The 72,089-nt window shown below is 40.1% G+C and overlaps 2 protein-coding genes across 8 annotated transcripts; both read left to right on the top strand.

Annotated features, from left to right (window-relative positions):
- Nucleotides 1-44,219: 44,219 nt before the first annotated feature.
- On the top strand, nucleotides 44,220-61,708 carry LOC122638543 (G-box-binding factor 3-like). 3 transcript variants are annotated; one of them, XM_043831385.1, is made up of 14 exons: nucleotides 44,220-44,287; nucleotides 46,397-46,530; nucleotides 46,963-47,007; nucleotides 47,204-47,299; nucleotides 47,456-47,533; nucleotides 47,854-47,904; nucleotides 48,089-48,249; nucleotides 48,657-48,708; nucleotides 48,810-48,858; nucleotides 56,188-56,241; nucleotides 56,395-56,444; nucleotides 57,187-57,264; nucleotides 57,377-57,502; nucleotides 61,077-61,708. In XM_043831385.1, exons 2-14 carry the CDS (start codon nucleotides 46,474-46,476, stop codon nucleotides 61,308-61,310), a joined length of 1,131 nt encoding a protein of 376 aa, XP_043687320.1. In that variant the 5' UTR covers nucleotides 44,220-44,287; nucleotides 46,397-46,473; the 3' UTR covers nucleotides 61,311-61,708. The 3 variants fall into 3 exon arrangements, with proteins under 3 accessions (XP_043687320.1, XP_043687328.1, XP_043687335.1); XM_043831393.1 differs by having other exon boundaries at nucleotides 44,250-44,287; nucleotides 46,378-46,530; XM_043831400.1 differs by lacking the exon at nucleotides 44,220-44,287 and having other exon boundaries at nucleotides 46,325-46,530; nucleotides 47,854-47,889.
- Nucleotides 61,709-65,392: 3,684 nt separating this feature from the next.
- On the top strand, nucleotides 65,393-70,391 carry LOC122638562 (putative glucose-6-phosphate 1-epimerase). Of its 5 annotated transcripts, none has more exons than XM_043831430.1 (10): nucleotides 65,393-65,608; nucleotides 65,814-65,857; nucleotides 65,915-66,071; nucleotides 66,320-66,394; nucleotides 66,792-66,848; nucleotides 66,936-67,099; nucleotides 67,718-67,852; nucleotides 68,711-68,813; nucleotides 69,207-69,306; nucleotides 70,012-70,391. In XM_043831430.1, exons 3-10 carry the CDS (start codon nucleotides 65,961-65,963, stop codon nucleotides 70,197-70,199), a joined length of 933 nt encoding a protein of 310 aa, XP_043687365.1. In that variant the 5' UTR covers nucleotides 65,393-65,608; nucleotides 65,814-65,857; nucleotides 65,915-65,960; the 3' UTR covers nucleotides 70,200-70,391. The 5 variants fall into 5 exon arrangements, with proteins under 5 accessions (XP_043687365.1, XP_043687357.1, XP_043687381.1 ...); XM_043831422.1 differs by having other exon boundaries at nucleotides 65,752-65,857; XM_043831446.1 differs by lacking the exon at nucleotides 65,393-65,608 and having other exon boundaries at nucleotides 65,697-65,857; nucleotides 70,102-70,391.
- Nucleotides 70,392-72,089: the final 1,698 nt, after the last annotated feature.

The raw sequence follows: 72,089 nt of genomic DNA, 5'->3' as shown, positions 1-72,089 counted from the left end.
GGTCATAATAATTTGGTCCAAATACCCACCCACATGTTCAGATTTTACATAATCCAAAATCCTTCACAGGGATAAAAATATCACAAAACCGTGATTTGAAGCTTGAGAAAATTAATGAGTATCAAACATAGTGGTAAACATCATTCCTGAAAATTTCAGAATTTTATCACTCTTGTGTTATTTTTGAAGATTTTTTAACTGAAAACAGCCTCTCTTAACTAAAGAAAATCAAAAGAAATACATAAAAAATAAATAAAAGCTACCCTTGAAGCGTGGAAGTGTGTGGACTCAGTTTACATATCCTTGGATGGCCGGAATTATCGCTAGAAAGCACCGAAAGCTACTCCAAGTGAGGTTGCCCCGAATGGCAAGAGTGGTGAACAAGGGGTATTTGAGGAATGTTATATGTCTATGGGAGCATGATCTTGGGATATCTTTGGCATGGATGGACAGGGTATTTGAGGAATGTTATATGTCTATGGGAGCATGATCTTGGGATATCTCTGGCATGGATGGACAGATGGGAGAACGAGCGCTTCACAAGGATAATTTTTTCATGAATTTTTTGAATCCCTAGACCCTCCAAATGGCCTCCTATTTATAGGGGAAAATCTGTTCGAGGAAAGGTCTCAAAGACCCTTGAGGCCTTAATGGCCGGGATAAGGTGACTGATGGGCTGGCTGGGCTTGCGTGTGCAGGCCTGCTGGGCAGCCTTCCTTGATTTGGCTGGCACACATGCATGTGGCCATGTGGACAAAGGTGAGTGTGGCTCAGCCTAAATGGTGGGGGTTTGTCCCCTGCCGACAGTCTAGCTGGGCCGGGTCAGATTAGGTTGACTCGATTCGGGTCAACTCAATTTGCCCCACTTTATTTATTTATTTATTTTTATATAAACCTGTTAAAGATTTCATTTTAAAGGTCCACATTCAAATGCTAATATCTTTAAAATCGAATGGCCGATTTTGACGCGCCACATATCGCTGCCAAGGTCTCAACACGTGCTTTCCATCCATGTGGCAGGATTTTTCCAAAAGGTGGCACAGATACCGAGAAAAGTACATAACTGGTGTTTCACGCCGATCATGGTCCAAATGATACCAGAATTACATGAAACTTTACGTGTGAGCACAATATGACCAAATAAAGTTATCCAAATGATTTTAGGTCACATCGGGTGGCTCGGGTACCAAGAACCACGTTAGGGGCAAAATGGTCATTTTTATAAAATTGTCCGATTTGGTCGAAACTTTTTGTGAAGGCTTAATATGACCAAATGAGATCATCCAAAGTGTTTCAGACTAAATCGGGCGGTCTAGATATCGATAATCGTGCTAGGGGCAAAATGGTCATTTTGACAAAAGGTGTCAGATTGGAGTAAAATTTCACATCTGGGCTTAAAATGGTTAAATAAGGCTATCCTATGGATTTGGGCTCTACTTGGGATAGTTTGGTTACAAAAAGTGGGGTAAGGGTAAATTGGAAATTTTCTACCATTTGGTCACCACGCAAGCCAGTCGAGCTCTGATCATCATCGCCGAGTCACACTTCTAAGGTGCCAAAATTCAACGTCTACACCTTGTCGCTGGTAATGGTCCCCGGAGCAGGTGATGGTCGCCATAGCCATAGAGGGAAGAAGATGAAATGACAGTTTTGTCCCTTTATTTAAATAACTAAGGGGTAAAATAGATATTTAGAAAAAAAGATGAAATGATAGTTTTGTCCTTTTATTTAAATGACTAAGGGGTAAAATGGATATTTCACCTTTGGGTACTAATTGTGCTTAACATTTGGGGTGTCTGTGACATTTTGACCAAGTATGGTAAGTTTCTGAGATATTGGATACTTTTAGGGGGTGTCCATGAAATTTTCCCAAAAATAAAAAAAGGGAAAAAAGTCGCAGTGTGAGTGGGAAAGTAGGATAAACGCCCGTTAAAACTCAACGGTTAAATCTTAAAGGTTGAATAAATAAACTTAAATCTAAACCGTTGATTAAATAATTGGCAACCGGCTCTCTAACCAAGTAGAGTTCCATTCTCTCTCCTCTCTCACAATGCTGCAAACCATCTCTCCGACAATCAACTCAAGATTACAGGCGAAGGGCGATGACTCGATTCTCCACTGATTGCAGGCCTTAGCATTACCAAGCATCAACAACCGAGTGAGATTTGAAGCTTTGATGCAAACGGATGAGAAATCCATTCCAAAGTATCATATGCTTCAGCCCCAGCTCTTCTAAGGCATAACAGTTTCCGATGAAGATCCAACACCTGGACCACCGTTCAATATCATACCAGGACTTGCTCTGCCAAACATCTCATCTAAGTCTTGCTTCAATGCTTTGATCTTCAATTCAAACTTCGACAAGTTAGTGACGCCGGACTGAATCGCCTTGTCTCAGCCCTTCTCTGCATGCTCAATCTCAATTGCCTTGGAGATAAGCATCTTTGGTTTTTTTTGGATCAAATGATGGGGCATCAAGGGCCAGCATGGTTCCACCCTTATACTTCATGAACTGTCACACTCCTCGAACCTGTCCTAGCAGTCATCTGGGTATCCCCCAGCATAGGATTCTTTGCATCTTCATCTGGGTTCTCCCCATCCAAGTTGATACTCTGCCAGCCATCATCGATTATGAGAAATCTTGGCGAGACACCTCCATCCACGAAGCCCTTCAACCCATGCCACACGCCGATGGGTTTGAGTCACCCTAAGGTGGGGAATCTTAACCCTAAAGCTTAAGGAACAAAGATTGGTGAGGGAGGAGATCGAACAAGAATAACTGGGGCTGCTACTACCGTCTAGAACAAAGCATGGAAAGAGGAAACAGAAGAAGCAGAAAAGGAGAGATTTTTTTTTTTGTTATCTGTTTCGATTTTTTTTTTCTTTCTTTAATCTGCTTTGATCATGGAGGTTTTAGAGGTTTAAAGAGAGGAGATTCCATTTCAGGTTTCCTAGTTTCTGGGTACTAGATATGAAATTGGAGTTACAGAGATATAGAGAGAATGAAGAAAAGATAGGGCTTTTAATTTCAGGGTTTCCTCTTCCACCAAAACGGGATATTCAAATTAGGGAGGTGTGGTGCGATAACCTTGAAGCTAAATTTTCTCTAATACGGAGTTCCCGGGGATTGTTCTTCGTTTTGTAGGGATTCAAGACCAGCTCTGATTAGGTCAACCTAATTAAAACCTAATTTGATTTCTCTCTCAACCTGCAAATAATTTCCCACAGTTTAATCTCTCTCTTGTTTCTCTTAGAGATTGGAGAAGGATCTTCGTTGAGTTAAGCAGTTAATCTATGAAGGATTGGAGGTAGAAGATGGAAGCCTTGCTCTCCCTTTCCATCTTTCCAAAGACGACGACGACGGTGGCTGCAAGACCTGCCACAGAGAGGAGAAAGAAGAAACCTGTTGTCACGGTGAGCAGGTTGAAGGCTTTTTTTATTCAACGGCTACGATTAAAAGGTAAAAAAATAAACGGCTCAGATTAAAGTGTTGTGTTTAATGTTGAGTTTACGAAATATACCCTTAGCACTGCGACTATCCACTCAAAAAAATAAAAAATTGAATTTAAAACAGTATTGTTCTGGTATGGGCTCCAAAGAGAGATTGACACATGGACTTTCATTATGGACATGACGGGCCCATTTAAAAAATAATAATAAAACCCGACGGAAGGATCGTGGAATTCGTGATGCCGTGAGCTGGCTATGAAACCTATTAGGGCCCACTCACTTTTGAAAGTCATGTGGCATGCGAATTTTGACAGCCGAGTCAAGTTGGGGACCACTCACTCCAATGACCCACCAACAGACTTGCCAAAAGGGTAATTGATGAGTTTTTTTTTTTGTAAGAAACAAATTTATTGCATTATACGGCAAGAGGAGCTCAAGGCGTCCTGGTTACAAAGATCCTAGAGCCAAGGAGAGGAGATAGGCCAAACTGTCTTACTTGCCAGAGACAGGGCTTTCCATGCTATAGAATCTACGACACAGTTCGCTTCTCTAGAGATATAAGAAAGGTGGCATCCAGTGGTCAAGTGCCTAGCGCACTTGGTAGCTAGTGGTGCATAAAGGCCCATTGCTACCAGGAGGTCTTGAGTTCAAGCCTCCTGGTTCACATCCTACATCCCCTCCCCTACCTATCAAAAAAAAAAGAAAGGTGGCATCCATTAAGGCAGGATGCAATTACAAAGATGTCAACCATGACACCTGCTATCTCAATAGGAGGATGATGATCGTCTTTGTGGTTAACTAAACAGACTAGATGCGAGCGCAATCAGATTCCAGGAGCACATTGTCAATATTAGCTTCCAGAAGAGCTGGCATACCAGCACGCAGAGCAAAAGCTTCCCCCATCAGCGGAGAGGAGGCATCAAAGGGATCCGAGAAGGCCATAATGGGGGTTCCCAAGTGGTTGCAAAGAATGACTCCCATACCTACGGAGTTTGAGGCAGAGGAGAACGAAGCATCGCAATTGAGCTTAAGAAGGCCCAAAGGAGGGGGAACCCAGGCCTGAGGAACATCTCTGCCCACCTGAGTAGGCTGGGAATTTTGCAGGGAACCCAACAGGAACTCTTCATGGGCCTTATGGGCTTGATGGAAAACCTCAGTCGGGGACCAATGCTTCTGGCTGAAAACAAGATCATTGCGGGCTAACCATAAGTGCCAGCATAAGAAGGAGAACAAACTCAAGGTCACAGCACCTTCCTGTTTATTGCGAAACCCGAGCTGGTCCCAAATCTAAAGCACACGAGCAACCTTCGGAGTTTCAGTCGAGGGAACAATGAAAGATAACTTACTACCAAACCAAGTGGCTCTTGCAAAGGGATAGTTTAACAAAATATGATCTGAAGTCTCATTGGCATAACCGCATCTCACACTGGGATCAATCTGTCGAATTCTTTTGGCCAAGTTATCTCAAGTTATTAATCGTTGCGCACAGGTCTTCCAAAGAATGGTTCTAATCTTTGGGTAAGTCTTGCGAGTCCAAATCCTCTTCCAAGTTGGAGGCAGAACTTCCTCCCACGCATGAGCATGAGAAGAGGAGGCTCTAAGATGAAATTGCTGGTCCCTGTGATTGGACAGGAGGTGATACACGGATTTGACCGAAAAAACCCCTTTCTTATCTCCTCCCCAGATAATCCGATCCTTTGTAGGGAAAAGGTTTAATTTAATCTTGAAAATGGCAGCAGCTTCAGTAGGAGAAAATAACTAAATAATGTGATCCCTTCTCTAAGTATGGTTATCCTTATCTATCAAGTTTGCCACTTTGTTGAAACTACACAAAGCTGGCTTCAGACTATGAATCTGAAAGTCGGGCAAAGATGGGATCCAATAACAGTTCCAGATATCAATCGCTCTACTGTCACCAACTTGCCAAAGAAGCCCTTGCTGAATGACTGATCTACCCACCAGTAAGCTCTTCTAAGCCCAAGATGGCTTATTTTCACTACTAGCCTCAAGAAAAGAAGATTGAGGGAAGTAAATAGCCTTAATAAATCTGGCCCAAAGGGAGTCCAGATTATCCCCCAACCTCCACGCCACTTTAGCTAATAAAACATGGTTATAAAGGGTAGGATTCCGAAAGCCTAACCCACCATCCTCCTTGGATCGGCATAAACAAGACCAAGAAATCCAGTGCATCTTTTTCCTCTCAGCTTGTTGACCCCAATAGAAATTGGAGATAGCTCTCCTGATTTCCTCATGATGGGAAGCGAGGAGAGCAAAATGAAAGGCGGCATAGCTAAACATAGAGCATGCAATAGACTTTATCAGGACCTCCTTGCCAGCCTGTGAGAGGAGCTTGTGTTTCCAACCTTGGATCCTGTTGCAAGATCTAGAGCTGATGTCCTTGAAAACCTCTTTCTCTGACACTCCAAATTCAAAGGGCAGCCCTAAGTATTTGGAGGGACCATCCCCATACTTGACTTTGAGAATGCGAGAGAAGCACCTCTTGAACTTGGGCGGGTGTAGACACTGAATTTTGTCACCCCCCGGCGATGATGACAACAGGATATGTACTGACTTCGGTATCTCTCTCAAGAAGGACTCTTGTTACTACATCTAAACCAAATCACCCTAACATCCCTAAAATGACTTGTAAGACCCTTTCACCAAAATGCTGAAGGAGGAACTCCTCACCTTCCCCAACCACTGCGCTCCTATGGCGCCGTGGACATTTCCACAGCACTGTGGGGCCCACCACGGCACCAGTGTACTTTTTCCAAGGCACCGTAAAGGGGTGTGACATCAGCCTACTGACGTCACCCACGGCGCCGTGGAGCGCCGTGGAGGACTTATCCTGGCCTATAAATAGGAGGGTCCCCCTCCTCCCATTTCAGGGGATTTCGGGTAGGGAGATCCCTCCATAGGTGATTTTCACCCATTTTTCTCCCTTTTCACCCTCTTTTCCCCCCTCTTTCCCTTGTGAGTGTGTGAGTGAGTGAAGTCCTTTCGGTGTAGGTAGATCCTTCGATTACCCGTCTGGTAATAGAGCGGTTTCGCTCTTAAAGTTTGTTATCCTATCGGTGTACAGATAACAAAAAAATCCCCTTTGCAATCGTTATTCTGTCTACATACAGATAACAATAATCCCTTATGTAGTCGTTGCTTTGTCCGAAGTGAGTGACGAAACCCATCTAATATAGTCCTTACTCTGTCCGACAAGAGAGAGGCAAGTCGATCGTCCGTCTCCACCTGAGCCGTGGGACATCGCATATTTCTTATTTGGTGCATTTCCATTTATTTCTTGTATTTCTTGACAGATATCTGTCTCTTTCCTTTTTACTATTTTTGGCACAATGTAGATATTTAAAGTAATTCGCTTTAGTGTATATAGTAAATAATTTTCCTTTATTTATCATGATTAGTGCATCATAACTTAGCTTTGCATGTTAGTATATGACATATTATTAGAGAGAGAATATTTATCATTTTGTAGCATCTATTATAGAGAGACCGGTTTCGGTCGGGCGAGGTGGGTGCCTAACACCTTCCCACACTCGTAACCTGACCCCTTACCTAGAACCTCTGGTCAGATCATATGGAGTCACGTAGCCCATTTTCATCTGGAACGGATAGGGCTACACTTAATGGGTCCTAGGCCCTAACCCTAGGTGGCGACTTCACATTATTTTAATATATTTTGATGCATGATCCCAATCCCCTGATGTCATTTTAGTACCTTATAACATTATCCATATCAATCCATCTGTCGCCAATAAGGCTGCGGAAACCCCATTACGGCGAGGACCATGGTACTTACAGCGGGGTATTAGGGTTGAAAGTAATGCTAGATTTTATGTAGATTGATCTCCTGACCACTTGCCTTACAGTAGAGAGAGAGGCATGCCTTCAAATTGTTAACCTCTTGCAACTTGACCTCAAAGAATAACAAACAATCATCCGCAAACAGAAGATGAGAAATAGAGGGTGCTCTATTTTTGACTTTAATGCCTCGGATGAGATGACCCCCTTCTGCTTCTTCAATAATAGAACTGAGCACCTGGGAGCAAAGAATAAAAATAAAGGGGGTCTCCTTGGCGAATTCCCCTAGAGGGGGTGAAGGAACCCTTCTCAATGCCATTCAGTAGTAAAGTGTACGAAATAGAAGAGATGTACTCAATAACAAGGTTAACCCAATGAGTACAGAAGCCCAATTTGAGCAGAGAGGCCTTAATAAAAGGCCATTCCAAACGATCATAAGCCTTTCGCATATCAAGCTTTAGGCCTAACAGCTTCTTTTTTTCCTTTTTTTGATGCTTAATATAGTGGAAAAGCTCATGAGCTATAAAAATATTATCAAGAATCAAGCGGTCCGGAACAAAGGTTGATTAAAAGGGAGAAATAATACCTTTAAGTGCCGCCTTAAGCCTATCAGCAAATATGTTTGAGATGACCTTAATTGTGACACCACACAGAATGATTGGCCTAAACTGCCCTACTAATTTTGGGCTAGCCACTTTAGGAATGAGGCAAATGTATGCCTGGTTCAGCTCTTTAGGGAGGATACCAGTGATAAAGAAGTCAGAAACCAGGTGATGCATGTCCTCTTTTGTGATTTCCCAAATTTTTTGATAAAAGATAGGGGGGAAGCCATCGGGACCCGGTGACTTAAGAGGGCCCATAGTCAACAAAGCATTACGCACATCGTCCATCGAGGGAGGGCTGCAGAGCATACTGTTGACGACAGTAGAGACCACAGGTCGAAGAGCAGCCAAAGCTTCCTGAAGAGAGTACAATTGAGTACCCTGAGAAGTTGCAACATCCTTGAAATGGGATATGAGAACCTCTGCTACTTCCACATTTGACTTAGTCCATACCCCATGCTGATCTCTAATCTTGAGAATCCGATTTTGCTACCTCCTTTGAATTGTTGATGTGTGGAAGAAACCAGTGTTCTTATCACCATTTTGAAGCTACTCTATCCTTGATTTTTGGTGCCACAACACTTCTTGACAAGCACGCACTTCGTCAAGCTGATGCATAATTAAATCTTCCTCGCTTTGGTTAAATTCAGAACCAGATTGACCCTGCACTAGTTCCAATTGAGATTTAAGAGCTTGGATCCTAGACTGTAAATGTTCGAATTCTTCTCCGTTCCACTTCTTTAAGGCAACCCTGCAGTGAGTAGATTTCTGATCAATCAGATGAGGAACAGTACCAATAGTGGGAGAACCCCAGGCTTTCGCAACCACCTCCCGGTACCCCGAATGGCGAATCCACATTGGCTCAAAGTGATAAGGCCAGGGGCTAGATGAGGATCCACCTAAAGTGCCAATGAGGAGGGGATTATGATCGAAACAAAATGCTGGTTTTATAAAAACTGCAGCATCTTCGAAAGAATTCTGCCATTCCACATTGGCCAAAGCCCGATCCAATTTTCTTCTAATGTTGGCACTGCCACATCTCCTGTTATTCCATGTATATGCTGGACCATTTGTGCCAAGATCCAATAAGCCACATGTGAATAAGAAGTCTCTGAAGATGTTGATGTCACGATCACCTTGCCTATTCCCACCCGATTTTTCATGCCAACCCAAGAATGAGTTGAAGTCTCTAGTGCAAAGCCATGGCTCCTGGCGATTAGCCCCAAAGGAAGATATGCGATTCCAGACCAGATGTCTATTGCCCCTAACCGGGTCTCCATAAATACATGATAACCAGAACTTGTGATTTCCACTACTAACTTCACAACCGATTAAGTGTTTATCAGAAAACCTAATGTCAATAGTGATATGATCTTGCCATAAGAGAGCTAAACCCCCTGCTATACCAGTAGCATCCACAGTAAACAGATTGTTGGGCTTCAGACTCCTTTGGATTCTACTCATTCTACTGAGTTGAGATTTGGTTTTGTAGACACTGAATTTTGTCACCCCCTTGGCGACGATGACAATAGGACATGAACAGGCATCGGTATCATTCAAGAAGGACTCTTGTCCTTACATCTAATCCAAATCACCCTAACATCCCTAAAATGACTTATAAGCCCTTTTACCAAAATGCTGAAGGAGGTACTGCTCACCTTCCCTAACCATAAAACCTGAGAAGAAAGCCCATAGGCTCAGACAGAACCCCAAAACTGGAGGAGCCCATTTAAGGCCCAAAATCTAGGAAAAAGTGGCATTGCGCTCCCACGGTGCCGTGGACATTTTCAGGGCACCATGAGGGCCCACCACGACACCAGTGCACTTTTTCCACGGTGCCGTGAAGGGGTGTGACATCAACCTGCTGACGTCACCCACAGCGTCGTGGAAAAATCCCCCACGGCACCATGGAGGACCTATCCAGGCCTATAAATAGGAGGGTCCCCCTCCCCCCATTTCAAGAGTTTTTCGGGCAGAGTAACCCTCCCGGCCTATTTTTGAGCCTCTTTTCTCCAGTTCTCTCCCTCTTGAGCATCCATTGGAGTGAGACTCCGAAGGCATGGGTAGATCCTTCGATTACCCACTCGAGTAAAGAGCGGTTCTTATTTCGTAATTTCATTATCTCGTCAGTGTACAGGTAACGAAAAATCCCCTTTGCAGCCGTTATTCTGTCTGTATACAGATAACGAGAATCCCTTATATAGTCGTTGCTCTGCCTGAAGTGAGTGACGAACCCATCTCATGTAGTCTTTACTCTGTCTGACAAAAGAGAGGCAAGCCGATCTTTCGTCTCCACCTGAGACATCGCATATTTCGTACTTGGTGCATTTCCATTTATTTCTTGTATTTCTTGACAAGTATCTATCTCTTTCCTTCTTATTATTTTTGGCATAATGTAGACAGTTAAAGTAATTCATTTTAGTGTATATAGTAGATGATTTCTTCTTTGTCATGAGTAGTGCATCATAATCTAGCCTTGCATGTTAGTATAAGATATATTATTAAGAGACAATATTTATCATTTTATAGCATCTATCATAGAGACACCGATTTTGGCCGGGCGAGGTGGGTGCCTAACACCTTCTCACACTCGTAACCTGACCCCTTACCTAGAATCTCTGGTGGTGAGTGGTCAGGCGTAGAATGGAAGACTTGGATTGTAGTAGACTTGAAGAGCGCTAATAAAGAAAGCCAACCAAAGGAGGTATGAAAACTAGTGATGACGAAAGTGAAGGAGCAGAAGAGTGGAGACCGAGATGCTGGAGAGTAAGGGAAAATTATTGCCCCCAGTACTGGGGGGAACCTGTGCGCATCGTGCGGTGCAACACCATCCATGTGTGCACGGTTGCACACATGGATGGTGCTGCACGGCACGATGCGCACAGGTTCTGTCACACCCCTATCTTGATGTAATAAATATTGTCACATAGGAGTATGACTGGGATAATCACACATCATCCCATCACCTACCAGGATCATGGATGCAGTGTCCCAAGCCACAGTCCACCCTATCACCACGTACTGATGACAGAAAGGAATGGACCAAAATGGAATAAACTATTCCAAATCCAGAGTTAGCAGAAGCGAAATTAAGATAAATTATGTGAAATTATAGAGCATCGATTCTCTAATGATAACACATATTACAACTGTTCATAATGTAACCATTCATTACTCTCCTATAAATAAACACGCAGTTTATACATGGTGTGGAATGAAAAATAAAAAATAAACTATAAAATAATTGCTCCAAGGGCATCGGTCTCGGATGCACAATAACATCCTAGTCCCGACCATCGGCTCCACTTGATTCGCATCCAGCATTGCATACCAAAGTAGTAACTCCTGCACAATAACTAAAAAGGGGTTGCGCAACGAGGTTAGCTGCACTAGCTAGTGAGGGAGCAAAGGGGAATGCACACACATCACACAATCAATATAAATCAGAATGATGCATGCTAATGTTAGATTCATTTTCCACCTAGCACACAAATTCTATCGGTCAAGTGTATGCTACTGTGATAGCTCGGGAGACATTGAGGGTCACTTATCCTATCGCCCCAATGAATCCTCAACTATCACCTGGGAACCTGCGACGGTAGAAGCCATCATGACCATCCAGTGGCAAACCCTGATAGCCATCACTATCCTGTCCTGGCCTCTACCACCTCCATAGTCCGCAGGTGCTCAGACTATCCAACACATAAACCCCTATTGGCAAGGGTCGTAGCACAGGGTACAAGCATCCTAATCGCAGATATACTATATGCAAGTCCTATCGTCCCGAGAGGTATTTTGGGTGCATCAACGTCCCATTCCATCTAGTACCCAGGTACCAGCACGACACGGCACATACAGTTCAGGATGGCATACAACAGATTTTATAATTTAAATAAATTAGGGTTTCGACACCGGCACACTCGACACTGTAGCCCGATACAAGGTGAGCATGCTAACATAATCATAACAGTTCACATTTGAATAAAATGCAATGCTCACCATGCTTATAAATATATAATAGCATGCTTAGGATTACCAAATATATTAATACAAACCCAACAAAATCACCCAGAACCCACTCACCTAACACGGATGCCTCCGTGTATGATTGCCATGAATCTCACCTAGGCTCCCTGCGATCCATTGAGTTGGGTAGCCTAGGAATACAAAAATAATCATTAGGGCATGCATAGAGGGGTCCCACACTAGGCCCATAAGGTTAAAACTAAGTTTCAACCAAGACAGCACGAGCGGACTCACAGGCGCTCTCAGCAGGGGTGAGTCCGTCCCTAACTCCGTTCAGGCCAAAAGGTAAAGTCTGAGCGAGCAGACCCACAGGCGAAACATAATACTTGGATCCGATCGTGCCTCCATTCGACACCATGAACACAAATAAAAGGGAGTGGATCCACGGGCGGATGTGTTTCTTGGGTCCACCCCTGCATCCGTTCGAATCCTAAGACAGACCCAAATCAGAGTGAACCCATGCCTTCGTTCGCTCAGGCTATCACGCAGGGTTACACTGGGTGGACTAACGGGCAGTACCACGATGAATGGATTCGATTGTTCGTCCACCGACAGTCTCTTTCGAGATTTCAGGGGTTTCAACTCCAGCTTGAAGCTCGGAGCTCCCTTAGCATCTCAGGGACAGGGAAGGGGTGTCTAAGCCTTCCTAAGGTCACTAGGTCCTAGGCTCGATGCATGGATTCAAGATCCAACAAGGTTTGGGTCTCACATTGGTCCAAGGGTTGGGTTTTAGGTTTAAAACCAAGGGGTTCATCGCCATGGCTGCAAGTGCAGCTCTAAGAGGCCAACCACAGCTCCATTAGAGCTCCCAACTAGGGCCAAGCATCACCTTGAGTCCCAATTGGAACCCTAGGTTAGCCTTAGCTCAAGAAACCACAAAAATAAAGTGTAGACGTTGATTTTTGTCACCCCCTGATTGGCGATGATGACAACGGGACATGGACGATGGACGACGCACTTTCCCTCTTTCTGGACCCAAGATACCTGACCCATAAGCCCAAGACCCATTCTGAACACAAAATGGCCCATTTTAGGCCCAAAAACAAGGAAAAAAGGCACTGCACTCCCACGGCACCGTGGAGGCGTGTACCGGATTTCCACGACGCCATAAGGGGGTGTGACATCAGCTTGCTGACGTCACCCATGGCGTCATGGAAAAGTCCCCCACGGCATCGTGAACATCTCCACGGCACCGTGGATGGCTTATCTGACCCAAAAGGGAGGGGTCCCTTCCCCTATAAATAGGAGGGTCCCCCTCCTCCAAAAAAGAAGGAATTCTGGGTAGAGAGACCCTCCCCAAGTGATTTCCACCCTCTTTGTCTCATTTTTCACCCTCCTTTCTCCCCTTTCTCTTATGAGAGTGTGAGTGAGTGAAATTTTCTTGGTCGTGGATAGATCCTTCGATTATCCCTTCGACCATAGAGCACTTCTGCTCCTAAGCATTGCTATCCCGTCAGTGTACGGATAACAATCAAAACCCCTTTATTCCAGACGTTATTTTGTCTGTTTGCTCCTCTTCAAACCACCTGAAAGAGCCGTTGCTCTGCCCAGAAAGAATCGGTGTCAGTTCATTCGTCTATCTCCCCTGAGTCAAGGGAATACAACCGTACAGGTATAATTACTGCATTCTTGTTGAATCAATGTAGTCCTTTCATATTTCATCATTTTGGTCTGTAGTTTTTTTGTATATGTAATGTAGTTTATTATGTTCTAGTTCAATTTATAACATCTGAATGTAGTTCATAATATCTCCCATCCCCGTAATAAAAGAGAGAGAACATTCGTCCTTATGTAGCATCTAATACAGAGAGATCGGCTTCGGCGGGGTGAGGTGGGTGCCTAACACATTCCCACACTCGTAACCTGACCCCTTACTCGAACCTCTGATCAGACCATATGGAGTCACGTAGCCCGATTCCGTTCACAATGGATAGGGCTACACTTAATGGGTCCTAGGCCCTAACCCTAGGTAGCGACTTCACATTATATTAGCATATTTTAATGCATGATCCTAATCCCCCATTTATCAATATTATACATTGACAATATTATCCATATATATAAATCCCTGTCGCCATAAGGTTGAGGAACCCTCGTCCCGAGGACCACGGTACTTACAGTGGCGACTCCATTGGGGAATTGGGTGGACAAACGTCTACTCGAGGTCAAACTCTCTAATAGATGCTACCAATAAATGACAAAATGTTCTCTCCAAACTTTTGTAAAAAATATATATATATATATAATAAACAAAATACAAAAAAATACCATAATATGCTTGTTTGGCTAACCCCTGTGTATGCTAACTGCATCATGCATAGTGCTTGAAGTGAAATCAAACGGCGAGGGTACTCCCTGTTGTGCCTTTACCCCCGGGGAGGTGAGGCACGTCATACTAAGTACTCTGAGATCGGATGATAGCCGCTTCCTGTACCACTTTCTTACACACACACATTGCATGGGAACCCCTCTTACCCCCGTAGTTAGTCATTGGACCCCATGAGTAGTCATGGGTAATTCATGGCGAAGCTACAGCCCTTGATATTTACTGTACGAGTTCAGAATCACCAGCGAGGGTATTCACTAATGTGCTATGGAGTGCTTTCGCCACTCAAAAAAGGCACTAGCTCGATTACTCTGAGTTTTTGTGACCTATTCTCTAGGTATATCAAAAGAACCACGTGCCTACAATTCGCGACCATGAGCGATAGGTATATCGGTTCTGTCAAGGGTGACCTTGTTCTGTCTTATCGAAGCCTACCCATTACATGCATCATGTAGGAAAATAGACCATATATGATTAGGGTACGACACAAACTAACCTTTGTTAGCTGAAAGAAAGACCGAGTTTAGGGTCATTTGACGATTAACCTGGTTTTGATATGAGATGCCACCAAGATAAGGAATTCCATAGTCCTGCGATGGTCCCTCGAAGAAGAATGGAAGCCCACTTCCATATGATGGAACCTTACATGTCCCTCGAAATAAGGGCATCTCATGTTAACCTCAGACATAATCGTCAGTAACCCCATAACTAGGATATTTCTTTTGTTTGTTTTTTTATGTTGTGTTAAAAAATGCTTGGGCAATGATGGCATTCGAAGCCCGCATTCAGAGAAGCTCAATTGGAACTCTGATGATGGTTTCAATTACTTGAGCCAAACAAAATAAAAAAAAAATGTCATAAAAATAAAGAATAATGATTAAAAAAAATGATGAAATAGAAAAAATAACAATAAAAAAAAGGGAATTAAAATAAGAAATAAAAAAAAAGAAGATTGTTGAATAAAACTTATTCCTTCTTAGGACCTGAACTTGATATTCTTTTCTTTTTCGTAGAAGCACAATTCGGTCCTTGGCCATCTGGATCCGACGCGGTGGAAGGCTGACTCGGGCCAGCCCACCATTCTTCTCAAGATCCCTGACTCCTTCTCATTCCTTTCACTTCTGAGTAACATGAATCCTACGGAGGACCACTTGTCTGAAAGTCACGTCGAAGATCGAGTGGATAGGCTGCAAGTAGACATGGTCGAAATGCGATAACTCATGGCACAACTAGTTCAGTCAGTCAATGAACTATCTAAGGGCGGATCCATAACTGGACCAACCGGAGCAGGAAGTCCGAAAAACCAACTCCGCAACCCTCAAGACTCCAATCACTATATTTGTAGAAGAAGGGGAGGACAATCACCCTATGGACCCTCTTGAGACTGAGAGGGAGAAGAAAATGAGAGAAAAAGTAGCCGAGTTGGAAGTGGTTGTCAAGGGTAAAGTCAAAGAAAAAGATGAAGAAGACCTGGTGTTCTTTCCCGAAGGGAAAATCCCCAAAGATTTCAAGTGGAAATTGGATAAGTTCGACGGATCGGGAGATCCTAGGGCTCATCTCAAGATTTTTGCCACCATTGCCAGATCATGGGGACTTTCTGAAAACCAAATGGGACAGGCGTTCTTATATTCCTTGGCTGGATCTGCTTTGAGGTGGTTAACCCAGCTCGATCACACTCAAACTCAGTCATGGGCCTCTATGGTTAAAGCCTTCACTAAGCAATATTCATACAACACCGAGATGGATATTACCCAAAGAGAACTGGAGACCTTGCGACAAGAACCAAGTGAAGAATTTTCAAACTACATCATGAGGTTCATAGAGAAGGCCACGAAGATGGCCCATGCGCGCTAATCAGAATGGTTGCGCAAGTATGGTTTCTCATCATCCGAGATATGTCACCTGGTCCCTGAAGAAGAAGAAGGGAATGAAATCACTAGAGTCACACCCCAGCTCCTTAAAGCAGTCTCAACATTAGCCATTGGTCAGGCTCTATCAGAAGAAGTCTCTCTTATCCATGTAGGGGGAGATACTGATGACAGCTCAGACAAGGTGGACGACTAAGAAATCCACGAGGAATAGATAGAGTATGCCGAGCAAAGTCCAACGATGGATGATGAAGGAGTAGTAGCGATGGATTGGGTAAATAACATTGGGAACGATGATAATAGTGATCCTACCAGCCTCATTCAACCCATATCATCGGATGACGATGAAAGCAGAGATGATGAGGAGATATCATCTCCAGAAGTCCCAAGGGGTGATTGGACAGTGTCTAGAGAAGATTTCAAGCGTTGGAGCATGAGCACCTTTTACCAGGTTGCAGATATACTCGACGTTTTCACCAATACTCAAGAGATCCTTTACAAGGCTACTTCTCTATTTCCAGATCTGGTGTGTAGTAACTTCGCAGCACGTTGTGAGAGCTTGGTGATGCCAAATGAGAGCGATGTACTTGCTCGGACCCTCCATGAGTTGAAAAACATGACTTGGTTAGTCAATGCCTTGGCTCACGATCTGTTCGAAACTCCTCCAAAAGATTTGGCCCTATATTCGGATTCATTCTCCTATCCGGATCCACCCCATAAAAGTGAAACGTGGGACGCATGGATCAATGATATCGGCCTCAGGGAATTTCCAAATGACCCCACCAGGGGTATCTTTCCTATGGACATTGATGATGAAGGGGAAGAGCCATTAGAAGAAGAACAATCATCCGAAGAAGATGAAAGTGAGCAAGAATCTGCATCAGCAGAATCCAATGATGAAGAGTCCGAAGGGGAAGAAGTAACAGAGGATGAGGAGCCTTGGCAACTAAGGACGAGTCTAGAGAAGTATGAGAACATTTGCGGACCCGCACCATGGGACTTATCATTCCAGGTGAACAAGATCCACCGGGATGTGGATAAAATCCAGGAAATGCTCATGAGAACGGTGGTCTTGGATGATAAGTACCAAGAAGAGCTTCAACAGCTGGAACCTGTTAAAGAACAGTGGACGCTCCCTCAAGCAATTCATCACTTGGAAAACTCTGTAAAGCAAACTTTAGCTTTGGCACAAGACCTATGTGGGACTCCTCCTCTGTCTCCAAATCAGGGTAATAGAAAATACCATGCGTGGGCAAGAGCACTTGATGATTCCTATATGTGTCATGTCAATGAGGAAGGAGCAGTTAATGACCCGATAGGGAATATCCACCTAGTTATTTCAAGCCCTGAAGACAGTTCCGAAAGTTCAGGTTCTCAAGGAGAAAGAAAGGATCGCAACTTCTACAAGTCATTGGTGGAAGCAAGAAAGATGAACCAAGCAGCTTCGGAAGCCTTTCATGCCGTTAGCCAATTGATACCAAAAGATTCTCACACAGTCCAACAGGTTGCTGAGTAGAAAGAAACCCTATCGGGAATCCTAGATCAGGCCTGAAAGTCTATTGTGGCCTTGTCTGATGAAGGAGGTGAAATTCAAACTTGTCCCAAGGGTCCCCTTATCATCATTGATAGTGAAGAAGAAGAGGGAGACTTTTGTCCAGTCCAGTTGGTCATCAAAGAAAGAGAGTCAGAAGTTGCAGAAACCAGGAGTGGTCGAAACTTCAAGAATAGGGATTTGAGTGTGGAAAAATATCGGTCTAGCCAATCAACGATGGTTGTTGAGCCAGAACATCGAGTACTAGACCAATTGAAGAAGGCCCAAGCCAACATCTCAATCTGGGGATTATTAATGGCGTCACCAACCCACCGAGAAGCTGTTTTGAAAGCTCTCACCAAGGTTCAAGTGCCTATAGAAATGGGACCTGAGGAATTATCTCACATAGTGGGGGCCACTTATGCCATTCAGTCACTCTTTTTCTCAGAAGAGGATTTATCCCCGGGAGGAAAGAATCACAATCAGACACTCTACATTACTGTGGAATGTAACAAGAATCAGGTCCCCTAGGTTCTGATAGACAATGGGTCCGCCCTCAATGTAATGCCCCTTAAAGCAGCCAGATGCATGGGTTTATCTCTAGACAAGATGAAGTCATCCAGTCAAACCATCAGGGCATACGACAATTCCAAGAGAGAGGAAATTAGGATTCTTACCACTAGTGTCAAGATTGGACCAACCTACTTTACCATAGACTTCCAAGTCATCGACATTCAAGCATCCTTCAATATGTTGCTTGGAAGACCATGGATGCATTCAACAGGAACCCTAGCATCAAGTCTTCATCAGAAGTTGAAGTTCATATATGACTAGAAAGTGATTACCATCTTTGGAGACCCAAAAATATAGGGACCGATCAATGCCCTCAAATGATCAAAATTGGTTCTTCTCTCAATAATGATGAAACATCCCAAATGATCTCTCTCCTCAAGGAATTTGAGGAAGTCTTCGCCTGGTCCTACAAGGATATGCCCGGCATCAATCCAAAGATTGTGCAACATGAACTACCAACATACCCGTATGCTCGCCCAGTTAAGCAGAAGTTAAGGAGGATGCGGCCAGAAAGGAGTGAGAAGATCAAGGAAGAAGTCATCAAGCAGTGAAATGCAGGATTTCTCCAAGTAACTCAGTACCCTCAATGGTTATCCAATATCGTCCCGGTCCCTAAGAAAGATGGGAAGGTCAGAATGTGTGTGGATTTCAGTGACCTAAACAAGGTCAGCCCGAAGGATGATTTTCCGTTACCCCATATTGACATTTTGGTGGACAATACCGCAGGCCATGCTCTGCTGTCCTTCATGGATGGTTTCTCAGGATATAACCAAATTAGTATGTACCCAAAGGACAGGGAGAAAACTACCTTCACCACACCCTGGGGAACATTTTGTTACAAAGTGATGTCTTTTGGGTTGAAAAATGCTGGGGCAACATATCAAAGAGCGGCCATGGCTATCCTACATGACATGATACACAAAGAAGTAGAGGTATATGTCGATGATATGATAGTCAAATCTATTGACCGACAAGGCCATTTTGCAGCTCTCAAAAAATTCTTTGAAAGAATCAAAGAATATAAGCTAAGGCTGAACCTTCAGAAGTGTGTGTTTGGGGCCAAAGCAGGAAAACTACTGGGGTTTCTTGTTAGCGAAAGAGGGATAGAAGTGGACCCTGGCAAGATAAAAGCCATCACGGAAATGCCACCACCCCGGACAGAAAAAGAGGTACGAGGGTTTTTAGGCCGCATCCAGTACATCAGCGAATTCATATCTCAGTTGACATCCACTTGTGAACCTATCTTCAAACTCCTAAGGAAGAAAGAGTCGAAAGAGTGGAATGAGAAATGCCAAGGTGCCTTCATGAAGATCAAAGAGTATCTAATTTCTCCTCCTATACTTGTCCCTCCAATGTTTGATGAACCTTTGCTCCTATATTTGTCAGTAGGAGAAACAACGGTCGGATCAATGATAGCCCAGGTTGGCAAGGTGGATGGAGAAGAGCACGCGATTTACTACATGAGTAGGAAATTGTTGGAGTATGAAATCCGATATACCCCTTTGGAGAAGACATGCACATCTCTAGTTTGGATAACTAAGCGTTTGAGGCATTACATGGTGTCACATCCCGTCAGGTCGATTTCTCGAATGGATCCAATTAAGTACCTGTTCGAGAAACCCGCATTGACAGGGAGGATGGCTAGGTGGTTGTTGCTATTATCAGAATTCGACATAACTTATGTCAATCAAAAGTCTGTGAAAGGGTGAGCAATCTTCGACCATTTAGCAGCATTTCCCTCAGAGGATGATTCCCGAGCAACAGAGGACCTCTTCCCAGATGAAGATCTGCACTCCATAGAAGCAGAACCAAGTGAAGGGTAGCAATTGTACTTTGATGGAGCCGCCAATCAAAAAGGATTTGGTGCAGGGGTATTACTGATAACTCCAGAGGATTTTTACTTGCCGATGGCCTTCCGGTTAGAATTCAGTTGCACCAATAACATAGCAGAGTATGAAGCTTGTGCTATTGGGTTAGAGATGGCTTTGTCTGTAGCGGTTGATAAAATTAAAGTTTACGGAGATTCTTCCGTTGTGATCTGTCAAACACAAGGAAAGTGGAAGACTAAGGACGAGAAGCTGAAGCCCTACCAAGTTTATTTGGAGCAACTGACTCAATGCTTCAAGAAAGTCTCTTTTGAGTATCTACCCAGGGATAACAATCGGTTCGCTGACGCTTTAGCCACTTTGGTGTCCATGGTAGAATGTGATACTCAGGACAAGATCCAGCCATTCCTAATAGAAAGGAGGACCCGCCCAGCATATGGAGAACCAGTCAATGCACTCACTGAGGATGGAAGGCCTTGGTATGCTCCCGTGATTGATTACTTCAAGGAAAGGAGGTACCCTGAAGAGTTTTCAGAAAGAGAGAAGAGGCATTTGTGAAAATATGCTACTCAATTCATCCTCCAAGGAAACTTGTTGTATAAGAGGTCTTATGATGGTATCCAATTATTATGTGTAGATGAGGATCAGGCTCAAATCATTATGGAAGAAATATGAAGTCACTTAGAGGGGGGGTGAATAGGTGTAGGTTCAAAAATTAAAAGAAGTATACGGAATTAAAAACAACAATAAAGATAGAGAAGAGTAAGACAAGCAATGCAAAGAGGCACAAGCAATTTATAGTGGTTCGGCCAAAATGTGCCTACGTCCACTCCTCTCACCTTAGAGAGAATTTCACTATTTAGATTCTTGAGTGAGCAAGAGTACTCGTACAACTACTCTTGAGAAATGAGCAAGAGAACTCAACTACTCTTGATTCCGAGCAAGAGGACTCAACCAATCTTGATTCCGAGCAAGATGACTCACTACTCTTGATTCCGAGCAAGAGGACTCAACAACAACTTTAAACAAAATAAAGTAAAATACTAAGAAGTTTAAGATTACCTCAAACCTTAGTAGAATGAGTGCTACCTCTTAGTCAATGTAGCTTGGATGCAAGTATGCAATGAAGGAGCAAGAATGAGATTGAATTTTCTTCGATCTTCTTAATCTTGAAAGAATAATCTCACAAGAGAGTGCTTGATTGCTTAGAGCTCTTGATTGATGATTGTTGTAGTGTTTAGAACACTAATCAAGAGGGTATTTATAGGCTATGAGCCTAGAACCAATTAGGAATCCAATTAAGAAAAGAATCCCACATTCTATAAGTAATCCGGTATGCTGGATGGGAATCTGGTATGCCGGATTACCTACTTTCCTTAAGAAACAGGGGAATAACGGTCAAATTAATTTAGTCAAGCACTGATCCGGTATGCTGGATTGGGATCCGGTATGCCAGATCAGGGCAAAATACAGCCAAGAGAGGATCCGGTATGCTGGATCCTTATCCAGCATAGGTAAAAGGGTTACTGGAAGAGATTCTCTGAGACACCCATTAATCCGGTATGCCGAATTGGGATCCGATATGCCGGATTGGGCAATTACAGTGTAATTTTGTCCAATTCCTTTAAGGCTTAACTTTGGGGTCTTCTTACCCAAAAGGGCATATGTCTTAGGGGTCAAACTACCTCCTAGGGACATTCTACATGGATGCATGCGTGTGTGTGTGCATTACATCGAATGTGACTCAAGAAACAACAAGAAATACATGTTTGTAATTCTTAGAAAGTCTTCAATTCTTCAAGACTTTAAGCTTTCAAATGTTTGACTTTGACTTCCAAGTTTCAATCTTCTTGAATTGAGTGCTCCCCCTCACTTGATGCTCTGCTCTTATCTATGCATCTTTAGACAAAAGTTAGTACAACTAACTTATTTGTTATCATCAAAATCATAATGGCTGATGTGTGGATTTTACCCCAACAAGAAATCCATCAAGGAATATGTGGACCACACATGAATGCAAGGATGTTGGCCAAGAAAATTCTCAGGATGGGATATTATTGGGCCACTATGGAAGCCGAGTGCGCCGCCTTTGTAAGACGATGCCATAAATGCCAGATATTTGCCAATATCATTCATATTCCTCCGACAGAGTTGCACTCATTAAATGCCCTTTGGCCATTTTCTACCTGGGGAATTGATGTAGTTGGTAAGGTAACTCCAAAAGCTTCAAATGGCCATCAATTCGTATTAGTCGCCATTGACTACTTCGCAAAATGGGTGGAGGCTCAATCTTATGCAGTTTTGACTTCTACCAAAGTGGTAAAATTCATAAAAGAGAATATCATCTGCAGATACGGTGTTCCTCAGCAATTGATTTTCGATCAAGGCTTGCATTTTTGAGAAAAAGTGGAAGAACTTTGTAACAGATTTGGCATTAACAAACATAAGTCTACTACTTATCGGCCACAGACTAATGGAGCGGTAGAAGCAGCCAACAAAAATATGAAGGTCATATTACAAAAGATGGCAGATACACACAATGACTGGGCAGAGAAACTTCCACTGGCCTTATGGGCATATCGAACATCTATCTGAACCTCTATCGGAGCTACCCCATATTCTCTGGTATGTGGGACGGAAGCTATATTGCCAGTAGAAATTCAAGTCCCTTCGCTTCGAGTCTTACTCAATAGTCAATTGCCAGAAGGAGAATGGGTAAGGGCCAGATATAAAGAGCTCAATCTCTTGGATGAGAAAAGGATGAAGGCCATGGACAATCTCAAGAAATATCAACAAAGAATGGCTAAGGCATTCAATAAGGGTGTCCGCACTCAAAGCATTGAAGAAGGAGATTTAGTCCTTAGAGAGCAGCGAGCTCCGATTCACGACCCAAGAGGAAAGTTTCGACCCAATTGGAGTGGACCTTACAAAGTCAAGACCATATTGCCAAGACAGGCGGTCCAACTCTCTGATCTTGGCGGAGAAGATTTTCAGGGATTGGTCAACATGGACCAGCTAAAGAAGTATTTTGTCTGAGATATGTGAAGCAGTTTGAACTACGTTCGACCTGATTCCTCTCAAAGGATACGTAGGCAACTCGATGTATTCGGGTATGGTCTAAAAAAAAAAAAAGAGAGGGCATTTTGTTGGTTTCCTCCCATAAATTTTGCCAGCCGGCGTCCCTTGCACATATGGGTAAATCTCGCCATTTGGCCTTCTATTCCTTGACCTAGCCTAGGTGTAGAGTCATCTAAAGCTGGTTATTAACAAAGGATTTATTCATTCTATGTAACAAAATGCTAACCCGATCCTTGATGCAGGTAGTATGAGGGGACCAAAGAAAGAAGGGCTCGATGAACAGTTGCGCCAGTGGACTCTCCGGATGAATGTAGATGAGCCTATACTTCTAGAAGATCACCATTTGACAGTACTGGGAAGAATCGGTTACTTCAAGCTCCATCATAACTTGCTAAGGGAAGCGTCGAAGTGCTGGAACCCCCAATTGCATGCATTTTGCTTCGAAAAAGTCTGGTTGGCTCCAACCATTGAAGAATTCCGGGCTTGCATGATGTTGCCCCCTCGAGGAAAGTTTTTCCTCCCAACTATGAAGAAAGAACAACTTTTCAAAAAATTGGAAGATTTCTTTGCCATGAATAAGAAGGAGGTGAAGCAAGTTCTCAATTATGACAAGGTGGATGTGTTGAAAGTTGTGAAGATCTTCAACAATAATAGGTTTGAAGAAGAAGGACAGATCAGAAGTAGAAAGAGGGCATACTTATTATGTATGATTGGGAGGTACCTGTTAGCATCTCTAGGAAAAGGTATGTCTCCAATGATTGCGGAAGTGGTTAAGCAGATTGAAGAAGGATGCGACATCGCTCCTACCATTTTAGTAGAAACATTCAAAGGGTTTGATATCATGAATCAGTCTCAGAAATATGGAACAGACTTCCTTCATGGATCTCCGACAATGTTCCAAATGTGGTTGATGGAAAAACTAAAATTGGTAGCACCAATTCCGTGTCCTCACCTCCGACCCACGCATTATCAAATAAAAAGGGAAAAATCAGAATTCCACAAGATCCAAGACTGGAAGAAGTATTTGGAGGAAAGAGATGTTCAAGAAATCCAATGGAACTGCCCCTGGATGAAGGCTGAGGTAGAAAAACCAAAAACACCGAGGTGCAATTATGTGAGATTAATGGGTCTGACTTACACCAGTTTTTATATCCCTTCCTTAGTATCTCCGAGGCAGGAATAGCCTAAGTTGAAGAATTTCAGAACTCCAGAGATGTTGACACAAGAAGTGGTGATTCTGTTATCCGAAAAATGTTGTAAATAAGTGATATCAATCCAATGTTCCTATCTTTACTTATTTTTCTGTCCTTTCTCAATTTCTTTGTCCTTTGTCATGTAATGGAACCATTTGTCAATGGAATTCGTGCTTCTAAAGAAAGGGATTGAGTCATGTGTGCATTCCAAAGAAGGTAATATCCAATGAATTCATAAACAACTTGTTCATCTATACAAAAAAAAAAAAACGAAGAAAAGTGTACATATAAAGAAAAAATATATATAAACAAAAAAAAAAGAAGGACAGTAAATGTACATAGTTGTGACAATATTTCCAAAAAAAGAGAGAAAGAACAAAACCAAAAAAAGGAGGAGGGGTCACGACTCAGGGGGTAATCGCTGACGTCCAAGTCTCCCCCCTCACCACTCTGAGACATCCTCAGGGCATCTCTCTCAACCTCAGCTCAGGCCAAATCACCCCGTAGCCTCCTGATCGTGAGTTGCATCCTCTCAGTCTCTCTCCGATAGTGGTCAAGCTCAACCCTCTGAAAAAGATAAACATTGAAATAGAAATAAAAAAAAAAAGAGAAGAAGAAGAAAAGAATGAGAAAAAGATAGAAGGCAAAGCATTACCGTCTGATGGGCCGCATCCACGCGAGAGATGATCATCTCATCCATACTCGCCATCATACGCCTCATGTCGGCATATCGGCTCGCGTCCACCTGGGCATGATATTCATCCAAGATGTCAAGAATTTGAAAAATAATGGATAAGTGTTAGGAAAGCTCGATATGCTTACCCCATCATAAGGGAGAGGGAGGCCTAGGTCGGCGTCTGCAAAGTGAGGGGGCGGCAAGATGACCTTGACCATCCCAGGCTCATGGTGACGAATGAACCATGAGCGATACCCTAGGATGTGGTCATCTGGACCAGCAATCCGCAGGGCTGGGACCTCTCCAGAAGGCCCAATGCCTGACTCCGCCTCCACTGCTCGAGAGGCACGGGATGAGCTCCCACCACCATAAACCCCTGGAACTATAGGGCGGTCTGGAAACTGTCAAAAGAAGAAGCGGGTCATGGCAAGAGTCAGCCTAACAATCTAATAAGCAAACAAAGAAGGATGGAGAAAATCTCACTTGAGGCCCCTCTCGGGTCAAGGGGACGCAGACGGTCTCCCGATGTAGGAAGGTGGTGTAGTCCGTATCGACTAACACCAGCCCAGTCCTGGGCTCACCTACCCTCCAGTGCTCGATCTCCTCCCGGTCCATCAAGGCTGGCTCGTGGACCCAAGCAGGAGGAGGGCACGACACCAAGCGATGATAGTAATCCCCCATTTATTAAAACTTTACTTATGGTTCCATATGACGGACGGAACACACATTTCATTATAATCAACAAGTCAATTGATGATGTTAGCTAGCCATAAAAGAATAAATATAAAAAATACCCTCATCTTCTCCGTAATCGATCATCTTTCCTCTTTCCTGTTCTTCCTCTTCTTCATCCTCTGCTAGGTTTGAAATCAAACGACCTTCTGTACCTATATATCTGCAATGATACAGTGTAAGTCAATCTCTGATTTTCTTCACCAAGCTCTTTAAATTGCATGGACATTCTCGATTTTCCTTATATCTCTCTCTTCTCCAAACCCCATTGTCTAATCCTTCTCTACACTTGCTCCAATAGTTGCAGAAAAACCCAGAGTACGCTCACACCAAAGTCTGCAGCAGCAGCAGCACACATTTGGAAAGAAGGAAAAAAAAAATCCTTTTATAAGAGTGTGAAAGCAAAAATGGTTAAAAAGCAAACTAATCTTTCTTCTTAAGCGGAGGAGGAAGAGAATCCTAAGTGCTGATGAAGCTGGTTTTTCTTTATGTTTTGGTAAATAAAAAATTGAAGATTTAACTAATTTACAAGCAGAATTTGTGTTGGATGTGCATCGGCTATGACAAGGATGATGACAATAAGAGGTATATCAAGGAGAGAATTGCAGAAGGGAGAAGTGCATCGGCTATGACAAGGATGGCAGCGGCAGAGAAGTTTTTTTTTTTTTTGATAAAACAGGGGCAGAGAAGTTGATAAGAGAAGTTGACAAGGACGAAGAGGGTTTTCAACCGTATCCAAAGCCTTCTCGATTTCAGCTTTATTCGAACCCATCTCTGCTATCAATCTGCTTCCTTTCTCTGTTTGTCATCCTTTAACTCAGAAATTGCAAAGTTGCAGGACGAATGGGAGTGATGGAGACACAGATGACACACGAGTTGCCCGATCAAAATGGAGGCTTCGATTTGCTCTCTTTTCAAATCAATGGTAATTACAACTAAAATGAAACTTCGATAAAAAAGGGCATGAAGGATTTGGGGGTTTTGGGGATTTAGGGTTCCAAATCAGAAACTTGAGACTAGGTGTGAAGCTGGGTTGATTCCACGGGAAGAATGAAATTGAGAAGAAGAGAAGGCATGAAGAATTTGGGGGGGGGGGAGGTTTGGAGATTTAGGATTCCAAACCAAAAACCTGAGAAGGGGCGTGAAGATGCATGAGTGAAGATAGCGATGATCATAAAATTTTCTGCAACCCTCCCCCTCAAACAACTCTCAAACTCATTTTTTCCTCCAATGGATTCTAATTAATATAAAAGGGAATTATGGTAAACTCCTATCGATAGAAGGGTATTTTGGCCTTTTTAAAATTTATGGCATTCTGACATCATCATTTAACAGGTTCATCCTAATGGAATGGGTATTCCGTTAATCTCAAGGGTCTGTAAGTAAAGTTTTAATAAATAAGGGGCTACAAGATAGGTGAACAAACCTCAGGGAGTGTACTAGATGTTTACTCAATAAATAAATATAGTGTGTTGATTTAGGATAGTATATATTACCATGTTATTGTATGGCAATGTATATGATATTGAAATAATAAATATGTATAATAGTAGATACGTATTACTCAACAAAAAAAAAAAAAAACACATTCAAAGCCCTCATTACCTTTTTCATCTGAATCATCTTTGTTACTGCTTCCTCCTCTATGATCAAAACCCTAGTTACTGTTTCCTCCCAACCCTCCCCCATTTCATTTTGCTCAGGAGGATCTAACAAGTGCTCTTTCTCTCTCTCTCTCTCTCTCCAAATTATGACACAACAGTCTTATCTGTAAATTACGATAAGCATAAACTCGCGGTCGCAAACAACTATCGGAGCAAGGTGTCGCCTAGTGAGGGATTAAATTGTAACTGGGTGAAAATGTATCAAAAATTTAGAGGCAAAGCTTAGCCTCTTCGTTCCTAGAGTTGTTCGTCTGAAATCGAAATTCTAAAACCCCCATTTGGCAGAGGTCATTACCCAAAGGGTTCGGCCAGTTATTCATACCTACGTCCCAACCCCCAATCGTTCTATCTATTCGCATCAATAAGAACAGGTGCTTCGCCTCTCTCTCTATAAAATCCTAAAGTCACTCCACCATGCTTTCTCCAACATGGGCAGGAAACTCTATATATGTTAAAGGAAAATCTAGTAAGGGTTTAAGTAAATTCTTCATTATCACTCTATTGAAGCAGTTTGAGTCCAAATTATACACGGGTGGGTTCAACAAAGAAGAACATAGTTAGGTTCGATGATAGAAATTTATTTAGCATTTTCAGATTCAAAACCTTAATTGAAGTGAGATTTAGATTTATTCAAGACCGTATTTATTGAGTATTTTTGGTGGTTTATCATGTGAATTGGGCATAGTGGATCAGATATACAAATGGTGACCCAACAGGTGGTCTTGGATGTCCCTTAACTAAGATTTTATGTTTTGATTTTGCCTTGATTGAAGTGAGATTCATGTCTATTATTCATCCGTGTGTTTGAGTTTCTTGAATCTAGATCACTGACTTCCTGGACGAAGTAAGAGAGAAGGCACTGCTCAGAAATGTGGTATACCAACAGAGAACGGCTAAGTACTACAACTCAAGGGTGAAGGAACGACTGTTCCGACGAGGAGACCTTGTCCTAAGGAAAGCTAGTGCTTCTCAGATTCAAAACCTTAACTGAAGTGTGATTTTTTTTGTGTGAATTCGTAGCACATTAGTTTATTTCAATTTAGGCTCATCCAAAAACATTCAATTTAGGGTAGAAGTCCAATTTTTACCGGGTGGACCAGGGTGCCTAATACCTTCCCCGAACCCCTAACCTTTGGATTAGATTAGTCTGGACGTGACCATCTTATTTGTTTTTAGTATGGGTTCTAGACCCTAATCTAGGTGGCGACTTTTTATCAAAAGAGACCATTGAGGGTCAGGTTTTCCTCACTCGAATCCCGCCGCTTGTCCTCACAGTGGCGATTCCACTAGGGTCTAAATTGTCAAACTTCACCATGCCCATTGTTTGTTATTTGCTTAAGTCTTGTTTGTTAAACATGTTTGCTAGGATTTCAATGTACCAACACACATCACGCATACACTTTATCACACACTTACTTCATGGATGCATGACAAACCACGTGAGCTAGCAATGGGACCAGAGTCTAGACTCGCAGGGCCCCCATGGCGAATTCACACCCACTAGCCCATTACCTTCGGGTATGTAAAAGGGACGCATCAATATACTGTTTGGCCATCACGGTGCAAACTAGGCATTAGGTATATCGAATGGTCCTTGCTATTTGGGAACCTTATGTCCTATTTCAGAATTATTCATGCATCATTTAAGAACATAGAAATCACAATTAGGGTACACACAACTAACTATAATTGGTGCTTTGGATTACCCATGAAAATTGAGGAGTTCAATTTGTTTTAAAATTAATTGAACACCTTTATTGTGAACCCTTTTTAGCCATGACTGTGTGGGCTAGGTCACACCGTAAACTGAATCTAATTAGTTGATACCCTTTAGGCGCCATTTCACAATTTGTTGAAAGCCACCCGCCATGGGCATGGAGCCAAAACGACCAAAGATTAGTCAGGACTACAAAACCATCATCAACAACTCCCTCAATCATGAACAACAACGACTAACTGCTCAACAACCGTGACCAACTTTGGTCTGACATGTCCGGTTTAAAGTAAATTGTTGAAGAATTAAGTCTTGTTATTAGGAACCTACTAGCACCAGCAGTTCCACCACAATCTTCGGCCTTGGTTTTTGGAAGATGTGAACCAAACGTAAGAACCAACAACCATGAAGTGGTCATCAATTCGAGTCCTTCACCCAGTGTGGAAACTCCAGAAAAGAAGTTCATTCATAAGAAGGTTAACAAACTTTAGCAATCTCTTAGGAATGCCAAATAAGTAGATGAAAATCTTAGACATAGAAGAGCTAAGCCATTCCGTATCCGAAGGATTTAGGCGATGATTCAAAGGCGGATCACTCATCCGCGAATGCCTAGATTCCTACACTAAAGGCTTTCCACAGGAATGGGGTTTTATTAAATCTATATTTTATTTCATTGGACTTGGTGAACGATGGGGTGAGCTCATTTCCAATCTTATCTCTACTACCTCTTTTTTGATAAATTTGATGGAAGTCATTTTGATTTCTTTAAAGCTTCCAGGGGTATCAGACAATGATGCCCCCTCAGCCCTTATCTTTTCATTACGGCAATGGAAGCTCTTTTTCGGCTTCTGACTGCCTATAGAGATCTTGGTGTCTTCAGAGAAATTAAGTTAGCTAGAACAGCCCCTGAAATCTCTCACCTTCTTTTTGCTAATGACACATTTATTTTCTGTCGAGACACAGTGGAGTATCTCACCATTATAAAGGCTATTTTGGATCTGTTTTCTAACCTTTCAGGGTAAGAGATTAATTTGGACAAAAGTGGTCTTTGGTTTAGTAGAAATGTTTCTACTTTAGAAAGATGCAACTTAAGCTCTGTTATATTGGCATCAAAGAAATGGCTAAGTCATCTTCCAATCTTGGGACTAATTTATTTTTTTCTAGATCAAGAGTCAAGGATCTTTCTTGTATTGTTAAAAGGGTTAATCAAAGCCTTGCATCATGGAAAACTAACCTATTATGTCATGTAGGTCATCATGTGCTGATTCAATCGGTTCTATCTTCGATCCCTTTCTGCATTATGTTATGCTTCTCCCTTCCTATCAAGATTTGTAGATCCCCGAATTCTATTTGTATTAATTTTGGAATAATAGTACAACCTCTAGGAAGTTGACTCTTATTGCCTGGGATAAAATTTATAGACCAATTGCTATGGGGGGTCTAGGAATTTGAAAAGCCTTGGTCCATAATTCAGCTTTAATCCTTAAATTAGGATGGCGGTTAATCACTCAACCCTCTTTTTTATGGTCTCAAGTTATCAAAGCCAAGTATTTCCCACAAAAATCTATTTCCAATACTAGGGTTTTAATCAAACGATGGTCGTGGGCTTGGAACAGTATTGCTCGATGTCTCCATTCTCTTAAGCGTATTCAATTCAGGATGATAGGAAATGGTAGTAATACCGACTTCTAGAATGACCCATGATTCCCTCTATACAGGACCGCTCCATTCCCATTTCGCTCAATTTGAATCTTCGTCAGGACATAGTCACTTTTGCTCTTCAATGCATTGGGACATTTCTTTACTTTTTGAGTATATTCCCAATTGTTTTGTTCATAGAATTACTAACATCCTTTTATCTTCTGATGAGGACCGTTGGTGGTGCATTCTCACCAAAGATTGCACATTCTCTACTAATCATGCAACTAATTTCCTCACTCTTAATGACTTTTACACATATTCTAGGAATAACGAATGGTGGAAATTTTTTTTGAAAATTACCCATCCATCCTAAATTTAAAATTTTCTTTTGGCGTGTTGTAAATATAGGAATCCCAACAAGAGGAATTCTCTCAACATGGATGATAGTCAATCCTGATTGTGTTCTTTGTGGATCCTCCATGGAATCTACTTGGCACATTCTTTTTTCCTGTCGTTGGGCCAGGCATATTTGGGTTGCTAGACCCCTAGGACTAAGAACTGAACATCTCTCTTTTCCTTTTTTTGAATCTATGTGCATTTATTTATTAAAGAATATATCTCTTGACAAGTAAACTTTAATATGATTTTTTTCAGTTTTTATTATAACATGCTATTTCATTTGGGATCTTTGAAACAAGGTTTTATTTGAAAAAAACAAAACCTAATCCATGGCAAGTAATGTGTTTAATTAATCGATGGATTTCTGAACTTCATATCTCCCCCCTATTTTAGAAAATTTTGATCACTCAACTAATTCCTCTTTGGACAATCTAGATTTTGATGATATTGGCATTTTACCATACTCTAGATTGCACCAGACTTTACCAAAAAAATGTTGCACAGGATCCTCTGAACTAGGGCTAGAAACATCATCATGGGCTGCAATGGAATCTCATTCTGGCAGATGCAGGAAAAATGGTAACTCGTCATCTTCTAAAGCCAGAGCGCACGGCGCTCACGGCGATGAAGAAGGGACGAGAAGGCTCAGCTTTAAACTCTCTACTCCTTGACCTCAATTCTGCTGTAAAGGAGAATACTTGTGTTTAGCTAACTAGGGATGACTCTATATATATTTTTTGGTTATCCAACTTGTATAGAAATGACTACAGGAATAATCCGAACTCAAACTTTTTTGTACCCTTTTTATCTTATTAATAGAATTATTTTTTTTCGCACAAAAATAAAATAGAATTTTCTTTTGAGAAAAAAATCGCAACGGATAAACGCAAGCCATCGATTAAATAGCCTTAAATCTAAACCATTGAAAATATAAAACCGTTCAACCTGCAACCGACTCCCACCGTTTTCTTCTTCGTCTACCGAGTACCGACCTCACCCTATCTTTCCTAAAAAAGATCGATGAACTTCTGCCGCTGGAACCCTAGTTTTGTTCAGAAGAAGGAAGAAGCGAGAAGAGATTGGGTACTGTTCTTTGGCAACCGCCCCTCTCCTTCTTCTCTTTGGCAAAGAACAGCCATCCAGAACCTATATATCAGAGAAAACCCAAGACAAAAATGGTACAAGTTCATCAAATTTAACATTGAATGAAACCCAGAAAATTGAAGATCATCTATTCCTTGCCTTAGCTTGAAGTTCGAACTGACTCAGAGAAAGAGAAGAAGAAATTGATGAAGGAAAAGAACTAACCCATCTCCATGAGCCCCACCTGAGGCACTCCTCTGTCAATCTTCTCTGCAAACCCAGAGAGAACCAATTTACACCCCAAAAAAAAATATCTAAAAGATAAGATTTTAATTCTACGGAGAAATCTAGAAAAAGTAAATTGAATGAAGACCAGAAAAAGCCCCAATTACAATTTTATTTTTTTAATCTTCCTGAAATTTACATTTTTATGTTCTTTCAGTTGCTTAGAAAACCAGAAAGAGGAAAGAAAATAGAATTACAAAGAACGAGAGAATGAAGAAAAGATAGGGTTTTAATTCTATTAATTTAAAGGCAGAAGCTTAGTTTGAGGAATAATAATGACGAAGATTGAATGGAGCAGCTTTAGAAGATTCAGAGAGTTGATTCATCTATTTGTGCCGCTGTGGGTGCATTTCATCGCATAAGAGATGACCGGTTCCTTTGCTCGTCGACGTTACCACCATAGCTTTTTGGGAATGCCAAATCAACCACCTGTCTCAAGCCATCTATCTCAGCGGCTTCCAACAAACGGTGATTTATCCATCTTCCTCTTTATCGCTTTTATAAATTCTTTTTCATAACTTTAATTAAATTCAGATTTTAAGCTCCATTTATGTTGGATCGAACTCCAAGAGTGGTGAAGAAGAAGGAGCAAGGGATGAGGTTGGGAGGACGGGGAATGGGGATATCTCATTCTTTTCTCTTTTTTTTTAACATAAAAAAAATAAAAATAAATAAATAAATAAAGGGGTTCACTCTGAGTCTGAGATATTAAAAAATCTCGGGATTCGATCACAAACCTTTGCTTCAGAGGTCCACGTCTGGTGGATCCCACACCTCTGTTAACCACGTCATCTTGTCGAAGACTAGCCGCGCGTCTGATAACACGTCGGACCCTTTCCGGCTTTCCCCACCTCCCTCTGCTGCCACATTTCCCCATCACTTCCTCCGCATCCGACGGTCCAGATTCTTCCATGACATGGAGACACTTATGTCACATTCCACCAGCCCATCTGTCCTACTGTCCCATGGATTAGATCTAAGGTTTTTTTTTTTTTTTTTTTTTTTTGATAAAGAGGAGTTTCATTGTAAACGAGGGCAAGCCTTACACAAGGCATCCTGTTGACAAAGTCAGAAGCCAGGGAATTTGGCCATTCCATTTTGCACTGGATCTAAATTAAATGGACCAAATTTAAAAAATAAAAAACTGAATTTAAAACAGTAGTGTTTTGGTGTGGGCTTGAAAGAGAGATCGACACGTGTACTATCTCACGTGGACTTTCGTTATGGACACGACGGGCCCATCTAATAAAAAAAGTCAAATACAACGGAAGGGATCGTGGAATTCGTGATGCCGTGAGCTGGCTATGAAATTTATTGGGGCCCACTCACTTTTGAGAGTCATGTGGCATGCGAATTTCGACGGCCGAGTCAAGCTGGGGACCACTCACTCCGATGACCCACCGACAGACTTGCCAAAAGGTAATGATGAGTTGATGGAGGAGGATTGCTTACGTGTTTTTCAGTCTTCGCTCTTTATATAAGTTAAGTAGTAGTGTATTACACTTAACGTACCCAAAAGGGCCCACCATGTCCAATCATGATTTTAAATCCTTGGTCCCATTCGTATTACGTGAACTAAAAACCTGATGTGTAGTGGTCCTAGTGGATGCTGTGGTCTATAGAATCACATTCTCCATTCCGCAAGAACCGTGCCTCGTTGGTAGAAGGACTGTGTTCACATTAACAAAGTCGCCCTACACACGCGCGGCGGGTGGGAGAAGCAGCGCTTTCGATGAAATTAGGAACAGGGATGTGGGCCCTCCTGTGAGCAGTGAGGTGGTGTGGTGGTGTGTGTGGCCTTCTAGGGGCCATTAGGTGTTATTGAAAGGGCGGAGAGGGGAGGTTTGAGTGTTACGTCAGTTGTGTGGGGTCCATACTTAATCGGTGACTTTTGTTATTTTTTATTAGTTTTTTTAAAAAAAGCCCAGCTCGGGTGATGGTTGTTCCAACACGTGTTGATCCATAAAGCGAGATTCAGCATCGTTTTTGTGCGAACCATCATCGCATCGATTGGGCTTGAGCCTGACCTTTTTATCCAAAAAAAAAAAAAAAAAAGCTTAGGCCTGACCTGGCCTCTTCAATTAAATATTCAATTCCAAAAGTCTCTCATTGGAAAACGAGATGCGCCGTGTGCACACCCCCTACCTTGTGGTCTCCACTGTTTAGAGAACCCGAGATGCGTGGAGTGGACGGTGACCCCAATTACGGAAATACCCTATACACTGACATACCTAGTCTAACCCACCCCACCTTTGTTTAGGTACTAATTACACAGGCTCCAGTAGGGCATGGTTCGTAATCTCAGATCGGATCGGTATTGACCGAGACCAATCTCGAGATTAGATCAATCTGTAAGGTATTATTGCATCGGTCAACTCGGTTGGATCAACAGATCCGATCCATGTCATGTTTTTTTAGTTTCTTACCGGTATTTTGGGGATTTTGATCGTTTTTTAAAACTCTTTACCAATCAGCATTGATTTTTAGTATTTTATTAATATTTTTGATCGATCCAAACCTGATCTAGTGAAACTTGGATTTTGGTAACTTTTGATCTATCCAAGCCGATTTTGACCAATTCGGATTGGTATCAGCCATGAATGATCCCGAGTTAGATACTGGTTTACGAACCTTGCAGGAGGGTGTCAAGTTCATGTTCTTCTTTTTTTTTAGTTTTTTTAATATATATTGAGCACAGATAAAAAATTGGAATTGGTTCGATCGAATCAGCTAATTCAGATCAACCGTGAGCTATTTTGATTTTGGATATTAAGGAATGATCGATTCTAAGTTTCTTGGATTGGATCATTGGGTTTTCAGATCTAGGCCGATTCTATGGTTTTGGGGACCAATTCCAATCGATATTGATCCAATCCAGATCATAATCAACAGGGATTGAATCAATTCCGATTTTGAGTTTAAAATCCTTAACTGGTTCCAATCCAAACTGAATTGATAGGTGTTTAGATTACAAAATCCAAATTAATAGTTGTTGATTCAATCGATTTGATTCATTATTGGTTTCGTTTAACGGCCCCTTACTGGTCTATCATTAGTTTGGTCTCAGTCTTTCATATATAAAAAGAAAAAAAAAAAAAAAAAAAAAATTAACATTGATTTTTATTGACTTTTTCTTGATACCGGTCTAAATGGTCATTTCAACAAATCAGTTTAATCCGTTTTGATCTTCTAATAATTTCTAAAGAATAAAACCAATATTGAACCAATAAAGATTTTGGATCAATCAATTTCGACCGGTTCAATCCATCTGTTCTCTTTTTTTTTGTTTTTCTTAATGAGAAAATAAAATATACTAAAACTAGTAAAAGATATAGAGATGTAGTTCCTTGCTTGAGCATTTTTAGTTCGGTTATAAACCACCGCAAAACAAAAGGGGCAGCCTTAATACTAAACATAATGTTTTGTCCTATTGTGTTTATATACACAAATTCCTTGAGAAGAGGCCAAGGTCAAAGAGTATGTATTGGAGTTGAAATAAACTCGGCAATCCATTGATTGGAGCATCACACTTCTTTCACCTTCAACCCAAGAGTGGACGCATGATCGAAATCTGTATGGATATTAACTAATTCTGATTCCATACTTCCGGTAAAATACCCTCCAACAAACAAAACAAACTTGTCCATCCGCTCTACCAAAAGTTAAAAATCTACAGTCTGACAATCAAAAGTAGTAGGGATTTGTAAAGTCACAAAAAACGACTTTAAGGAACAAAAAAAACTGTACAAAATTTTACTAAAATGTGATTTGGGGTTTCAATTTTCAACATCCAATGGCTTTCGTTGTCTCCTCCCTTGGCCATACCCCAGAAAGAAAGAAAAAAAATTACTTCAACCCTATTACTTGGGTAACGTAGCACCGGGAGAGTGATAGACACATCGCTCGCATACGGTAAGCTAATGGTGGCATTAACAAGGTACGAGATAGGCATCATACATAAGGGGCGTGGGAGTCATTGCAAAAAGGAAAGAGAGAACTAACACAAATGGGCATTAGCTTGCTGTATACCAGTGATGTGCACAACCTTTTCCCCATATCACCTCTGAAACAGTCAAATGAGTGTGTTGAATCTATTGCACCATCCAAGTGGGGTTTGAGTTCCAATGGTCCCTTAGTTTGAAAAATCGGATCAGATTGCAGATTTGGGCTGATCTAGACCGGAATCAATAGTGGTCGATCTCGATTCCCATTGATCTGGATCAAATAATCCAATACAAAAACTAGGGTTTAACGAGTTTTTTGCCAATTCTAACCAATTTAAATCGGATTCGTATCAGAATCAACCGGAGCGATCCAAATCTTGGTCCAGGCATTAGACTGTTAGATGGTAAATCAAGGAAGAGCAGGGACTTGTACGTACACCGCCAACATTTAATGGCAACTGTACATTGAATCCCACAGTTTGTATCTAAAGAAGCTCACCACTTGTTAAGAAGGGGAGAGGAGAGGATAGAAAATGTCAGAAAAGAGAAAGTGTGAGAGAACCGGCAATATGTATAACCTTTTCTCATATAAGCTCTGTTTGTTTCAGAAAAAAATTTTACCTAAAATTTTACACGGTAAATTTTACTTTTTAAATGTAAAATTTTACACATGTCGTAAAGTTTTCTTATGTTTGTTTCCATTTAAAAAAACAACGCATTAAAAAACTGTTCAATATGTAAAATTTTACAAGTCAAATTTTTTGATTTTTTCACGTAAAATTTTACACGGAAACAAACATAAAGGAAATAATAAGAATCTCGTAGTAACATAGAATTGGAATCAACATCTGGTTTACCAACCTTGCTAATTGGAATGAAGTCATGAACTAGTCGAATAACCCATGTAATTGCAGTAAAGAGAGCATGGTTAGGAGGTTAGAATCGATTCATCTGGTTGAATCAAATTGGACTCTACCATTTGCAATTCTGAATTGTCACATTTGCGTTGATCAATTCGTGAGGATGGACCTTGGTGCAATAGTTAGGTTGCTCCATTGTGACCAAGTAGTCATGGGTTCGAATTTTGGAAACAACCTCTCTGCAAAAAAGGGGTAAGATTGCGTACATTATGACCCTCCTCTGACCCAGCGATAGTTCATGCACTGGGTACGGTATTTTATTTTAGAAAAAAGCAGACAATTCGTACTTGATTTTTAGGGTTACAATCCGCCCTCTTTTTTTTTGTTGAAAGGTTTTATTGAAGTACAACCAAAAGCTTCAACTAAGCAAAGATCGTGAAACCAAAGAGTGGATGTTGGGCATTCCGTCATACACGAAACTGACAGAGCCTTCCAGGCCAGAATATTAGCTATTTTATTGATAACCTGTGAAACATAGATTCATAGAAGCCAATTCTAATCAAGCATTGTTCTGACATCACACCTCACTTATGTGTACAAACCCGAAGGGTGTGAATGTACAAATATAAAGGGCACTAGTAGATATGGGTGTCAATTTAGAATCGAAACCGATCGTTTAAAATCGAATCTTAAGTAAATTGGTTCGGTATTGGTTTTCAAAGGTGGAATCTTTTCTAGGTTTGGTTCGGTTTCGATTTTATGCCTAAAACCAAAGCGAACTGAAATACCTATTTCAAACCGAATAAGGAACCGTATAAAATTATATTCATGCTTTTATTTTTTTAATCAAATGTGGATGATAAATTATTTTCATTTTAGTGTTTGGGAAAAGTTTGGATGACTATGATCCTAATACATAATGGTTTTTTTATTGTTTAAGATGCACAAAAGTTGGCCCAAAATTTTAAAATAGCACCTAAACCGATTATAAAATCAATTAAAAACTAAGAAGTTGAACCGAGTCAATTTGGTTTTGGTTTTAAAAATGTATTTCTATTCTCGGTTCGATTTGATTTTAATTTCTACATTTTTTTTTTAAACCGAGCCGAAACCAAACTGTTTTTTTTTGTTTGGGTAAAGAACCGAACGGGTTGACATCCTTACTAGTAGACACTTGGCACTTATGGGTTGTAGTGTTGTACATTCACTCTTGAGTTGTACATATCACAATGTTTTGCGGCACAAATGTTTCTCTACAAATATTATGTTATAAACAAAATTAAAATATCATTCAAAATCTTATATTTGCTTAGGCATTTATTTATAGTCATGGTTATAATGTTTTTAATTTTTTTAATTTGATAAACCAGAAATATTTTCCTAGTTTCAAATTTGCAAAAGTCAACAACTCAAATTTAAGAGATATTGCATGTTCAAGTCTCCTTGGGGTTTTTTAGTCTACTTGTTAAAAAATAAAAAAATATATAAATTTATGTATCACATACAAATCTTATGAGAGAAGGATCTACATGTTGTCTGTTTATATTGACATCTTATGCATCGTATCAATAGGGGCAATGAAACAACATATTTACCGAGGATAGACTATGAGAAGGAAGTACATTTTTTTTATTTTTTTTTGGTGACAGGGAAGTACACATTGATAATGTGTATTTTCACTTTCAAATATATTTATTCATCAAAAAGCGGATTATTATTATCACAAAGGTCTCTTATTTTTTTAAATGTGTCACATGACATTTATTATGTCACATGAACAAATAATGTGTCCATTTCAACTGTTAGAGGACATGATTTAGATTATCCAAATGTCAAATTTCATAGTCTAATTCAATCAAATACCCCTTTTTATATTGGCACAAATCATGTGTATGTCCTTGCATATATACTAGTACTCTAGACATTATTATGCAGTTTCCAAATTTAGAATGAGAACAAACATCTTAAATTAAAGAAAGGGAAGCAGTTTTTTGTCCGGGAGTGTGGCCTACGCCAGCACACCTATGTGTCTATCTCTCTACTCTTTCTAACAAAGGGGTAGAGTTGTCTTTTCATTTGAGGAGGAGAGAGATAGACTCATGGGAGTGCAGGCGTAGGCCACACTCCCGCACAGAATTCATTTTCCCTTAAAAAAATCATAAAAATGGATACCTAAGAAATTTTTTTTTTTTTTTCGATGAAACAAAGTGTAATCTCACAAACCGCACACCAATCCCAAAAGATTAACTAGCTGAGATTTATGTTTTGATTTTTGGAAAGTATCACCTTCCATTGTTATATTGAATATTGAACAATTCAAAAAGTAAGAACAAACATTGCTATTTTTGTATATATTAAAAAGAAATAAAAATTGCTATTATTGTATTACTATTGTATTATGAACGGCAAAACTTATAACATTAGTAATTTGTAACTACAAATTGATATTTGCCCACCCCCAAGAAAATAACTAATAGCTTCTTTTATTGACAAAATGATGGCATTATTATGAGAAGACTAGAGCATACACTTTGAATCTCAATTCAAGATAAGCATTAACCCGTCAAGATTTAAGGTTTACACATCCAGTACGTGGCATGTGGTATGCATGAGTCGCACTATAAAGTGGAATATATTATTGAATTATCTTGTAATCGTTAAAAAATATAAACTTTCCTTGTTATTGTACACTTTCTTTATTTTAATTGGAATTTTCTTATAAAAAGATTATGTCATGTATTTGAATATTTATTTAAGGAAAAATCTTATTGTAACAAAAATGGTGAATTAAGAAATTATAATTTTATTTTAATTGTTTATTGTCTTATTAGTAAAAATTATTTAATGCAAGGGTACAAAAAAGTTTCAAAGAAGTTGAAAGTTATTCAGTGTAGTATTTTATATGAAATTATAACATTTACCCTCTTGAAAAAAAATGTGTCATCTTAAAAGGGTAAAAATAATGGAGAGAGGTTGAGCACGACGTCCTGCTTCAAGCATAGTTTGAGAACTCGTGAGATCTTGTCGACTTTTTCGGATTTTTGAAATCCCGAAACGAGATTGCCTGCGAGTCTCAAAAGTGTAATATCTCGGATCTCGATTGGATCTCGGTTTTGATCTATTATTTTAATCCACCTATCACTTAAATACCTTACCTAATTAGACAAAACTCGACATATCTCACCGAGGGTGAGATCTTGGATCTCGGGTTGACCCAAAGTTGAGGCTTCGAATTGAAAAAAAAAAAATGCACCAACTCGGTGAGATCTTGACTCGTCTCGATTTTTCCAAGAGTCGAGTTGGTACCGAGACCCGAATTTTAGTACCTTGGCTTCAAGTATGAGTGCGGCCTTGACCAATGGGCTATGTAGGATGAAAGGGGTAAGGTGATCCTTTCCATGGGAGGTGGGAGAGAGAGAGACACAGGGTGGGCACCTCGACAGCGTGCCATGCCACCCTTCACCCCCCCCCCCCCAAAAAGAATAAATAAATAAAATTACAATTTCTTAATTCACCACTTTGGTAACAACAAGTTGCACCCTTTATGAAAAGGGAGTTTTTGAATGACATCTTTATAGGTATACCAAGAACTTGGTACGTTCTTTTAATTGTCATTTGTCTTACATAAAAGTTCTATAAAATAGGGGTATAAAAGAGTTTTCAAAAATAATTTAAAAGTGACATATCATTATGTCAATATCAAGAGTTGTTATTGTCATGCACATTTTTTGAATATACATGTGAAATGATATTATTACCCTTAATGAAAAATATTATGTATCATACTAAAATGACAAAAAAGTAAGATTATAAACTATTTGACACTTGAGGGAGTCAATATATAAGAAAAAACCTTATGTAATTATTATACAATAATATTTTCGAGGCTAACAGCATATGCCTTGAAGCCTAATTATGGAAGACCTTACATCATGTCTAGTGTTTTGGAAATACTAGATCATACTTATCTAGGTCCCCTCAATCCATAAAATAGTATTTTACAAATTAAATCCATAATATATTGAAATTGTTGTTGGGTAATTGTATTACAATTTCTTACAAATAATTGAAACAACATGAATTGCAATACAATAGATTAAGCAGTAGAAATTAGGCTTGACCTTTGGCTGAAATGAGAAGACCAAAGCTTGGATTTAATGTAGAACCACACCCGCAACAACTTGAACAAGCTTGAGGTTGAGTCACACTTGTGGTGCTGCATTTAAGGTAATTGATGCATCCTACTGTCAAGGAGTGTTCTGCACCACTACCCTAAGATAAAACAACCTTCAACTAGAAGATGAAGCAGTACTTCTAGTCCCTTGAAGGAGCCAAGAGCTTCAACACAGCAACCCTCTAACACACTTAGAAGAAAAGAGAGAGAGAGAGAATAATACTCTTAGTGATTGCTAAGTATGGGCATGAACATGTATCCAAAAAAATCTCTTACAAAGCAATTGGTTGGGTTTATATAGGCCCAAGACCAATCCTTGCACTTCCTTGGAATTCCCAAGAATAACCATCCACTTATGACCAAATTGAAGAATAAGATTTATGGACATGAATTGGAGGTTAATTCCAAATTCATAGTCATTCCCCACTAAGGGTCATGAATGACCTTAAAATTCATTCATTCTCCACTAAGACCATAAAGACCTTAAAACCCCATAAATGGTTATTCTCCACTAAGGACCATAAATGCCTTAATACCCCATAAAGGGACAGACATCACCTATGACCATGAATTGAGAAATCAATCTCATTCAATATCCTTGACCCACCTTCCCACTCATGATAGTGACCATGAATAGACTTTAGGGTACCCATAGAATGTTACAACATTTGGAATTACTTCTTTGATCACATGGGTCCCACACCATAACAAAGCAATCAAAACATTTTGAAACTTAAAATAAACTAAAATATATATTAAATATATTTTAAATCTAACAATTGTATCCATAATGTTTGTAGATCTTACACTAAAATATAAATCTAGCAAAAGTAGAATAAGATAGGATTTGTAATCTAAAATATCTATCTTTTGAAGCATTTCTTTCTAACATGAAATATGGATTAAAGAAGGTATTAAAGTATTTGAAGGAGCATGGCTGGTAAGAAAATTTAAGGAGCATGTTCCCTAAATTAGATGGGTTTCAAAGGTATATTATTATATTAATGATCCTTGTTCCCATAAGCTTTCATTGATTGGGTGTTTTGTTAGAATAAAAACATAATGAAAACTTTTTAATCATAAAGAATAAGAGAAAAACTTTCTCACGACACCACTATAGTATTATTTCTCTTTCACATGAGATTTCTTATTATTTTCTCTCTAACTCTAACCATGTGAGTCCTATGTGGATGATTCAATTATCTGCGCTGCCATTGATGTGGCGCATAGATTTCCTCCTACACTGGCATCATAACGAATCCTCTCAAAAGAACAATTATGTAACTAGGTCCTATATTTGCTATGCATGTAACTATAATTTTTATGGGCAAGAGATCTCTACTTGATCACATTGTCTCTACACTAGCGTCTAGGCCAATGGGAGAGCATGCCTTGATATCCATTCAGGGGACAAGGGTGTCATATCATGGCAACCTATGTGAGGGCATAAGGTGCGCAACCAAGTAGGGATCTTTTTTTCAATTTTTATTTAGACATTTTAGATTTTTGTAGACAAATATGATAATAAAAAAAATGAAAAAAATATTCTTAAACCACCAAAGTAGACCACCTTATTGTTTGATCTCTGTGATTTTTTTTAATTCTGTGATATCTTTGTATGAATTTCCTACACACACTTTACCTTGCTCATCTAGAAACGTTTCTAAAATAAGTTAATCAAGCGGGTCAAAAGCAGTTTCTCAGCATAGAAATGAAAAAATCTATTCTATTGTTTCTCAGCACAAAAACAACAGTAAGGTTATCAAGTAGGCTCTATGTCTTTCTCTTTTCTTCTCACATGCAATGATCTCGTTGCTTTCCAATATAGGCAACATACGATACTCTCTTATTACTCCTCATTGGTGTACTCTCATATGTCAATTTCTTTAAAAAAAAGCCCTTTTGGGAGTTAATTCTGATGGCAATCCAAGCAAGTAATTAGTGTTACCCTCAAATCTTCTACCAAAAAAAAAAAAGTGTTACCCTTAAATCAACAAGGGTAGTATGGGAACATGAATGCCAAATTGATTAGGATATTTTAATCACGATTATCAATAAATACTTGGGTAATAATTAAATCGGAAATCATAACGATCTGATGATCCCCGCCTCCCTGGTGGTGGAGTGGGTAACCGTGAGTATGGGGGTGGTCACAGCCCTCACAGGGGCAGGTGACTCTGACTCATAGGGCGGACGTGAAAGCTCCTATTCATTCTGGTTCATTTATTTCTCAACCCCTTTATTTTAAAAATAGAAACAACCACGTAAGCCACATGACGAGAGGGATTAGCTGGCCTTCCTCGAAGCACAAACCCCACTACGCGTGAATCGATCAATTTGTGTACACGTGTACGGTAGAAGTGACGTCGGAATAAATTAATGGCTTCCACGAATATCGACGGCCAACTCAACTACCACCATAGGCTCCGTATATACATGTGTATACACCGTCGGATATACGAACACGTGTTTAATGACGTGGATGTTGCCTTGGCGTCCCCTCTCTAGTCTTCCCTTCTTCATCTTCCTCCTTCCCCCCCTCCCCCTTCTCTCTCTCTTCTCTGCGCCCAAAAGCACTAGAGAAGGATACGCAAAGATATAGCAAGAGAATGCAGAAGAAGAGAGGATAAGTTTAGGTTGGAGTTTTTATCTTTTCTTTTGAAGAAAGAAGGAGAAAAAAGGTAAAAATTCCTCAACATTGGCGATAGTTTGAAGCTTGGGGTGAGTTCCTTCGAAATCGTCTTCGCTGTTTCTGTGTCGGAGTATAAACGGACACCTGGTGGTCTTTCTTCGAGATTTCTAAGATGTTTTGTGATTCTAGAGTTGCAGGTACGTTGAATTTTGCCTTTTGATGTAAGAATTTCTCGTTAAGAACTAAAAAATAAGTTCAATTTTTAGTTGATCTGGATTTCCGAGAGTTGGTGATTATTGACTGATGGATCAAATTCCCTCTTTTCTTTTGTGATTTTTGAAATAGTTTTTTTATATAGTTTTCAGAAAGAGTTTTGGTTTTCTTTGACCGATTTTAGGTTCAAAAGTGAGCATTTTTCTTCGAACAATACAACATTAGTTGTTTTTTTTTTTTGCGTTTTCGGAAGCAAAACAGGAATCGAATGAAAAAGAAAGAACAGAATGATGAAAAGTTTTGAGCATTATAAACGCTTCGGTTCAAGAATCGAAGATCTTAGAAAGAGAAGACAGAAGTGAGATAAGACATGAGAGTGGGAGAGATTTACGAATCCATGAAGTAAAGTGCAGCTGCTTCGGTGATCAGCAGCGTTGATAATTAGAACTCTGTAACCTGTCCTTGTTGCGAGGGACTGGGACAAGAAATTTTAGTACCTATTCTAAAACACATTTAAGTAATTTTCCTTTAATTTAAGGGTATTTCTGTCTTTTGATGACACGTTGACGTGATTTGGTACTACCCAGCGATTCGTGGCCTTGAAGTCCTGACTGGGACTTTTAAGTTGATGAAAGGTCATGAATGCCCCTCTTTTTGCCCTAAATCTCCCAGATGATCATACGCAGCAGCGCAAGCTTTTTGAGTTTTGGTCTTTGAATTCTACTTCTGATACTAGGCTGTTTTGTTTTTTCTTCCCTTTTACCAAGTTTCGTTGAATTGAAAAAAATACCAAGGATGCTAATTTTAGATTTTAAGAAACCGAAGAGAGTCGCTGAAAATCTGAGGGATGATTAGATATTTTTGTAATAATTTCTCTATTGGTGCATTTTACTACAACTTCCAAACCCTTGTTGTCATGTCAGGATTGTAAATTCTAATGATATCATGAGAATTTTTAAAAAAAAAAAATAATAGTGAAATTATTCCAAAAAATAGCTAATCATCCCTCAGATTTTCCGCAGCTCTCCGGGTTTTCATTATGATGATGAAAATTAGCTGTTGTTCCATCCTTGATCATCTGGTAGTGAGCTGCTTGATCTTGTAAGAGGATGCTCATGCTGAACACTTCCTACGATGTGGTTCAAACTTTTGTGCTTAATGTGCCCAGTTTGGTTCTTGCCTTGCACCAAAACTTAAACTTTGGAAATTAAAAGCTGGAAGGGATATAAAACAAAATGGAGATATTCACCTTTATTATCAATTCTGTTGACAATTGTATTTAATAACCCCAGCAGTATGTGCTATTATTTCTTAAATTACATACCAGACAGAGGTCTTGTTTAGATTTTTTGTTACTTTTGATTCTTCGGTTTTTTTCCTGGGTGCTTTTGTGAAGTATGCATACTGGTTAGATGTTGGAACAGAGCCTCTATAATATTTAAGTAGGTATTTTTACCTGTTTGGGGGCGGGGGAGAGGATGGTTCTCTATAATTTCCAGTCAAGTTAAAGGGATATAATTTAATTTTTGAAGTTAAAACTTATCTATCTCTTTATTTACTTCTATTTTTTTTTTCCTGTTCTAATTTTGAGGAAAAGGCCGGTTGCAGGATTTTAGGTTGCAGTTAATGGGAGACCATTTCTATTCTTTCTATTGACACTTTGATCACTGTTATATACTTATTTGCATGACCTTACATTTGCAGCTTACACAGCTAAACTATGAATAAATATTATACAATTGCATGCAATTCAGGTATCTTACCAGGCAACACATATTTAGGTGTGCAGATTTTGAGTAGAATCCTTCACATACAGCATTTGCAATAGTGTGATCAAATTACAACGATGTGCAGCTGCCATCTGTCAAATTATTGTTATTACCAGAAATCTTGCATATTTTAAGCATTATCTGATGTTGGTTATTTATATAAATCATTAAAGCAAAACTCTGTCCGAATCATTTCCCATCATAGTTTGTATAGTTTTTGTGGTCCTTCTCACCCCCTACGGTGTGCGTGTGCGTGTGTGTGTGTGTGTACATAAATCTTGATATGTTAACTCACAGCTCAGCGGACTGAATTTTCAGTACCAGGGACAGAATAGCTTGCTGAGATAACAGAAGTTTCCACCTCCAAGCAATCGACATTTTTCTTGGCCTTAAATTCAACCATGGGAAACAACAAGACTGTAACACCTAAGTCCGAGAAAGCATCTTCACCTGGACAGGTGAGCGTAAAATCCCATCCTTTTTGTTCTTATTTTATGGACCATGCAGGAGAACATTTATTTTTCCATATTCCTGATATGAATCTTAATGTCTTTGAATATTGAAATGGCCTGGAATGGCAAGAAATTGCTAATAAAAGTATAAAAAAGGGAGGAAAAAAACGACTCTCTTCTATTACAATTTGACACCTTCTTTGAAAATGTGAACATATTTATTTTTATTTTGGATTCTGCTCTCTATAATCATGAAATTGGCTTTACTTTCATATTATGAAGAATATATTTTGGAAAACACTTAAATGACCATGTACAACTAAAATTGCCATTTGAAGTATTGGATCATTATATAGTTACAAACAGTTTGGGCACCATTTTTTTTGTCAACACTTGGCAGTGGTATCTAAATATCAGTCAATCACTTCCCATTGACAGGAGCAGACTAATGTTCATGCTTACACTGATTGGGCTAATATCCAGGTTAGTGGCTGTTTACATGCTTCCCTTGTTTTTGTGAATTACAATGGTTTGAACTTTTTAAGTTAGTTAAATTAGTAGCCAAAAATAAAGTTAGTTAAATAAGTGGCATTTTTTTTTAATAAGTACTGAAATAAAACTTCACTTGCTAGATTATCATGAAAGTATTAACTGTTAAGTTGGTTTTCTAAATTTTCAGGCATATTATGGGCCTGGAGTCATACCACCACCATACTTTAACTCTGCAGTTGCATCTGGTCATGCTCCTCCCCCATATATGTGGGGTCATCCTCAGGTACTAACTGAGGGCTGTGGGCCACCTTGATTATCTGTTTCGTCTCTTTTTTTAACCTATTATATATTGTATTTTAATATAAATTTTGTAGAGCAATGTGACAAATTGTACTGCTGCCTTGGCGTTTTTCACAACTTGATATCTTATTTTTCTCAGCCTCTAATGCCACCTTACGGGGCGCCCTATGCAATCTACTCGCATGGAGGTGTCTATGCTCATCCTGCAGTCCCATATGTAAGTCTATACTTGTTTCAAACTTAGACCGAAATGGTTATATTTTTATTTTGCAATTTTGATTTGCAGTTTCAGCCCCAGGTCATCTTCCTAAAATAAGGGAAACTGAAGTGGTTATTACTGCACATAGTGCACTAAAGAAGTGAACTGGGCATTGATATCCCTTTCTAGAATATATAGGGAAGAAAGCAATGTGTAATTACCCGTGGACATCTGTATAATAGTGCCAATAAACGTGTGTAAAATTAGTTATTTCATTAAAATTCAAACTTGTGATTAGACTGAAAGTCTCCAATACTGATGAACTCTTCTTGTGTCAGGGATCACATGGGCATGGGATTCCACCATCACCTGTTTTAAGTGAATTCATGGTACTGCTTCTTTCTTAATCTTGTTCTTTTTCTTTTTGAACTCCTCTAGTCTATGTTACTGTGATATATTGATCGCAAAGAGCAATTTTCTGAATAGTTGCATCATGGATTTAATTATCTTGATTGTGAATCAGGTTGCCTGAATATTTGCATCATGGATCTAATTATCTTGATTGTGATCCAGGTTGCAACTCCTTTGAGTGTAGAACCACCTGCTAAGTCTTCAACCAGTAAAGATCGAGGCTTAATGAAGAAATTGAAAGGGTTTGATGGGCTAGCAGTCTCAATCGGAAATGGCAAGGCTGAGAATGCTGTTACAGGTTCAGCCCATGGGATGTCACAGAGGTTTGTCAATCAGTTGCTTTTTATTTCTTGTTACTGGGACATTCTTGGTATCTTGGGAAACACAATGACTTATGTATCCTTTACCATGTGCTTTACACTTTGTGTGGATTTAGATTAGTACAGCACTTAATGGGTTTGACCTTTTTGATTTCCAAGGCCAAAATTCAACTAAATGCTTTTGGAATTGGGACATTCTTGGTCTCTTGGGAATGCAGTAATTATTTATCCTCTGCCATGTGCCATACACATGTCGTGGATTTGGATTAATGCATTATTTATTTGACCTATTAGAACTCCATATTTCAAAATTCAACAAAACGCTGCTTCTTCCCCCTCCCCACTCTCCCCCCCAACAGAAAAAAAATTCCTGACCTGACTAACTTTTTAATTTGTGGCTGCACTTACAGTGAGGAATGTGGTACAGAAGGCTCCAGTGATGGAAGCGATGGGAATACAGGAGTATGGCTTCTTTTGCATCCAATAAATTCCTTTGAACCTTCTATTACTTGTTTCTGATGTTTGAAGTTGAAATGTTAATTTTGATCTTCATCTTCTGTTAGGGGGACAAATCGAATAGGAAAAGAAATTCTGAGGGCTCACCATCCACAGGTATGAAAATGCTCCTTACCAAACAGTAGTCTTGTTGGGATCATAGTCCTTAATGGCCTAGGTACCGCACTGTACACAAGTGTAAAACTTCTGCATTTTCCTGGGAAAAGGTTGCTGTAGACTGCTCTGAATATGAATGCTTGAGTGATCACAATCGATCACCCAGGCCCTTTATTTATAATAATCTGAAGTACATGTAATTGAAGTAAAACTCCTCAGTCCTAATCCTACTAGGAATTCCTAGTACAACTAGGAATCCCAGAATAGCACTCGGCTGAGGAGGAAAATACAATAAAACAGTGGAAAATAAAAAATAAAAGAAAGAAAAAGAGTAATCCTAACACATCTAGGACTGCAATCCTAACACAAACACAACTAGGACTGCAATCCTAACACAACTAGGACTAGTTCCCCCAATCGAGTAATTAGCCTATCTCAACACTCCCCCTCAAGTTGGAGCATAAATGTCAACCATGCCCAACTTGACAAGAGTAGGATGAAAAATCTTTCCACTTAAGCCTTTAGTAAACACATCAGCAAGCTGGTCAGAAGATTGCACAAACGGAACACACACCAGCCCTCCTTCCAACTTTTCTTTAATAAAGTGTCTGTCAACCTCCACATGCTTAGTACGATCATGCTGAACCGGGTTGTGAGCAATATTAATAGCAGCCTTGTTGTCACAATACAACATCATGGGAAGAGGAACAGGAGTCCTGATATCTTGTAATAAAACTTTGAGCCACAACATTTCATAAATACCTTGTGCCATAGCACGAAACTCCTTCAAGACTAGATCTTGCCACGACGTTCGCTTTTACTACGCCACGTAACAAGATTGCCGCCAACAAATGAGCAATAGCCGAAATGGACTTTCTATCGAGGAATCAGCCCAATCCGCATCGAGTATATGCTTCGACACGAAGATGACCATTCGGAGACAAAAGAATTCCTTTACCCGGTGCTGATTTTAAATATCGAAGGATCCGGATAACAGCATCCATGTTAGAGGAGTGTGGATCATGCATGAACTGACTAACCATACTCACAGATACTGCTATGTCAGGTCTTGTATGAGACAGATAGATGAGCTTACCAACCAATCTTTGATACCGACCTTTATCAATAGGAGTTCCCTCCTTTTCTTTAAGTCTTGTAGTAGCATCCATAGGTGTATCGGAAGGATGACACCCTAGCATTCCAGTCTCGGTCAATAAATCTAGGATGTACTTTCTTTGAGAAAGAAAGATGCCTTTAGAAGATCTAGCAACTTCTATCCCTAGAAAGTACTTTAGTTTTCCCAGATCTTTTATTTCAAATTCTCGCCCAAGATAAGTCTTCAACTGGGTGATTTCATGATTATCATTCCCGGTTACCACAATATCATCAACATAAACTATTAGGAGAGTTACCTTTTCACCATTTTTCTTGATAAACAAAGTATGATCAGCGTTGCTCTGCTTATAGCCTGCAGAGACCATTGCCTTATGAAATCGTCCAAACCATGCACGAGGGGACTGTTTCAGTCCATATAAAGCACGCTTCAATTTACAAACTTTCCCGCTGGTCTTATCACAAGAGAATCCAGGTGGAATGTCCATGTACACTTCCTCGTCAAGTTCTCCATGGAGGAAGGCATTCTTCACATCTAATTGTTGTAACTCCCACCCAAGATTCATCTGCAAGAAAGTAGCACTCGACAAGTGTTTAATTTCGCGGCGGTGCAAAAGTCTCCTGGTAATCGATCCCATAGGTTTGAGTAAATCCTTTTGCAACCAAACGTGCTTTGTATCGATCCACAGTGCCATCTACCTTCTGTTTCACCACAAACACCCACTTACATCCAACTGGTTTCTTTCCTGGAGGAAGAACCACAAGTTCCCATGTATTATTTTTTTTAAGGCTTGCATTTCTTCCATCGATCTTGCTTTCCACTTTCCATCTGCAAAGCTTCCCGCCAATTTTGGAGAATACAAACAGAAGAAAGAGAGGAGACAAATGTACGAAATGATGGAGAAAGGGAGTCATAAGAGACTACATGAGAAATGGGGTGTCGGGTACAAGCCCGAATACCTTTACGATGAGCAATAGGTAAATCAGGAAATGAAGGAGAGGATATGTTACCTGGAGATCGATCTGGTTCCAAGGCCGACAACTGTAGTGGTGCTGGAGCTACAGTGGATGGAAGCTGCTTGTATTGGGAATGTCCCCTGTGATATGTTTTGAGATTAGAGTCGTTAATTTTCTTCTGAAATTCCCTAATGGTTTGTTGGACTGGAGTCACCTCCCCCTGAAGGGAATTATCACCAATAGGATTTTCAGCATCCTCTAAGTTCTCCCCCCGGGGAAAATCCGGTGGGGAAGCAGGAGAGGGGAGAGGGGAGGAAACAACAGTCGGTTGAGGGGTGGGTGAAATAGGTAGTTGGACTCGGGCCTGGGTCTGTATGGGAAGGTTAACCATCACATCTTCACCAAAAGTCTCCCCCTGAAGAGGTGTGGGGTGATAATAAGATAGAGTTTCATGAAAGACAACATCCATACTGGTGACGGTGCGACAGGTAGGAGGATGGTAACACTTATATCCCTTTTGGGAAGGAGAGTAACCTAAAAAAATACACCGGGTCCCACGGGGTTCAAGCTTGCCTGGAGATCGGGTATCGCGAACATAACAGACACAACCAAACTCCTTTGGTGGGACAACAAAGGTGGAGGACCCCTGCAGTAATGAAGCAGGGGTGGCAGAGTCAAGGACTCGAGTAGGGAGCCTATTGATAAGATAGGCAAGCTTAGGGACAAAGATCTCCCCAATATTGGGAAGGGACAATGGGCAAACATAAGAGCCCGAGTCACCTCAAGAAGGTGGCGGTTTTTTCTTTCAGCCACACCATTTTGGGCTGGGGTATCAACACAACTGGTCTGATGGAGTATTCCATGGGCAGCAAGGTACTGCTGAAACTGACCATCCATGTATTCTTTACCATTGTCACTACGCAATATCTTGAGAGTGGCAGTGTATTGGGTCTGAATCATTTTATGAAAATTTTGAAAACAAGAGAAAACTTCACTTTTGTTGTGCATTAAATATACCCATGTACACCTAGAATAACAATCAATGAAAGAAACAAACCAACGGTGGCCTTTAAGGGATGGTTTGCGGCTAGGCCCCCAAACATCAGAGTGAACAATATTAAAAGGAGAAGAGCTTCTTTTATTAGAAATAGAATAAGTAGAACGATGTTGTTTAGCCAAAACACAGGCTTTACAAAAAAAATCATCTTTATGACATTCTTTAGCTAATGCTGGAAATAAAAGGGATAATGTTCCTAAAGGGGGGTGACCTAGTCTATTATGCCATTGTTGAAGTTCAGAAGAAACTAACGCACTTTGATGGATGGGAGAAGCCAAAAGCGGTGGTCAAGTAAGACTCCCAGTATCAAGCAGGTACAATCCACCATGCATCTTACCACATCCAATCGTCGCCCCCGTTGCCAGATCCTGAAACACACAGTGTGAAGAAAAAAAGGTTACTTTACAATTTAGGTCACGGGTAAGACTACTGATAGAAAGAAGATTAGTGGTAAATTTAGGAATATGTAAAACAGATGATAACTGTAAGGAAGGTGTGCAACTGATGGAGCCCTTTCCAGAGATAGAGGAGAGAGAGCCATCAGCTACCCGTACTTTGTCATTACCAGATGTAGGAGAGTAACGAGTAAAGATACTGGAGGATCCAGTCATATGATCAGTGGCACTGGAGTCTATGATCCAGGGAGAGGAGACTACCGATGCACAGTGACCAACAAAAGAAATACCTGAGTGAGCTAAATTTGAACCTGGAGGAGTGGAAGAATTGGCAGGTGTTGTTGTAGCAGCGGAAGCTTGTAACATACGACGGAAAGCCTGAAGTTCATCCTTGGATAGTCCAGTGTCAGTAGGAGGGGTAGGAGTGACAGCTTCAGTATGATTAGCTTTGTTTTTCGATTTGCGAGCAGCACGTTTAGCCTCAAAGTCGGCTGGTTTGCCATGTATCTTCCAACAGGTGGCCTTGGTGTGCCACAATTTTCCACAATGCTCACATTTAACCTATGTCTTCTCAAATTTAGAAGTATCAGCAACTGAAGGAGTAGAACCAGCCCCGGTCTGCAATGCTGATCGATCCAGAACTGTAGTATTGAGCATAGCAGTCCTTCGGCGATCTTCACTGTTAACCAAGGCATAAGACTGTTCCAATGTAGGGAAAGCGTCTTTGCCTAGAATCTGAACCCTAATTGGGTCGTATTCCACATTAAGTCCAGCCAAAAAATCATAAACCCTAATTTTGTCAACATGCTTTCTGTAGGCAGCAATGTCAGTGGCATTAGTGGGCTGATAATCAGAGTAATGATCAAGTTCTTGCCAATACTTGCGGAGTTCAGCATAGTATTGAGGGATTGATGAATCATTCTGCTTGGTGTCATGGATTTTCTTCCTTAATTCGTAGACCTGAGCATCATTCCCTACCTGTGAATAGGTGTCTTTGGCAGCCTTCCATATCTGGGCAGCAGTGTCTAGGAGAAGGTAGCCCGATGCAATTGAAGGATGCATAGAATGAATAAGGTATGACATGACCATGGAGTCAGTGGATAACCATTTAGTCTTGGCAGCTCCTTCTTCAGTAGGGATAGGAGTAGTGCCTGTAAGGTGTCCTGTGTAGCTACGGCCAGCAACTGTAAGGTAAGTGGATCTGGACCACATTAAATAGTTTGTCCCATCTAGTTTGGTGGGAGAAGCAAAAGGAAGATACTCTGGTCGAGAAGACCCATCAGAGTCAGCTAAAGTGATGTCAGACATCATGTAAAGTTCCTTAAAAAATCAGAAAAAAAACTGATGATGTAATAGGAAACCCTAATCGAGTAGAGCCCTGGGTTTTAAGGCTGTATGAGTTGCAGCCCTTAGAACTGGCTGAAACAAGGTTCGAGTGTCTTCCTTGTAGCAGAGAAAGTGTCCTCCAGACAGTGGCCCCTTCGGATGAGCCAATAAAAGCTCTGAATTGGAGAAAATTTAGGTCAGCAGGGACAGATCTGAATGCAAAATAATTGCAGATTTGGATCTGCTGTGGATTGAATTCAGATCTGCAGTTTGAATGCAAAAAAATTGCAGCTTTGGATCTGCAGTTTGAAAACAATAGGGTGTAGATCAGAAGGTGCAGGAATCAATCTCCAAATAAAACCAGAAATCCAGCTCGATTAGGGCAGCAGCTTGATCTCCAAGGTTGGAGGAAACCTGCGGCAGGTTCAGATCACCCCAGTATTTGAATGATTTTCAGATAGGTGTCATGGAGGGCAGCAGCTAATTCTTCATTGAATCACCTCAAAGATGCTGCCCTGCATGAAATAGAGAGTCCGAGAGAGTTGGAGAAGAAGAGAACCAGAAGCCGAGAGTGTGTTGAAGATGGAAACCAGAAAAATTGAGGGGAAGCTGTTCTTCAGATCAGAGATGGCTCTGATACCATGTAGACTGCTCTGAATATGAATGCTTGAGTGATCAGAATCGATCACCCAGGCCCTTTATTTATAGTAATCTGAAGTACATGTAATTGAAGTAAAACTCTTCAGTCCTAATCCTACTAGGAATTCCTAGTACAACTAGGAATCCCAGAATAGCACTCGGCTGAGGAGGAAAATACAATAAAACAGTGGAAAATAAAAAATAAGAGAAAGAAAAAGAGTAATCCTAACACAACTAGGATTGCAATCCTAACACAAACACAACTAGGACTGCAATCCTAACACAACTAGGACTAGTTCCCCCAATCGAGTAACTAGCCTATCTCAACAGTTGCTGACCAAGGTACCAGCCCCAAGGCTTTCCAGCTCTTTCACCAATTTCTGCCAGTTGACTGATCATTTGTTTATTCGGATCATAGGATAGATGGGGAATCTTCTAGATAGACCTTTGTATAGTTTCCTATCTCAACCATATGGTCAACCATGTGTGGGACTTTCCTCTTCTTTTTTTGGCCATTGTTGTTCTTCACTTTTTTTTACAGAGCATCAATCAGATGCATTACATTGATGAATTGGATTGAAAGTCAACTTACTAGATTGAGGACCAACGGACCCTGCTTCTTCGCAGATAAGTCAGTTAGAAGGAGTTACATCTGAGGCATAACCAGATCCTTGCTCCCGTCTTTCCCTCTTTTTCCTTATTGTCTTGGTTGGGTTGGGGCATGCATTCAATGCTGCTCCAACTTCTCTATTCCATGTTGCCCGAAATGTATGTTGATGGAAACAGAGTTCTTGTGGTGTGAGGTTTTCATTTCATCTCTGCACTGTGTACTGGTCAGGCTGTCAAGATTGCCCAAAATGTATGTCAAAATTGATGAATTGGACTGAAACTTAACTTACAACTAGAGAGGACCAATGGACCCTGCCTCGTAGAAGATTAGGTAGCCAGAAGGACTTACATCTGAGGCACAGTCAGATCCTTGCTCCTCTCTTTCCTTCTTCTTTATTGTCTTGGTTGGGTTGGGGTATGCCTTCAATGCCGCTCCAACTTATCTATTCCATGTTGCCCAAAATGTATGTTGATGGAAACAGACTTCTTGTGGTTTTATGTTGACATCCCATCTCTGCACTTTGTACTGGTCAGGCTGTCAAGATTGCCTAAATGTATGTCAATGGAAACAGAATTTTGGTGATTTTAGGTTTACATCCCATCTCTGCTCTGTCTACTGGTCAGGTTGTCAAGATCAGTGAACCTGTGGCTGATACATGTCATACTGCTACTACTAGTGTTATACCATGAACCTGTGGCTCCAATAATATCTCAATGTACTTCTTTGTAGCTATTTGTTTTAACTCAATAAGCCCTATTCCACGTACATGTTGTTGCTAAATGAAATTATGCCATTCTGTTCTATATACATATCTTTTGTCAAATCACAATGTTTTTTCACTAGTGGATGAGCCTTCCTATTACTCGTATTTTTAATTAATCTGGTTTATACTGAAAGCTTTTGAATTTTAGAACATTCATCATAGTTTTAGCTTCGCATTGAACCCCTCTCTAATACATCATCTGCCAACAATATGAGACCTTGTATACTTCGGAAAAAGTGACCTTTGAGTTGAAACCTCTCTTTCAAGTTCTAAGCCAATAAATGGCCGAAATTTCAAGCTACTGCACTCTATAGTGGTCTGCAAAAGGGTTTGTCTTGTTAGTGGTCAGCTGTTTGAAATCATGGCAGACTACTCTTTCCTCTTCTTGTTTTGGGTGTATTATCTTTCAATTTATAATTATCTGCATTGATTTCTGGGTTGTTTCTTTTTTCCATCTTTTGGTAAGCAGGCAAGGATGGGAAACTTGATCCTGTTCCAGTTGGAGAGGCAAATGTTACTCCTGGTACTGCTATGGGTGCTACTGTGGCTCCTGTTAGTGTTGTAGGAAAATCTGTTGGAACTGCCCCTTCGATTGGCATGATTCCTGGGTTGGAGCTTATGGACTCCTCCAATGGGAATGTGAAAACCTCCTCTGGTACTGTTCCTCCTGCACCAGGTGTGGTGGTGCCTGCTTGTGATGCTTTACCATCTGAACTGTGGGTTCAGGTATGATTTCGATTTTTTTTTAATCAATCATTTTTTAGCAACATTGCAGTGGCTCCTATCAGGAGTGTTTTTCCAATCTGGTCCCACAAGCAGGTTAGAATTGCACTTTACACAACACAGATTTTGGTCCCTGTTCTGCTTATAGTTCAAAATTTCGGTTGAAATACTGACTTTTGACGAAATATTTTGGTTTCGAAACTTGTCGGAACAAAATAGAATGTGAATCGACGGGTCTTCAATGCTTCGGTTTTTTCACTGAAAGTGACCATACTTCGGCTATTTTTGTGGTATATTTTGACCATTTTGGCCATTTCGGTGGTATATTTCAACCAGGATCAAAATCTTGAACCTTGCTTCTGATGTCTGGAGTGTTTCAACTGGCCAGTTAATTAGGTTATTCTGATTGAATGTATTTTGAGTTGGAGAGACCTGCTTAGGTTCAGTTGTTATGCAATTTGACAATGAGTGGAGATTGCTAATTGACAATAATGGACCTGTTTCATTGATCCCCAGTGATAAAATTTCAGTTTGTAATAGGTATTAACCCTTTGTTTGAAATTCATCCAAAATTTTTTTTCCCCAGTTTGTTATAGGTATTAATCCTTTGTTTGAAATTGATTGACCTGCTTAGTTTGTGTGTTCAGTTGAGTGGATGCTGAACTGAATCTGTAACATACATAACAGTTTCCCTCGATGTGCTGGTATATTCATTATTTCTGCTTTTGGGTCATTTATTTTTCAGGATGAACGGGAGCTGAAACGGGAAAGGAGGAAGCAGTCTAATAGAGAATCTGCTAGAAGGTCAAGGCTGAGAAAGCAGGTACTGAAATGCCCTTTCTTTGATTTTCCTATTCCTTTCTATCTTTGTGAACCTTTTATGGTGTCTGTATTGGTTGGTAAGGATCTATATTGACATATTCTTTTTGTTCTAGGCTGAGACTGAAGAACTAGCCCTGAAAGTTGAAACCATGAGTGCAGAGAATATCGCCCTTAGGTCAGAATTAAATCGACTAATGGAGAATTCAGAGAAACTGAGGCTTGAGAATGCTGTGTTAATGGTACCTTCATCCTCCATCTTTTTCTTCTCATTTAAATGTGTGTTGCAAGCATGAATTCTTTCCTTCAACCGAACCTTCATTGATCTAATGCACAACTAACAGAAAATCATTAACCTCTGGTATTTGCTTCTTCCACTTTTGTCATGGCTGTGCAGTAGCCCAAAGAACAGAACAAATTGGTAATAGGATAATCATACTAATTGGGTGACCAAGGCCCTTTCAGCAGATCTTCCTCCCAGCTTTCTACCAAAGTCAGGTTTTAGCTTTTCATAAAATAGCCACATGTATGGTGGAGTATAGCCTTACAAATAAATAGGTTTTGATGCAGTTGCAATAGACATTAATTCCATATGGAGGCCTATGCGCAAGCTTGGGAGGCTCATAAGGTGCATGGGCTGAAATTGACCTTTGGGTAGTTATATTATACGATAGGCCTTTCATTTTCTTGGGTTTCATTGTAATGAGCCTAATTTATAAGCCCATAAAGTGGGGATAAAGTTAGTATACAGGATTAGTAGTCAAGTGTTTGAGTTAGATTAGAATTCTTAATAGCTAGATAGAGCTCTGTTTTGGGTTTATTTACTTTGTTGAGAGTGTTGAGTGTGATTAGGAGTCCTTTTTATGAGTCAATCTAGGAATTTAGAAGGTCTTTATATATGTAATACACCCCCATCAATTAGAGATGATTTGAGTAAAGAACATGAATTTTTTAAAGAGTTTTGGTACTACATACGGGATTGGTATCCCAAACCTGGTTTCTTCTCTTCTCCTCTCTTCTTCCATACATTTTCTCTTCATCCTCCCAAGAAGATCGATCTCCTCTCTTTTCGCTCCCCTTTCAACAATTTGATTTCTCTCCTTACCAACGCAATTGCTTCTTTTATCTACGATCTAATCACAGATTTGATCATTAGGCCTGCTTGCATGTGAGATCTATAATTTTTATTTTCAGATTGCATTATTTGGTATCAGAACAAACCTGGCCGTGAATTCCTCTTTGTTCAGGACTAGAGTTCGCTTGCCCAACAGAAATCTTGCTATTTTATATATTGATGATGGACCAAACGACAATTTCGTCTCATGGTTTGTGGTGGAGATGTTATCAAAGACCAACGAGATCATCATTGAATCTGAAGATGATGTTTTCGTTGAATTTTCAATTTCTCCGTATTTTGATGGCGCTTATTGTGAGGTGTTTGATTCTTCGAAACACATCATTAGAGTTGATCGAAAATGGTTGGAAGATCGACATGGTGGTTCTCAAATCTGAAACAAATGTATGTATTTAAAAGCCCTCTCATCTACAACGCAATTTTGTTTGAAAGGGTTGCAACGTGATAACTTCTTAAAGCTTGTCGAAGTGGCACAATAATGCTACCACATGAAGAGCCGACTGATGGGGACGACAAGTAATGGTCAAGGGAGACTAGACAGTAATTGTGGGTGAGGCAACAACAAACTATAATGCAGCAACAAGTGTTCATATTGAGTTTGTTATTCCCTACATAATTCAAAGCACAGATGCAACACCGAAGCTTCATATTTTGGATTTTGTTCTAGTACCCTGTTAGAGTGCTTTAATGTATGTCTTTCTACGAAACTCGAGGGCGAGTTTTTCTCAACATTGGGGGAATTGATGCATTTGCAATAGACATTATTCCGGTATGGAGGCCTATTTGCAAGCTTAGGAGGCTCAAAAGGTGCTTATGGCAGTCCAATGTGCTGAAATTTACCTTTGGGTAGCTATTATAGGTTGGGCCTTTTATTTTCTTGGGTTTCATTGTAGTGAGCTTAATTTATATGCCCATAAAGTGGGGATAAAGTTAGCTTACAGGATTAGTAGTTAAGTTTTTGTGTTAGATTAGAATACTTAATAGCAAGATAGATTTCTGTTTTGAGTTAAATTACTTTATTGAGCGTGTGAGTGTGATTAGGACTCCTTTTACAAGACAATTTATAAATTTTTTTATTGTTCTTTATATCTGGTGATACACCCCCCAATCAATTAGAGATGATTTGAGTAAAGAATATGAGGTTCTTTTTATAGAGTTTTGGTACTATTGAGTTGTGCATATGGGATTGGCATCCCTAACCTTGTTTCTTCTCTTCTTCCACATGTGCTCTCTCTTCATCCTCCCAAGGAGATCAATCTCATCTCTCTTTTCTCCCTTCCATCCATCTGATTTCTTTCCTTACCAACGCAATTGCTTCTTTTATCACAGATCTGATCAACATATTTGATCATTAGGTCTGCTTGCATCTGAGATCCATAATCTGGATTTTCAGATTGTATTAGGTTTTATATCCTCGAAAGAAACCAAAATCTCACATTCCTATAACATATGCTTGCCATTCAATCCGTTTCTTGAGTGTGGCCACCTTTTGGACCTTAAAGTTGCATTTATTGCAATGTCCCCTCTCAAGAACTTCATGGGTGGCAGCTTACACTGAATCTCACAAATTGGATGGTTAGGTCGGTGCATTGTTTTAAAATTATCTGGATGTCAAAAATGAAAAAGGGTTCAGCTTTTTCTTTCAAAGCGTTCAACCGCCAGTTTCAACAAAAGCAGTGATTTGACCATGAAATTGGGAAGTGTTTAGGTGGTCGGTTTAACCAGCTGGATGTCAAAAATGAAAAAGGGTTCAGCTTCCCCTTTTAATCAATTTAACTCCCAGTTTCAACAAAAGCAATGATTTGACCATGAAACGGGGAAGGTTTTAGGTGGCTGGTTCAGGTGTAACCCATTACAGACAGACAGTCTTGTCTGCTTTTACACTACGGGCTGGTGTGAACTTTGCACTGTGATCCTAAACAGAAACTAAGCATAAATCAAGACTTGATTGTCTGCTTTTACATTACATTTGGTTGTTGGATCCACTTTCTTCACAGTTAATGGCTTATTTCAGCAAACTGGTGTCATGTATGCATCCATCTCAAGCATGTTGTTTTGACATAGTGGTCCCAAAAGTTAATGGCTTTGATCAATCATCAACTAGGGGTACATTTTCTGTTTTCGTTGTATTTTTAATCAGTATTGCATCAAGTAGATCCAATGATTCAATGCTGTTAAAAGATCTAATTCTTAGATTTGGAAGTTCTGCTGATTACGAAGGTTAACTAACAATGGAAGAGTAGTTTTAACTTTGGATTGGTCTTCAGAGTCCTAAAACATGAGATATTCCTGCACTTTAGAGTTCAAACTCCACATGCAAGGGGTAGTTTAATCAGTTGTGGTGCGGGAATTAGATTTGCAAGATAAGAGTAGGTAATTCCATCTGTACAATAGGTGATTTTTTTTTTTGTATTTACTGTCACTCCTGAGTGATTCTTGGTGTACTGTGTTTCGATTCTTGGTGCAAATTTTATTCTCCTAGGAGTCACTTCCTCATTTGTGGGGATCATTTATATATATATATTATTGTAAGAATGACTTACAAGAGTCAAAAGTGCTTCCCAGAAGAGTTCAAGTATTACTATATGCCGTGGGGCTATAGATCTAAAAATAACTTGTGCACATTTTTTGCGCACACAGCATTTGTATGGAACTTAAAATGGCTTGGTTTCATCGTACAGGAGAAATTAAAAAATGCCCAACTCGAAGAGGAAGGAGAAATGGCTCCCAACAACATGGAATCTGAAACAGCCCCACATGACAGTACTGAAAACTTATTATCTAGAGTAAACAACTCAAGCTCTGTTACAAGTGAGCAGGAGGACAGTGAGCCCAATGAAAACTCCAACTCCAGCACCAAGTTACATCAACTCCTAGAGACGAGTCCCAGAGCTGACGCAGTGGCCGCCGGCTGATCTATTTAATTTGAAGTGATGGGAGAAAACAGGATGCCTTCTTTCTGCTATTCATTCTGTCTCTATCTCCACTTAATTCTGTAATTTTAGCAACAACTCAAACCCATAATCACTCCTAACACAATAGGTGACATAGTTTTGGACAGACTCGGCAGTTACAGGGCAATGAATTAAGCTCAGCAGTGAGGGCACACGTGTGGTTCCGAGGGAAGAAGCGGGAGGATCTCACCTTCTCTGACTGATATCAGTATAAAAACCGTTTTGGTTTTTGTTGGCTAAGAAATTTGTAAATTGAGTATTGGCAAAGGCATAACTAATTTGTGGTCTATTTGATTCCACTTGATGCTGGAGGATGTCCATTGATACTGTACATTAAAAAGGTTTTAGATTGATTTATGAATCATTTCGGTCCCAGTCATGTTATGTATGTCTTCCTCTCTCACTTACTTGGAAATTGTAATGCGGCAGAACAAGACTGTTTGGACACTTAAAGAAATTTTGTAGATGGGTTTACCTTTGTATGCATCGTCTTTCTCCTTTTAATTGGTTCTTCAGTTTAGTTTGTTCATTTTGAACTGTGGAACTAAAACTGTTAGATTACTGCAAACACCAGCAGGATACAATACAATATATCAGCATAATAGACTGCATGCAGCAAGACACACACACAGGAGAGTTAGAATTGGAGTCCACTCTATGATCCGTCTATTCTGGTAGAAGATCAGTGGCCTTATTCTGAAGAGAAGTTGGGGTAGAAGAGTTAAAAGAGGGATTTGTTATGATCCCATATAGTCATACAGGGGTTGATCCATAGTTTCGAAAATTGGGAATTGGATCAGTGAATCGGCTGATTTTGATTGTGATTGATCCCGATTCCTGTTGATTTGATAAGGCTGATTCATGCCAAGAAACCCCTAGAATTATTGAGCTTTCAGACTTAAGGGCTGATTGTAAAGTTGTTGGGATTGATTCTAACCGATTTGATGTTCCACAAGTGATTTAGTATAAGTTGATATGGTCTTGGGTTCTCTCATTGTCTAAGTTCGCTTTTAGGGGTGTGAGTTTTCTTCATGTTCGTATAAGTGGTATTAGAGCAATTCGAACCGTGGACGTCAATACCCCCACCAAGGTGGCGCCTGTCCCCTCAACAATCCCTCCAAGAACCCAACATGTTCTAGACACACCCCAACTCCCATGGCCACAGCCATAGCCACACACCAACCGAAAACTAAAAGGGAGGAAAGAAGACAGGATTCATCAACTCTTGTCAGATATGAACGCTTAGCAATGAATACATTACAATGCAGATGAAAATGATGCGTGAACAAGTTATACTCTCCTGGCTTATATTAGTAGAGTAGTAAAGCCATATAAATGCTTACAGTTGCAGTTTAAGCTGACAGATTTGATTGACTTGATGAGTTCTCCAATTCGTCGGAAAGTGTGTGGCAAAGCCCAGCCGTTGGATACTCCCCTGGGCGCTGGGCTCCCCGGAAAGGAGCTCCATCCTCAGAAAATGAAGCTTGCTCTCAAGCTTACGAGTCCGGCCCAACAAGATTAAAAATCTAAAAAGGGTTCTTCCGCTAGAGTGAACCCATTGTTGCAGAAGATTTTAGCCAAAAGCATGAAATCCACCTGTAAGTGCAAACGGTGGCTTGCAAGTTTGTATCAGGGATTTTAAAATCTCGGTCGGCCGATCTGAATTGAAATCGTTTTGAGTCTGATTTTGATTCTGATCAATCTTAACTGGACCGATCTTTGTACGAAAACAAGGGTTATGGATCTACACATCGGTACCAGAACCAATTCAGATTTTGAATACAAGGATCAATTCGGAATCGTTATCCTCTCCTATTATAGCACGGTGCTGTAACGCATCGTGCGACGTTGCAGAGGCCATGTGGCACAGCGTGTCCCACATAGTGCACATAGCCTCTGTAGCTACCGCACGATGCATTACAACACCGTACTATAACAGGAGAAAGATAAAAATTCATCAATTCACATCCCGATTCCATATTTTTAAACCCCTATTTTTGATAGGGGCTTTGATTTCGAGATTTACATAATCCGTCCGTGAGTTTTTTATAGGGGTGTCAAAAGTTGGACCGTACCTGTAGGTCCGACTGGAATCGATCGGTTGAAACCCAAAACCGGATAGATTGGTTAGTAAACGGTCGGGTGGTGGGCCTAAACTGATTATTATTAGGGCATTTACGATGGTAGGGTGACCTTTGGAATTGGATCTACCTCCCCGGCTCCCCCCCCCCCCCCCCCCGACCCCAGCGCCACCCCCAAAAAAATAAAAAAAACAAAAAAACTCCACATTAAATTTTCAAACTTCAAACCAGGTGGGCGCAATTTAGCGGCCTAATCAAAGAGGCGAAAATCCGAATATATTACCATCAAGTACAGCCAAAAAGAATTCAACCTAAGTTACCTAACCCCAAAAAAAGGTCTAATTCTAACATGCGCCACGAGTGACACGACGGCGACCCATACCCCGGTCCAACGAGCGATGAGAGGCCCAAGCCCAACAGGGTTTGCGGGCTTACAATATGTAAAACAATACAGGCCAGCTCCTACCAAACTCCAAATCTGCCCATGCACACATGCTTAGGAAAGTTAACCAACACCGCCACTTTGCAGCTATCTCTTCTTTATTTTTATTATTATCGTATGACGATATATTCTTACAATTACCTTCTTATTAAATAAGAAAAAAGAAATGAATAATTTGTCGGAGAACTTAAGGTATTCTTCTCATATATGATAGTTCTACTTTACAATTGTAACTATTTTAGGGGAAGGGATTCATGCATGGTCGCATATGACGGTGATCGAAAGCTTCTTTAAATAGGGGATGGGGTTTTTTTTTTGTCCTTTTGACCCTTGCATTGTCTCCGGTGTACGATTAATGTATGATTGTACACTATACATACATATAACCTAAGAAAATAAATAAAGTTACGAAAGAAATTACAACCTCATTAAGATAAGAGTTAATAATTCTAAATCTTGTACCTTTCACCTCCTTTTTCTAACACGACAAGGAGTAAGTAGTCATAATAGATATATTTTTCCTGATACCTATCTATCTTATCCCGTGAGACTTTGACTACAACTACAAGAGTGGGTAGGGAAAAAGGGTGCCTTAAAGGTACACGGTGTAGACAGGAGAGATGAATCCATAACCTCGTGAGAACCTACATTCTACTGGGGCAATGCATGACCAGCTTCAAACCCATAATAGATAAATAAGAGGGGTTTCCCTCTAATGCTTGTGTGCAGTTTGGGCCAAAGCTAGGAAGGGTTTGGTAGGAAAACTCCATCCAATAGGGGGTTTTAGAACTTTTTATATGAGAGCGGAACAGTGTTTTGGGTGGAGGCATGCAGTTTTGAATCTTTTCGACAGAGAACTTTTTTTTTTTTTTTTTTTAAAGTGATGTCGTGGGAATCTTTAACACTAAATAATTTCTTGATAAAGACACATGATCATAGGGTTTTACAAGTATTACCTAATTCATTCTTAAAATTTAATCAATTTCAAGTATTCAACAGCATTTTTGAATTTTGACCGTTAGAGATATATACCCATATGTACTTCACGAATCTGAATGTCCTCAATTTCTGCGCGATCTGCATGCATGCTATTCTCAAACAAAAGGAGAACCCCCAAATTTTTTATTTTATTTTTTCCAATTCAATCTTGTATCGGAGACATTGCTTACTGTTTGCTCACCCCATTTATGTTTTGGTAATTGGGTTATCGTTACTTTGTGGAGAATTTTCTCTGTTCCACAGTGTAATTTGATTCTGTGTCAAAGATGAATTTTTTACCCACCTTTGATCTCTGACCATACACATGTGTTCACTTTTTCTGCTTTTCCATTTCCACCTCCCTTTCCTTGACTGGACAACGTCGTACAGTTTCTAGAACTGGGTTTCAGAGGGAAATTGTGTTTGAACATCTCAAAGGAATTTAATTTAGTTCCCAAGAATCTGACTAAGTTTGAAGGGTTCAGCATTTCATCCTTTTATTTTAGAGATCTGGGTTTTCTCGGAGGAATTTCACGGGGGTGTCCATGGATTGTTCTTCTTCCTGGGTTTGGAGCTTGGAACTTGGAAAGTTATGGGGGTGTTGTGGCGGGGGATTTCGCTTCCCTTATGGGAGACCGAGTTTCTTCTTTTCATGATAAAGTGTCGGATGTCAGGAATTTCTGCATTGGGTTATGTTCCTGTGATCCAAATGTGACGGGGTTTGAGAGATTACAGTAATACTTAATGTGAAGTTACGAGTGAGGTTCCTAGCTGTCCTTGTGTTTCACCTTTTCCACTTTCAGTCGTTTGTTGGGTCCTGGGTTAGTTTCCTTTACCCTCTCCGCTTTTAGAGAGTTAAGTTGGTTGTTGGGCTTTTTGGTTTTGATTCAAGGGATGATAGGTTTGTCACAAGAAACCTGTTGGGTGAAGTTCATATTTCTCAAACTGTAACTGTGACCTTAGGTTCCAATTTATTGATTAGCTTGGATCTTTACCATTCCAAACTCCAAAGTCTTTAGCTTGAATTTCTTCCAAAATCTCAAGCGAGGGAAATTCATTAATCATTAAAGCCTTGTTGATTTTTTTCACTACCGCTTTGTGTTTGTTGAAATGGGTCATTCTGCGGCAGTCTGGGACCAGAGAGCTGCGGTTGAAGTTACAAAGGACTCGAATGGAATCGATCAGGTTGTACTCCGTTCCCCACGAGGAGCTTCTGCTCGGGTTAGACCCTCTTCTGGCCTCCACCCAATCCTTTTGCCTTCTTTGGTTGCTGGGATTGCGAATTCTTGTTGAAAACTTTTCTTTCTTAGAACTACTAGTATTTTATAGCTTCATTTATTAAAGATTTGGCTTTTACCAGAAAGGTTGTATCACATTGGCACTGCAGTAGTTTGTTTAGAGTGTAATTTTTTGGCTGAAATGCGCATATTCTGGTTTTGTTCTTGATGAATTCTCTTTCAGCAATCCAGGTTAGTTTGCATGGAGGGCAGGTTGTTTCATGGAGGAATGATCGTGGGGAGGAGCTCCTGTTCACTAGTAGCAAGGTACATCTTTTTATTCTCCTCCTTTATGTACTTACAGTACAATTTGTTCTCTTCAGTGTTTGATCAAGTGGTTGGATCTGTCTGATAAAAGGTTGAAAAGAAATCCTGCTTATCCCCAATAAGACATGCTTCCACTAGTTTTTATTGGTCAACTCAAATCCCAGGGAAAATGTTTTCTTCTTACCTGGGTATGATTCATTCTAGTTCCCTGAGACAGTAGGAGATTGTCAAAAACCTTTTTAACTTTCAAAGTATAGTAACACCAAGAGGTGAACCCTTGACTGGATGGATCTGGATCAATTGGCCACATAAGAGTATTGCTTATAAAGATTGTTGATCTGCATTGTTCTGGTCAGAATTTGAGATTGTTTGTTTCTTGTTCTTTTATTTACTGCAGTCCATGTTTAAGCCACCAAAAGCCATGCGAGGGGGGATCCCTATTTGTTTCCCACAGGTATTTCAAACCATGCTTGTGGATATCATGTCATATTATCAACAATGACCATCTCTCTCTAACAGGCTGTAGTTCAATATTGTGAAGTTTGGAAACTGTGGATCATTAGAGCAGCATGGATTTGCGAGAAACAAGATGTGGACTATTGATGATAATCCCCCTCCTTTGCACCCCAGTGATTCCAAGGGCAAATCTTTAATTGACTTGCTACTCAAACCATCTGAAGAAGATCTGAAGTGCTGGCCTCATAGGTATGAACCTAGACATTGTAGAATACTTTATTATTATTTCCTTCTGGGTTTACTAATATTGTTGTAATAATATAAACATTTTATTTTTTGAAAATGTGCTGAAATTTTGAAAATTTCAGACCAGAAGTATGGACTTTTCTGTTTTATAAAATATAATTAATAGGTTGAATTTTGGTCAGATTTGATCAGAATTATGCAAAAAAAACTTGTTTCAGTCTGCTGAAGCAATATTCTGTAATTTATTTAATTGAAATCTTGATTCTTTCCTCCTGAATCTCCTGAATCCTCTGTGGCGAAAATTGTTCTATCGGATAATGGAAAGCATAAATTCTCTGCCGCCCCTCTCCCCCCCCCCCCCCCTCCCCCAACGCCACCCCAAAAAAAGTCTCCAATGTAGATGATCCAATTATGAAGTCATCTGATTTTGAAGGCTCTTGAAGCTAAAGATATCTTAATTATTTTCCACTTAATGCTGGGGCCAGCCCAACTGCAAGCAGGCATACGTGGTTTTACATATTTGTCTACATGTTCAATTCCATTTTTCGGTTATAATCCCCGTTCTTTGTGTGTGTAAACAATGAAACGCCACTAATGGGAGGATTTACCCTGGGTTTTCAGCTTTGAGTTTCGCCTTAGGGTGTCTCTCACAGTGGATGGAGATCTCACCATGATATCACGAGTTAGGAACATCAATGGAAAGCAATTCAGCTTCTCGTTTGCTTATCACACGTACTTCTCCGTTTCTGACATCAGGTACCATTTATTCTGTTCTGGATAGACTTGATTTGCTCTTTCAGCAACATTGTTGAGATTCAAGATTCAAAATCCAAGTATTCATATTTATTGTGCATCAATATCAGCTGATTTTGATATGAACACTACTCTGGTACCAATATTTGGAAGGGATCTGATTTCTATACTTTTCAGATTGAGAAAGCTGAGTGGTGCACGGCACGCCTAATGTTAACTGTAACCTAGGAACATTATAATAGTTTCTATATTTTGGCCCAACAGTAAGGTTACTCCATTGTGACCAAGTGGTTGTGGATTTGAGTTTGGAAACAGCCTCTCTGCGAAAGCAGGAGTAAGGCTGCATACATTTTGACCCTCCCCAGACCCCGCATTGGCGGGAGCCTCGTGCACCCCTTTTTCTTTATATTTTGGCCCATCCAGCTTCTTTCAAGTTTTTGTTGATCTTTTAATGTTTCTTGAGCTCTCTTTCTGGAAGTTAGGAACTTAGTAACTAATCACCTGAGTTCACAGCTCCGACTTTCTGTACATTTATCCATTCCACATATTCAACATTATGTAAACTAATAAAATGAACTTCTTGTAACTTTTAGGAACTCACCAATGGACTAGGTTTCTTAATGTGCTCTCTGGCACCTCAACTAAGTAGGATGGGAACAATAGGTTTCTTTGGTCTCACATTGTCACCATGAATAGGTCATTAGAAAAAAGAAAAATAAAGAAAGCCATTTTAGGGATGCATGATGGTATGGTTGTGGCTCTATCTTGATTAATATGTCCTGTGACTGAACCTTTGTATTAGCTGGTTCCATTCAAGTTATATTTGTTTTTGACCAATTCAAATATGACTTGTCTTCACAGTGAAGTGAGGATAGAAGGTTTGGAAACACTGGACTATCTGGACAACCTTAGCCAAAGAGAACGCTTTACAGAACAAGGAGATGCAATCACCTTTGAATCTGAGGTAACTTCTTTCAGTCCCATGAGTAGCCAACATGTATGTTTTGCCTAGGTATTGAATTAGTGGATGAATCCAACTCTTCCTGTGGAGGGAAATTTGGAAAACTTAGGAGGAGCTTAAGATTTTTGCAAAGAAATTAATTTCTTCACTCCCTATCATCTTTCTTGTCAAACTTTTCAACATGTGAGTCATTACATGCTCTAACTCAAAGCATGATTTCTTTTTTCTCTCATTTATTTGTAAAGGAAGTTGTAATATATGATAAATCATGATTTCTTTTAAGAATTTCAACAACCACCGATTCATTGACCATCTATGCAAAAAACTAGGGTATTTTTGGGTATCAGTTTTTGCTGACCAAGGAATTAGAGTTCATAAGAGTTTTCCTGTATGCAGGTTGATCGGGTTTATCTCAGTTCTCCTAATGTAATAGCAGTTCTTGACCATGAAAAGAAGCAGACAGTTGTTATAAGGAAGGAAGGACTTCCAGATGTTGGTAAGATCTTTTTTTTTAAGGTGAATTTTGAAAGCACCACCTTTAATTGGATCAGGCAGCATACAACTTTGATGCCATACTATTGGTTTTACCCTCTTTGTGTGCTCACACTCACATTGTTACACATCCAGATGGGAAGTCCACTCTCTCTGACTGGTAAAAGTTTGACAGAGTTCTCTCTCTTTTCTTTGGGTTAGTTGCCTAGTAAGATCAGCTATTACCTTGTATGCCTGTCAGTATTGAACTATGTAAGAGTTCTTTTTTTCTGTATTTCTTTTGTTTATCTTTTCTTGGGGTTGGGGGGGGGGGGGAAGTGGAGATTGGCCACTGGAACCTTTTCTTGCATGTCAGAAAGTCATGGTCCATTTCCAGCATCAGTTTGCCATTTCTCTAAATGTGCAAATGAGAATTTTCAAACCTGTGATTATAATGGTGAATGTTTGATCTTTTTTCCGATCATATCCAGAATCACATAGTTCAATCGTGCTTCTTTCCTATGCCCCACATCACCTGATTTTGAAAAGGCAAAAAGGGCCAAGTATCCACACCATGCACTTTGTTCCTTTCCAGCCAAATGAGCCAATATCAGTAACCTATTTTCACATCTGTTTGTTTCAGTTACTCACTTCAACCTACATTTTTCTTTTCTTCCCACTTTTTTTCACAAAAAAAATTTATTTTAACTTTTTGATTTCCATTATGCAGTGGTTTGGAATCCATGGGAGAAGAAGTCCAAAGCCATGGTAGATTTTGGTGATGAGGAGTACAAACAGATGCTTTGTGTTGATGGTGCAGCAATTGAGAAACCAATCACCTTGAAGCCTGGTGAGGAATGGACAGGGCGATTGGAGCTCTCCGTTGTCTCCTCAAGTTATTGCAGTGAGTACCTTTGACCCCCCTCAAAGGAGTCTGGAGTTTGAATGCGCTTTTATACTAAAGAGCATGGCTGTTGGTATTTGCTGTGATATACCATACCACATGAAACCAATATATGTAACATGGACCAGAATGAAAACATGATCAAACAGTTTTCATAACCATGTGGGTGCAAAATCCTCAAATAAAATTAGAAATGTTTTCTTAATTATTTTCTAGTTATTACTCCTGAATGCCAGAGAGTACTCTAGTTGATACATTTCAAAATGTCAAGTTTCAATTTAAAACAATAACTCTTGTTAGGATCTTCACCTGGCTCATTTGAGAGTTTGATTCATGGACAGAATCTTAGCTGCGAGAAGGATTTACTTTACATTCCCTCTTCGTGCATTCCCGTCCACGATCTTAAAACAGAAAATAGGGAAGTTTGCAGCGAAAACAAACTGATCCTAAAACAGGATAGAAGTTAGTTTGTGGCAAATATGAATGCTGTTGCTCTGCTTCTGCCAGACTGCCAATTGATACAACTGAGATGATGCAAAGTTTCTACACCTCAATCTCAATGTAAAAGAAATATATTTTAGGGGTACTGAAAAAACAGATGGACTGCCTTCTGGTTGGTCATATCGGGACTTGGTTGGTGCGGGTGAAAGTATTCGCAGTATGAGGTTCCAACTGCCACCATAGATATGTATGCTTTCTAGATATAATGTGACATTACTCTGTGAGGCTTCGGAAATAGGAAACTTCTTTCCGGTTAGAGGCCTGCAAATATTTTTGTGGAACGAAAAATTCTTTAAATGTGGATGCTTCGACACTTCATCGGAGGTTCGTGCTGCCAAAGCTAAATTAGTTCCATGCTCCCTTGCATTAGTATTCAGTAACTAGTCATTGACTTGCATACATGACATCCTAATATCCAGGTAAAAGATGACCTGCATCAAAGCCCAATGCCAACTGATGAGGCACTCTACCATCCACAAAGGTCCTGAAAGGGTAAAAAAAATTCCATAATGGAAATGCTAATGAAACAGCTCCACTGTCTTCAAAATTTTGTAATATGATTTCAATATTCAGAACTATTAATTCTAGTCACAAATCAGCTTGGATAATTGCTACAGTTAACAACCTTTTGCTACTCACAAAAATGAGACTTAACATTCCATCTGACAACAGATGATATGGCACCCAATACTGAGAATGAGTAGAGGGTTCCCTACACTGCTCAAGTGCAGTTTCAGGCGAATAAGGGACACCCCCTTTTGGAATTTGACAAAAGGGGGAGGGGCATTTATGATATATCACCCCCTCACATGAACAGTGATATGTGACGAGGTGTCCAATTTCAGTTTTGAGTTGGCGTTGTACAAAACTTTTTCTCATATTATAAAAGCATATGATGGGAGGGGAGAAGATAAAAGCAGGACCCCAAGTATCCATATCCAAAGTCTTTACAAAACAAAGTGGAGGAAAGAAAAGGGATGAAGCTTTCTTGATGCACAAAATTGCAATCTGAGTCAAAGCACTAGTTGCTTTTTCAATTCAAACAAGGGCTTAACTCCTGAATACCTTAACCTCTTTAAATAAACGAGCTTCTAGAAAATGGGGCTTATGGGTTGACAGGGTATTGCAAGAAGCAGCAGGGGTCCTAAAATAAGGACAATCAAGAAGGAAAAGGGCTTTTCCTTGGCCCAATTGAGTCATCTCATCTCCCAGGTAGAGAAAAGATGATGAAACTAGAGGAGATCACAAGGGCTCCGGCAAATAAAGATGGCGAAATTTCAATGAGTAAGATAGAGTACTCGGGAATGGAAGATCTTCGTATTTTCAGGTATTTTCTTGGGTATTGAAGTTATTCCGACACCTGCTAGTTATGTTTTGTCTCAAGCTAAGTATGTTGCTGATCT

The sequence above is a fragment of the Telopea speciosissima genome, chromosome 1, assembly GCF_018873765.1.
Source record: "Telopea speciosissima isolate NSW1024214 ecotype Mountain lineage chromosome 1, Tspe_v1, whole genome shotgun sequence".
Classification (NCBI taxonomy): Eukaryota; Viridiplantae; Streptophyta; class Magnoliopsida; order Proteales; family Proteaceae; genus Telopea; species Telopea speciosissima.
This window is presented reverse-complemented; position numbering and strand designations above follow the sequence as displayed.

Bases quoted from the DNA above. Each gene is read 5' to 3' on its own strand.
- LOC122638543 (XM_043831385.1), top strand. From the start codon at position 46,474: ATGGGAAACAACAAGACTGTAACACCTAAGTCCGAGAAAGCATCTTCA. The intron at 47,008-47,203 runs GTTAGTGGCTGT...CTAAATTTTCAG, and splicing joins CTGATTGGGCTAATATCCAG to GCATATTATGGGCCTGGAGT. The intron at 57,503-61,076 runs GTACCTTCATCC...TTCATCGTACAG, and splicing joins TTGAGAATGCTGTGTTAATG to GAGAAATTAAAAAATGCCCA.
- LOC122638562 (XM_043831430.1), top strand. From the start codon at position 65,961: ATGGGTCATTCTGCGGCAGTCTGGGACCAGAGAGCTGCGGTTGAAGTT. The intron at 66,072-66,319 runs GTTAGACCCTCT...TCAGCAATCCAG, and splicing joins CACGAGGAGCTTCTGCTCGG to GTTAGTTTGCATGGAGGGCA. The intron at 67,100-67,717 runs GTATGAACCTAG...CTGGGTTTTCAG, and splicing joins CTGAAGTGCTGGCCTCATAG to CTTTGAGTTTCGCCTTAGGG.